General features: G+C 55.8%; 1 protein-coding gene across 2 annotated transcripts; it reads left to right on the top strand.

The window, feature by feature from the left end:
• Nucleotides 1-43210: 43210 nt before the first annotated feature.
• On the top strand, nucleotides 43211-64249 carry LOC102458311 (ovomucoid-like). 2 transcript variants are annotated; one of them, XM_006110212.4, is made up of 13 exons: nucleotides 43211-43346; nucleotides 44563-44585; nucleotides 47511-47638; nucleotides 48206-48269; nucleotides 50514-50647; nucleotides 52908-52995; nucleotides 54729-54824; nucleotides 56268-56395; nucleotides 57217-57280; nucleotides 57846-57967; nucleotides 61534-61582; nucleotides 63059-63107; nucleotides 63660-64249. In XM_006110212.4, the coding sequence occupies exons 1-12, from the start codon at nucleotides 43289-43291 to the stop codon at nucleotides 63062-63064; spliced, it is 960 nt and encodes a 319-aa protein (XP_006110274.1). In that variant the 5' UTR covers nucleotides 43211-43288; the 3' UTR covers nucleotides 63065-63107; nucleotides 63660-64249. The 2 variants fall into 2 exon arrangements, with proteins under 2 accessions (XP_006110274.1, XP_006110275.1); XM_006110213.4 differs by lacking the exon at nucleotides 54729-54824.
• The last annotated feature ends 5325 nt before the right edge of the window (nucleotides 64250-69574 follow it).

The raw sequence follows: 69574 nt of genomic DNA, 5'->3' as shown, positions 1-69574 counted from the left end.
TTTAATAAAGAGAAATGCAAAGTGCTCCACTTAGGAAGGAACAATCAGTTCCATACATACAAGATGGGAAGCGACTGTCTAGGAAGGAGCATGGCGGAAAGGGATCTAGGGGTCATAGTGGACCACAAGTTGAAGATGAGTCAACAGTGTGATGCTGTTGCAAAAAAAGCAAATATGATTCTAGGTTGTATCAACAGGTGTGTTGTAAGCAAAACTCGTGAAGTCATTCTGCCGCTCTACTCTGCACTAGTTAGGCCTCAGCTGGAGTACTGTGTCCAGTTCTGGGCGCCACATTTCAAGAAAGATGTGGAGAAATTGGAAAGGGTACAGAGAGAGCGACAAGAATGATTAAAGGTCTAGAGAACAGGACCTATGAAGCCAGGCTTCATGAACTGGGCTTGTTTAGTTTGGAAAAAAGAAGATTAAGGGGGGACATGAGAGCGGTTTTCAAATATCTAAAAGGGTGTCACAAGGAGGAAGAAGGAAATTTGTTCCTCTTGGTTTCTGAGGACAGGACAAGGAGTAATGGGCTTAAAGTGCAGCAGGGGAGGTTTAGATTGGACATTAGGAAAAAATTCCTAACTGTCAGGGTGGTCAAATATTGGAATAAATTGCCAAGGGAGGTGGTGGAATCTCCCTCTCTGAAGATATTTAAGAACAGGTTAGATAGACGTCTGTCAGGGATGGTGTAGACGGAGCTTGGTCCTGCCTTGAGGGCGGGGGGCTGGACTCGATGACCGCTCGAGGTCCCTTCCAGTCCTATGATTCTATGATTCTATGACACTAAGCTGGGCGGAGAGGTGGATACGCTGGAGGGCAGGGACAGGGTCCAGAGTGACCTGGACAGATTGGAGGATTAGGCCAAAAGAAATCTGATGAGGTTCAACAAGGACAAGTGCAGAGTCCTGCCCTTGGGACGGAAGAATCCCAAGAACTGTTCCAGGCTGGGGACCGACTGGCTAAGCAGTAGTTCTGCGGAAAAGGCCCTGGGGATTCCAGTGGATGAGAAGCTGGAGATGAGTCAACAGGGCACCCTTGTAGCCAAGAGGGCGAATGGCATATTGGGGTGCATGAGGAGGAGCATTGCCAGCAGATCCAGAGAAGTGATTATTCTCCTTTATTTGTCTCTGGTGAGGCCACATCTGGAGTATTGTGTCCAGTTCTGGGCCCCCTATTACCGAAAGGATGTGGACGCATTGGAGAGGGTCCAGCGGAGGGCACCAAAAATGATGAGGGGGCTGGAGCACAGGACCTACAAGGAGAGGCCGAAGGATTTGGGCTTATTTAGTTTGTAGAAAAAAAAGGGGGGGGGGATTTGAGAGCAGCCTTCAATTTCCTGAAGGGAGGTTCCAAAGAGGATGGAGAGAGGCTGTTCTCAGTAGTGACATATGGCAGAACAAGGAGCAATGGGCTCAGTTTGCAGTGGGGGAGGTTGAGGTTGGATATTAGGACAAGCTATTTCCCTAGGCAGGTGGGGAAGCACTGGGACGGGTTTCCTAGGGAGGGGGGGTGGAATCTCCATCCCTAGAGGTGTTTAAATCCTGCCTTGACCAAGCCCTGGCTGGGCTGATTGAGTCGGGGTTGGTCCTGCCTTGGGCAGGGGCTGGACGTGATGACTCCTGAGGTCTCTGCCAGGCCTGGGGGTCTGTGAATAGGCCAAGCTGAGCCCCACTGCCCCAGGGCCGGCCAGCCAGCGACACCTGTGCCCCGCACGCTGGGGAAATGTGGTCTAGGGTGCAACTCTAGAGGCCTGGACGGACTGGGGCCTCCAGACGAAGGGGCAAGGCTGGGACTAGCCTCCCGCAGCCATCCCTTCAGCGTTGCCCGGACGACACGGCCTGGGGCTCTGGTGGCCATTTCAAGGGCCCAGGGCCTCGGCTGCTGCCGCTGCTGCTGCGACAGTTTAAGCAGCCAGAATCCAGGTCTTTCCAACTCGCTGGTCCCGGGACAGCTGCCTGCTTAGCCCCCTCCCCGTCAGCAGCCCTGGGGCAGCGTTAGGATCCGAGGTGGCCCTGCAGATGGGAGAATCGGCCGAGAGATTCAATAAGGGCCAGTGCAAAGTACTGCCCCTAGGAAGGAGAAATCGCGCGCAGCTCTCGGCCCTGGGGGCTAACCGGCGAGGGATGTCGTGCTGCTGAACATGGTCGCAGGGTTACGGCGACTCCCAAATGGAAACCGAGCCACCGATACTCTGCAGCTGTGAAAAAGCCTCGTATCCTTCCGGAGCCTGTTCCCAGGAGCGCCCGAGATAAACTGTCCTCGACTGAGTGACGGAGAGACCCCAGCTGGCATCCCATGTCCATGCCAGGCACCGCACGCTCGGAGAGACGCCCAGAGGAGAGAACAGAAATGATAAACGGGTGAGAAAACCGGACCGAGGAGGAAAGGTCCGAAAGGGTAAAGACGCGAGGGAAGTGCAGTCTTGAGAAGAGAACGGACGCAATCTCCAGGCCCACGCAGGGCTGTTACCCGTGATCTCCCTGCCCACCGAAGGAGGGACAAGTCGCAACGGGCTTAGCAAGCAGCAGGGAGATTGGGGGCAGTGCACCAGGGCGCCCTTCTACCCAGCCTGTCGGCCCTTTAGCTCGGAGGCATCGACTGCGCGCACCGGTTCATCGTCCGTCTCCCTCTAGTCCAACGGGAGAAGGAAAGTCTTGACGGAAGGTGCTCGTTCACCTCTCAGCCAGGAGGTGTGGGGTAAGGGGCCCGGGCCCGCCCTCTCCCGGGGCCCTAAGGACGGACTCTCTCAGCATCCTGTCCGGCTGGTGGGGGAAGGTCCCGAAACTCATCAGCCGACCGGCAAGTCCCAGGATGCCCTGCCCTGGCCTGCTTCCTACCCCACTGACCCCAGTGCCCCTCTGCTGCCCTTCATTACCCCTCCTGAGTCTCCTCCCTCCTCCGTGACCCCTCTCCCCTTGCTCCTCCTCCCGCCTGCTCTAACTCCCTCTCCAACTCCACCTCCAACTCTCCCTTGCGTGTTCCTGGCCCCTCCCTTTTATTCCCCCTCTTCCATCGCTCCCCCCCGATGTCACCCGCTCACCTGGGGGTGGGGCGCCCTGACGTCACAGGCGTGCCCCAGTGCGCGGCATCACGCCAGCGTCCAGCTCCTGCGCCCGTCAGCTGTGCGGCCGCCGCGGAGCAGCGAGCACAAGGGGCCGGCGCCTCCCGGCTCATCCCGAGGAGTGCAAGTGCTGCCACGGGGTTAGTGTGGGGTGGCTCTGTCCCGGCCGCGCCAGGCAGACTCACCCCATCACAGGTAGATATTAGGAAAAACTTTCTAACTAGAAGGGTAGGTGAACTCTGGACGAGGTTTCTAAGGGAGGGTGTGAAATCCCCCCGCTGGCGGGTTTTAAGAAAGGCCGGACAGACCTGTCGGGGATGGTCTGGGTTACTTGGTCCTGCCTCCGCAGAGGGGGCTGGCCCTGAAAACGTCTCAAAGTCCCTGCCCGCCCTGCATTTCTCTCCTTTGTGGACTCATGTAACGGAGAGCAGGTTTGCCCTGTGGGGTTGATCAGAGTCAGTGAATGTCCCTGCAGCACTTTGCTCTGTCAAGCAGAAATCACCAGAGAGGAGCAGAGCAAAACATTAGGAACAGGCGCCATGACGACCAGGCCCCGTTGGTTAGTGAAACGGAGTAGATGCCACAATCGATTAGAGACCGTGTCTGCCTTTGAGTAACTTGAGTCTAAAGAAGAACAGCCAAGTGGAACCGCCCGGCTGCGCGAGGCCGATCCCCCTCCAAACGGCCTTGTTAATGGGCCCTCGGGCACACAGCCCGGCACGGCACCGAGTTTTTCAGTATTTACACAGAGTGTTTATCATGCAAATGCAGCGCGATTCCAGCAGCACCGTGCAAACCCCAGATATGGACCGTGCGCTAGTCCAGCGGCAGGGCAAGCTCGCTGGCTGTGCGGGGGGATTCATTCGGAGGCGGTGTCTCCGGAGGGGCCGGGCACTTCGGATTCAACCAGGCCTGGCTTGGAGAGGGAATTCGGGACGAGCCGGGGTTGTGACACAAAGAACTGACCATCCAGAAGTGCTGGCATGGTGGGAGGGAGCTGCCGTGCCGCACCCCCTGGCTCGAAGAGGGTCCCATCATACGCAGTTCGGGTCGGGGCTCCCAGCCCCCCGCACGTCACGCTCCAGTCCCTGCCCTGGCCCAGTGCCGGGGCCCTGCAGGCTGTGGGGAGCTGCTAGCCAAGGCCAGGATGGTGGGCAGGCGCCGCCCAGCCCTTACATGTCGGTGGGAGCCAAGGATGCTCAGCAGCTTAAATGCTCAGGACTTGCGGCAACCAGGATGCTCAGAATCATGTCAGCACCCCAGGGAGCAGCGGCCCCATGCGCCTCTGCGTGCACATGTGTCGCCTCCTCTCCCAAAAGATACACTGGCTTTGGAAAAGGGTCAGAAAAGGGCAATAAAAATGATGAGGGGTTTGGAAGGGCTGCCTTGTGAGGGGAGATGAAAAGACTGGGACTTTTCAGTTTAGAAAAGAGGAGACCAAGGGGGGATAGGGTGGAGGTTGGTAAATCATGAGTGGCATGGAGAAAGTGAATAAGGAAAAGTTATTGACTTGTTCCCATAACGTAAGAACTAGGGGTCATCATATGAAATGAAACGGTAGCAGGTTTAAAACAAAGAAAAGGAAGTTTTTCTTCACGCAGCACACAGTTAACCTGTGGAACTCCTTGCCAGAGGATGTTGTGAAGACCAGGACTTTAACCAGGTTCAAAAAAGGACTAGATAGATTCGTGGCGGTTAGGTCCATCAATGGCGATTAGCCAGAATGGGTAGGAATGGTGTCCCTGGCCTCTGTCGGAGGCTGGGAATGGGTGACTGGGAGAGATCGTGTGATGATTCCTTGTTCTGTTCACCCCCCTGGGGCACCCGGCATTGGCCACTGTCAGAGGACAGGACACTGGGCTGCATGGACCTTTGATTTGACCCAGCTTGGCCGTTCCGATTTCTTAGGTTCTATAGGATGAGCACTGGGCCGTAAGCAGGCAGCCTCAGCGGATCCAGGAAAGAGGAAAAAAAGCCATGAATGTCCCCTGTGAAAAAGGGCTTTCGTATGTGGGACACCCCGACTTCCCTTTAGCGACAGGCAGCTTGCGAAGACCCCCTCCTCCGCTGGTGGTCGCCAGTCTCTTTGATGGAACTGGAGATGGGGAACAAGTAGCTGCTGCTGTCGTTGAAGTCCAGTCTCCAAGGGCCAGGCCCCTCTCTTGGACAGGCTGGTGGCTGGTACCAGAGCTGGCAGTAAAGGCCATCCCGAGTGTGTATCGTCCGGTCCCTCTCTTTGTGGCCTGTTCTGGTCACAACACCTCCCAGGACTGGCTGTTGAAGGCCACGGTCCCAGGAAATGCTGGGGTCCTTCCTTCCTTCCTTCCTTCCTACCAACCATGCCCATGCCAATGCCCATGCCCTGGTTACTGTGTTGACTAATTAAGCCCAATCTCCGACATATTGGGGATGGTTCATTAGCTTCCAGATCCATGTTTCTTTATTTTTAATGGGATTAATTTAAAAAAAGTCTGAAGCCTTCCACCCCGGTCTGTTGTTTAGACTGATGCACGTATTCTGCCTCCCTGCTCGGCACTGGGGACGGAAGGTTTTGGTCCCATCTTCTGGACTCTCCGATACGCCCTGCACTTGAGCGTAACGTCTTGGTACCTCGAGGGCTCTATCGGACAACGGGGCTGCTCAGGAATTCCTGGTGGGAGCAACCCCGCCCTGATACCTGCCTTACCCTGGCCCTTTTTGGGCACCAAATGCAGTGTGGGTGCCAGCTCCTTGAGAAACACGGGCAGCGTGTGCAGACCGGCCCACTTGTGCTGTACGCTTTCCTGCCCATGTAGGCAGCACTCACCAGGCACAGCCACGAGGAGACTGCCACGCGGAGCCCAGCTCCGTTGCCTTTGAGAAGGCATCTAGGCTCCGGGCGTATTGGTCCCCCGGGGAGGACGGGAGCCTGGCGAGGCAGCAAACACCCACGTTACTTGGCACAAATCGACTCGGAAGCCCCCGCGCACGACGGGACGTCCCGCCGCAGGCGCCAGCCAAACGGCCTCACGCTCCTCTGCCCGGCCCCCTCCCCTGCCCGCCTGGCTCCCTGCGGAGGCACTTGGCAGGACTCCCCCGGCAGCGTGTTCCGCTCCCCTGCCAAGCAGGACACAAGCGGGGGGGGGGAGGGGGGCTCATCGCATCTTCCGTTAGTTGTGCAACGTGTCGGCCGGGCTGCCAGGGAGGCCGGGGAGGAGCCGGGGCAGGCCCCGGTACATATACAGGCGCTGTGCGTGTCGCCCGCCGCGCAGAGGGGAGCGAGTGTCTTGCAGCGTCCGTCTTGGCCCTGACGAGGCAGCCCTCTCCACCATGAAGCTGACAGTCGTCTTCACGCTGGTCTCCCTGGCGCTTTGCTGCTCCTCAGGTAAGTGAGCTGCGGCAGGTGTCCACAGGCCTGGGTGGGAGCAGCCTCTGCTGCCTTCTGTTTGCAGCGGAGAACGAGCCCTCGTCCGTCATTCCCTCGCGAGTCCCGCTGAGCTAGGCCGGGGTGGGCCCAGCGGATCCTCGCCCGAGGGAGAGCTGCACGGCCCGGGAGCAGGCTGCTGCTTTCATCCATGTTGCTCCATGAGCTCGCTCCTCCTCCCACTGCGAATCGGCCCCGAACGCTGTGGCCACGAGGGCATTTCGAGGGGCTGCCCCTTCCACGCTTCTGTCTTGCAGCCGCCGCTGTCCTGGAGGTGGTTGACAAGCTTGTGTCCGGTCTTGTGCCCAACCTCACAACAAACGTGGTTTCTATTCCCACCGACGTCCTCGCCGACCTGCTCGCCGGGGTCCACGGCTGCGTGGCTCAGCTCACCCCCAAAGTGCAAACGGCTCTGCAGAAGATACTGGTCAGTGCAGCTTCCGGTTCTCCCGTCTGCGGTGGCTCTCTGGCCCGTGCTGGGGAGACGTGTAGCCCCAGCTGGGGCTTCCCTGGCGCTTACGCTCCTGATGGGTTTCCTGGGGGTGAATGGCCGGTAGCCCAAAGGGGCTCCCCCTCTGGTGTCTCCAACGCAGGCTGAGCGGCGCTGACAGGGCTCCGGGCGCAGCCGCGCTGGGGAGCGGAGAAGGGAGCCTCCTGGCTGAGCAGTGACCAGCGTTTGCTTCCGACCCCTTGGGCGGCAGAGTGAAACGCTGCCCCTTTCCGAGCTGTGTGGTGGGGCAGGCCCAGCCCTCTCCCCTCTCCCCCTGCCTCGTTCCCTGCGTCAACACAGACTTGCCCCCGCGTGCGTTCCCTGAGCAAGGTGCACCCGAGGGGGAAACGCAGGAACTGGGGGAAGCCAAGAGCGGAGCCCAGAGGAGCCCGGTGCCACCTGCCCGAAAGGCCCTTGACGCGGGCACCACTTCCCCCAGCCGCCGGGGACACGCGGCCATGCCCACGGCCCGGCGGGGCGGTTTGGCCGTCCCACACGTAACTAAAGCAGAGAGCAGATCCTCAGCTTCCCGGGCTACCGCTGCCAGCGCATCTGCCCCTTGGCTTTCCAGACTCTCGCTCCCTGGCCCTGGGGACTCGGCCAGCCCTGCTGCCTGCAGCAGCCGGCCAGAGTCAGGACAGGTCACCTCGCCTTGGGCAGGGACTCTTCGTAAGGCCCAGTCAGGGCCCTCTGGGACCACCCGGAGGCCCTCCCCTGCTCCCCGGCCAGGGGCCAGTGCCAGCCTCGAGAGTAGGGTTGCCAGATGGTTGAAACAAAAATACTGAACACCCGCCCCCCCCCCCCCCCCTCAAAAAAACACCGGGAAAAAATTCTGTTGAAGAAAAATAAAGGGGGGGAGACCGAAGTTGTTGAACAAACAAACAAACAAACAAACAAAATTAAAATAGAACAGCATTAAAATAGCATGTCCCCTTTAAGAGTGAAGGCAGGGAACAGGGGAGAGGTTGAGCACTAAGACCCAGGGGAGTCATTGCTTCCCCTTGGTCTTTTTGCTGGCAGCCATTTTGTGCTGGCAGCCTTGCAGAACCAGGTAAGCAGAGGACTGGGGGTGTTGGAGTCCGGAGGGATTCGGGGGGGGGAGGCTGAGCGCTGAGTATTTGTACTGTTGCCAGGTGCCCGGCATTTTCGCCTCTTGACCGGGGGGGGGGAATCAGAAAATACCGGAAATCTTCGGTGTCCAGTATTTTCTGAATTTTCTTACCCGACAGGAGACAAAAATACTGGACTGTCCGGGTGAATACCGGACACCTGGAAACCCTACTCGAGAGCCCCATGCTCCAGGCCTGACGGGCATTTCCTGCAAGCTGCTGTGGCAGGGCAAAGTCTTGTCTCCTCTCTCGCCCCAGTGCATTCTCCCGGCCTGACGCAGGCTCAGTCCCTGTGCTGCACGGCCCGGGGCAGAGAGCCGCTGGGTTGGGACCGTCCCTTGCTGGGCAGCGCTGGAGCGTGCTGCTACCCGGAGAGGCACCCAGAGCGTGGCCCTGCCCCCAGGAGATGGCAGCCGTGTGCTCCGGCACCGCATCGTGTCTGATTTGCGCCTGGCAGTGCGACCCTGGCCAGGCGTGCGGCAGTAACCGCTCCGGTTTTTTCTTGCAGGGCCTGGTGAACACCGTGGGCTAAGGATTCCAGCAGAGCCTGGCGCAGCCCTCTGACAGATGAACGCCAGATGCCCCCTCTCCTTCCGCTCTGACGCCAGCTCTTCTCCTCTGGCTGCATGTAGCCCAACTGCCTCTTCTGTCCCCCTCCCCGGACCTCCATGAGGGCTCAGAGTCCTCCCCATTGCCTGTTCCAATAAACTAACCCCAATGCACGTCCTTGTGTGTCTCCTTGCTCAGCGCTGCGCACGGGCTGCGGCGGGCTCTAGGGAACAGCTGGGGTTCCCCCATCGTTAGACATTCCTGGGAGCACCACCATAACACCAAGGGCCTCACCGTGACATGGGTGGTGTGGATGTCACATTCCTTCCGCCTGTGTTTAACCCGTTAGTGCCTGGCTACAACATCAGCCTGTAGGAGTGTGACAGGAGGGAGGGGAATGGCGCGAGGTTTTCCTCCATCTCTGTCCACAGTGTCTATCCCGGGAAGAAACTGTACTCGGGCTTCCCTGCTGCATGGTGCCACCGGGGGGCAGATCGATTCTCCCTCCCGGCTCCCTTCCCCGGGGCTGGGCGTCACAGATTGCTAACACTCTGTGGGTCTGGAGCAAGCTGCAACATTTCTGGAGCCAGCGCCCCTCGGCGCTACGGGAACGGCCTTGCGCACAAATGGGAGGGGAAAGAAGCATTGAAGTCCCCCACCAGAAACACAGATGGGCCCTGCAGCTTCCTGCACAGGCATCACCGAATGTGCCCGGTGAACCGTTCTCTGCCTGGCTCCTGGGGTAAAGAGGAGTCGTCGGCCTGGGAGCCCCGGCAGGGTCTGCGAGGGTCCCCGTGGAGCAGGGGTTTGTTCCCAGCACTTCTCCCCGGCCCACGGGTGTCAGTGTTGCTTTCCAGGTGATTCCCCGGGGATGGCTAGAGACGGTGCATGGGCCTTCCCCAGCAGCCCCCCCGGTGTAACCAGAACCTCTTCTCTGTCACTCGCATGTGGAGGAGGCTGGGAACCACGCTCCCTTCCCCGACAGTCCCAGATCTTACGTCAAACTCCCGTCCAGCCGCACGCCCACCTGCCCCTTGTGGGGGTAGTTGGGTTCAGAATAAATGAGGTTGGGATAAAACAACTGAGTAGAAAGCAGCTGGTGTCTAACCCCTTGGACAGTGGTGTTGGCCCGTGCAAACCACACAGGTTTCAAGTATCTAATGTGTGGATGTCACCTGGCACTCAGGGTATGTCTACGCTGCCGCCCTAGTTCGAACCAGGGTGGCTAATGCAGGCATTCGAACTTGTAAATGAAGCCCGGGTTTTAAATATCCCGGGCTTTATTTGTAAGTTCCTGGGCACCGCCATTTTTAAATGCCCCGTAGTTTGAACTACCTGCCCGCGGCTACACGCGGCACGGACTAGGTAGTTCCAATTAAAGCTCCTAATTCGACCTACCGTTACTCCTCCAGTCCCGACTCAATCGTCCCAGCCGGGGCTTAAACACCTCTAGGGGTGGAGATTCCACCCCCTCCCTAGGGAACCCAGCCCAGAGCTTCCCCCCTGCCTAGGGAAATCGTTTTTCCTAATATCCAACCTGGACCTGCCCCCCCTATTTCAACTTGAGCCCATTGCTCCTTGTTCTGCCACCTGCCCCCACTGAGAACAGCCTCTCGCCAGCCTCTTTGGAACCCCCTTTAGGAAGTTGCAGGCTGCTCTCAAATCCCCCCTTGCTCTCCTCTGTGCACTGAACGAGCCCAAATCCCTCAGCCTCTCCTCGTAGCTCATGTGCTCCAGCCCCCGAATCATTTGTGCTGCTCTCTGCTGGCCCCTCTCCAATGCGCCCACATCCTTCCTGTAGTGGGGGGCCCAGAACTGGACACAACGCTCCAGATGTGGCCTCACCAGAGCCGAATAACGATAAATAATCACGTCCCTCGATCTGCTGGCAACGCTCCTCCTCATGCACCTAAGAGTCCATTCGCCCCTTGGCTACAAGGGCGCCCTGCTGACTCTTCTCCAGCGTCTCATTCGCTGCAACCCCCAGACTCCTTCTCTGCCTCTCTCGAGTCTCTGCCTCCCAATGCCTCTCCGGCCCCTCCCCCGTGTGCCTGCAGAAGAGAAGCCACCGGGCCGTGTGTCAGGCACGGAGAAGGTTCAGGGGAGTCAGCCAAGCTCAGCAGGGCGGGGACGAGGGAGCCCGGAAACATTCGTCCCTCTCCGCTCTAGATCAGGAGAAACAGAGCAACTGTCCCCTGGGGGCTTCCTGGCGCTGCGGCGGGACTGGACTGCGGGGCAGCGCGCTGGGCACCATCTCTCCACAGGGTAGTGGCATTGGCAGCAAGCAGGCAGCCCGAAGAGGAGAAAGAGAAGCTGCCTGGGAGATGAAGGGAGAGCTGCATATGCCGACCTTCAACCCTCGCTCTGGGGCTGGTGCCAGCCCTGGCTGGCTGGGGGGGGGGCATTCATTGTGGGGGCGCTGCTCCCCCGGAGATGAATTTCTGTCCCCTTGCCCAGCTGAAGGTTACGCCCATGCCCAGTGAGTCACCGAGCGCCACCCTACCGCCATCTTCCTGCTCCGCGAGCGTTGGCGCAGATTGGCGGCAGTTAGGTAAATGAAAGAACCTCTCCCAGTGAACATCCGGAGAGTCCCACGAACAAAACCCTCGGGAAGCCACACGTCCCCGCTGGGGTCACCAAAGAATCTAGAGATGCAGAAAGGGCGTGATCCTGGGCAGCACCTGAGCCAATGCTGGAGTCTGTCTTTATCCGGGACAGCTCTGACACAGGTGATTAATCCTCCTGCCCCTCTCCCACGTGGCTCGGCTGCTCCCAGGCTTCGCCCAGTGTAGTGCGAGGGACTGACCGTTCCCACGGGACAGGCCGGAGCCCAGCCATGCTCGAGGGTGCATCCGGACTCGACTGGGACGCCAAGCCCGGTTGCATTCCCCTCGGTGACACAGACGGGCTAAAGGCTTTAACGCAGCCGAGTCACTGTTGAAAGTTTAGCAGCCCTGAGGAGCGCCCAGGGCGCGGTTGACAGAGACGTCAGCCTGTGTAGCACAATCACCTCCACATTAGTCAATCGTTTACGCTTTTTCTTAAACGTGCAGCAAAGAGGAAAACAGTGAAAGCGTTGCAGGTGGCTGGGATTCAGCCGGGGTGCAAATGTCCTGTGGTCCCCTGGGCTATGTCTAGACTGCAAGCCTCTTTCGAAAGAGAGCGTCTAGACTGCACGCGGAATTTCGAAAAAGCAAGCCGCTTTTTCGAAAGAAAGCACCCAGTGAGTCTGGATGCTCTCTTTCTAAAAAGCCTGTTTGCTTTCAAGAACGCCTTCTTTCGAAAGAGCACTTTCGAAAGAAGGCGTTCTTCCTCGTGGAATTAGGTTTACCACCATCGAAAGAAAAGCCGCATTCTTTCGATTTAATTTCGAAAGAACGCGGCTGCAGTCTAGATGCAGGTGAAGTTTTTTCGAAAAAAACCCTGAGTCTGGACACAGCCCTGCTGTCTGGCTTGTCCCACCCAGGGCACCGCTCCACAGCGGGATCTTGAAGGTCTTGTAATTTCTCTTCTTAAGGTCCCCAGTAGGGAGTGGTGAGTGATAGCCCATCCCCTCAATGCTTTCTTTACCAATTAGGCCCCTTATCCAACCTACCAGTTCTGGGGTATTTGGTTCTGGCTCCACACGTTGTGTTTTTAAGTTCAGCAGAGTCCTTGAATCGTCTCCTCTCAGCCGTTAGCTGCGACGAGTTCGCTTGTTCTGTCTCCCTTTAGAACTTTCCCCATCAACATTTGTTATCTGAGGTTCTGGTAACTGATGGGTCGGATCCAGGGGTTCCCTTGAGACTGTCACCTGGTGTGTTGGTCATGCCACTGAGCCTCCTGATTGCCCTCTGGGTGACCCACCACCCTGTCCTGCCAGGTCGGAAGCTCTGGGCTCTCCCAGTCAACGCACAGAGTTGGGGTAACTGCTCCCCCCCCCAGCAGAGCAACACAGATGCTGGATCAGCTCAGCATGGGAAGGGCTCAGCTATAAGGCACCCAGAAGCACAGCCCCAAAGAGGACCAAAACCCCACATAAAGCCATTTCACTCTGTATGAAAACTGTACAGCAAAAGCTCATAAGTTTGCCCTCTTTATCAACAAAAGAGAGATGCACAGTGTTTGCTCCCCCGAGGTAACAATTATTTACACTGGGCTTGATAATAAACAAAGGTGTTTTGATTTAAGTATAAAAAAAGGATGTAAGTGGCTGCAGGTGAAAACAGAGAGATCGAAGTACGGTACTAGCCAAAACAAACAAAACACGCCAGCTAATCCTAACACACTAAGAAACTGGTTAAATGCCAGTTCTTACCCTAACTGTTGTTCTAATCTTCTCTTTCACAAGCTAGGCAGCCTCTTGGCTTGGGCCCCCTTGTTCCCCATGTTCAGTCTGAGAAGTTTCCAGCAGGCATCTTGGATAGTAAGTGGGGGTCTCTTGGCATCTGGCCACTTTCCCCCCCTCTAGTGTTTGGTTTCCCTCCTTTCTAGACCCTTTGCCCAAGTTACTCAGTTACATTTTTTCTCACCTTGGGTGGAAAAGTACTCGATCCAAAACGGGTTTCAGCATCAGGTGGACTGGCCACATGTCCTGGCAGGACCAAACACAATCTAGGCTTACAGGAAAAAAGAAAACCATTCACAGATTGTTACCTTGAGCACCGGGCCATTAAGTTTCCATAGTATCGGTAATGGCCCTCTTTAGTACATTTAGACTTATAAACAGATCCATTCTTCAGATTTCTAACTTCACGCGCAAGAATGATAAATAGTCAAAAATAGAAAAGACACATTCAGCAGATTATAACTTTAAAAATTTGTCACAGGATACATTTTGCCAAAATTTGAGTGATGCATATTCATGTTTATAAGCCAATGGTCATAAAGCCTGGGGGGGGGGGGGGAAGACACCTCCCCCCAGAAATCACTGCTAGAGGATTGGACAATGTCTAATGCAGAGGCAAAACTAACCCATCCAGTGTCACCAAACCCTGTGAAGAAGTTCATCGCAGTTTTTTCCAAAGTTCTGGCTTCCTGTCCCCCGGATCCGGAAAAATTTTGGGGTGTAGCATTGCTCCCAGGTTACCACTAGCCATGCCTTTTAAAATGCTAATGTCTTGGAATTTAGTCACCAACGCCATGATGCGGCTTGCCTCAGTTTCCCCCTCCACACAGCAGCGTAGGTTTGTTACAACTTTACTGCCACCCTCAGCTGTAAGCCTGTTTACAGGCATTAAGCTTAGAAGCTCCTCTTTGGCCTTCCAAGGCTCTCTCACAAGCAGCTTTCCCTGCATCTCTCTCTCTCCTCTCCTTAATGCCATACGTCTTCTGGGTGCATTTTCCTTCTCTGCAACCGGATCCCTGCGAGGTTTCATGCGAGCCTCACTCACAGGCACATGGCTGATTTCCCTGCAGCTCTTTCCCTTACCCGAAATGAGCAAACAGAAAATCACAAACCAGGAACCAGGTTGTCTGTCCTCCAGGCACCGCACTTAAAATCACTGCCGGTACTCCAAGCAGCTCACTGTGTGCACTGCCCTGCCGACCCTGGCCCGGCGGGCTCATGGAACAAACAGCACACCAGGTGACAGTCCCAAGGGGACCCCGTGAGCCAGCCTGTCACCGTGACATCTTAGGAACTTTCACAAACTTGTTACAGTTGAGCTCACAGTGCGGGGGAATGCGTAGGCCTGATCTTCACCACCAAATCTCCATCTCTGTGAAGCAGCTTTGCCTGGCAATTACAAACCAACACTTCATTTTAATGTCAGCCTCTAAGGGGAAGTGCGTGGGTGTGTTTGGGGGTGGTGGTGTGGTGTTAATATACTTAGTTATATTTTAAGGTTTCCAAAGTCTTTGTGCTGAACTAGGCATTTACAAATCTCACTTGACTCAACATGAGGAGGATTTAGACCAGTGTTTCTTAAACTGTGTGCCGTAAGGCAGTTGGAGGTGTGCTACGGAGAACAACAGAATTCAAAACGGCCATCCTTAAAGGGGTAGGCAAACTTTTTTTTTTTGCTCAATAACTTTCCCCCGTCCCTTTTTTTCTTCTCAATAACTTTCCCCCCAACCCTTTCCCCCCTGACTTTTTTTTTTTCAACAAACAATCCTTGGTGTTCCCCAGAAAAAAAATTATTGTTTGGTGGTTCCTTGGTCTTAAAAAGTTTAAGAAACACTGATTTAGACCTTTTAGATGTTAACACAGTTGAAGAACTTACAAGTAGCTTTATTTGTCCCTAAACTAAAACTTAAGCTGTGCTGTTGTGTGTCAGTATGACATTTTAAAAAGGAACTCTGCTTCCTTCTTCAGTCCTATGCTCTGGATGGCTAGGGGAGGAAAAGACTCCCTCTCCTTCTTCCCCGCATACCCAGGTTAGGCTACGAGCAGCGCTGTGGCACCTGAGGCTGGGTCTACACTCGGCGATTATTTCGAATTTACTACGTTTGACTTCTGGGCACCCAATTTTACAAATTTGAAGTTCTGTGTCCTCACTCCAGGGAAGGATCGAAGGGAGTCTGGGTAGTGCGTCCACATTCATGGAGCCTGTCTCAGACTCAGAGCCCCTGAAGAGTGGCAGGAGGCACCAATTAGGATACGTCTACACTGTGGAGCTATTTCAGGGCACTGGAAGCATCTTGAAATAGCTATTCTGTGTCTATTGAAGCAGCCCGTTATTTCAAAATACATTTCAAAATTACGGGCGGCTTATTCTGCTGTCCCGGTAGCCCTCGTTCCATGAGGGTTAAGGGGAATTTCAGAATAGCAACTTATTTCAAGATTTGTGTAGACAGCACCAAATTACAAAATAAGCTATTTCAAAATACACTTGGAATAAAGTACACAATGTGTGTAGTGCACATTGCATAGCTTATTTCCAGCTAGGAGTGCTAGGTAGATGCACCCATAGTGCAAAATAGCTGCCCCGAAGCATCTACGCCAGGCATGTAAAACTCAAAGCCTACTGAGGGCTGTACAAATGAAAACCGATAGCTTTCAGGACCACCAAAGAAAATATACTTCTATCAGAAAGTCGTAATTATTTATTATTATAGATTATGTTTTAGGTATATTTTATAATATTTTTTCAGGTCTTGTTTGAATAAAATACAATAATTGGTTGTTAAAAATTATTATATATGAGCAAACAACAATTTAAATTTAAATATAAATTTAAGGTACTTTTTAGGGGGGAGGGATAGCTTTGAGCATTGGCCTGCTAAACCGAGGGTTGTAAGTTCAAGCCTTGAGGGAGTTATTTAGGGATCTGGGGCAAAATCTGTCAGGGATGGTACTTGGTCCTGCCGTGGGGGCGGGGGACTGGACTCAATGACCTCTCAAGGTCCCTTCCAGTTCCAGTTTATCTCCATATATAATTATTTTTTTATATGATACATAACTTTTTTTTGTTGAAATAAAAACAAGTATAGACAGTGGTTAATCAAATAGAACAGGCTTCTGTGAAACTTTGAGATACTTTCTAAGTTTGAGATTTTGCATAAACATAATTATTCATGTGATTGCAAAAAATGGACATATATTTATTGATATTAAATTAATATAATACAGTTTGTGATTTTGTTTGGGAATAAATACATAAAAACAAAATATTAAATTAATTTTTTTTATTATTCGGCACTGACAAACAAATACAACAGTAGCATCAGAATAAAATATAATAGTGTGAAAATTTCAAATTAAAACCTGCAGCATTTCAGTCCCGAGTATTCTTTCCAGAGAGCTGATGCCGCTTTTGTGATACCAGTTTTTCAATATTTGGCTTGCTATTTTGAGCTGATAGTACTCTAATTACCGCTGATAAATGTTTGTCGTTTAACCTTGACCTTTTGGGTGTTTTGTTGGCTTTTATAAGCAAAAACAGCTGTTCACATAGGTATGTGCTACCAAACACTAACAATATTTTTGACGCAAATTTACATACTTCAACAAATTGCCTGGGCACATATAATGAAGTTGGCTTTCTTAATTTTTACAGATATTTCTTTTTTAAGAAAGAGTCACACTGAATTTCGATAAGTTCCATTTGCATATTTCCTGCAGCCTTTTGAAAATCCTAAGAAAACGCTGCTGTAAACAAGAAGAACTTATCTTCACATGATTTGAAATCCTGGAATCTCTTCTTGAATTCACGTCACAGCAGTACAATATTTGATGCATTCACAAAATGTGAACTGGGGTGTTTTCTTTTTTTTGTTTCAGCAATTGAAAATGTCTTGGTCAGTTGTAGTGTCATGCATGAGTACGAGTTCAAGAAGCTTTTCAGTTAAATTGAAATCATTGTCACAAGTAAGCAAGAAGACAGCCAGATGCACAACACCACCAGTATCTGTACTTTTGTCAAGAGCAATAGAAAACGCTTCAAAAGTTGATGATTTCTCTTTTAATTGCTCACTTAAATCACTTGCCATTTCATTTATCCTCTCTGCAACTGTGTTCCGCAACAAAGAGATATCTTTGAATGCTTTCGCATTTCCAGGACATACAATTTCAGCAGTTTTCACCATGCACTCTTTTATAAATTCACCTTCAGTGAACGGTTTTGAACTTCGCACCATTAAGTCTGACAAAACATAATTAGCTTTAACTGCAGCTTCACTGTCTCTGTTAATTTTTGTAAACACACTTCGCTGTCTATTCAATGCTGTCTTTAATTTCAATGACTTATCTTGACATAATTTCCCTTCTATTTATCGTACTTTTCTCAGTGGGTTTCATAATGCCTCTTGATATTATACTTCTTTGGAACACTGATAATTTGATTGCATATTAAGCAGATAATCTTGCCTTTTAGTTGACAACAAAAATAACACAGTTCCCATTTGTCCTGGAAAACCTGGTGCTCGTATTCAATCTTCCTTTTTATAGATTTACTACTTTCTGGTTTTGATAGTGACATTGTGAAGGACTTTTTATAGCACAAAAAGCACAGCAATCCACGATGAACGAAAATCACAAACTGATGAACGTGGCAGAGAAAACGGCAGAGCACAGCGTATGTACTGGCGGCGTAAAGTGGGGGGGCCGAAACTATACCCATCCTACTCACACGTGCAAATATGGCTTGGTACAAAATCATGCGCAGCGGCGGCGTTGCCTGCATGTGACTTAATAGCAGCTTATGTCCTGTGCACATGTGCAACTTGAGAGTTTTTTCTTAGAAGGTCCCGCGGCCCTATATCTCTTTATAAACAATGTAACCGGGCGGGCCGCACTTAGAAACTTTATAAACATGTAGTCGCAGGCCACAAAAAAATTCAATCGGGCTGCATGTTTGACATGCTTTCGTTATTTCGGACTAACAAGTTCAGGAGTAACGTTATTCCTCATGAAAATCAGGACTAGAGAGTTCCAATTCTGCAGCCCCTTATTCCGGAATAACGGGCTTGGTAGTGTGAACGCATCACTTAGAAAATCGACCTTGGGGGGCTAATTTAAGACAAAGGCCCTAATGTTAGACCAGGCCTTAGAGACTAACAAATACAGTAGATTATGAGCTTCCGTGGGTAAAACTGACTTCATCACAGGAGTTGGAGTGGAAATAACAGAATCCAAGTCTCAGAGGGGGAGCCGTGTTAGTCTATAAATTAAAAAAAAAACCACGTAGTCTCTAAGTTGCTACTGGACCACTCGTTGCTTTCTAACAACAAATATATAGCTGGTATCACGAGCTTTTGTGGGCATAATCCACTTCTTCAGAATTCAAGGTACATACAACAGCAACAGCAGTTACCTGTCAATTGTGTTAAAGAAGCTAGTTAAGTAGGCTGGATGTGTCCCATTCATAGCTAGTGATGTGAAAATGTGAAGATCAAAGTTTGGGGAAACTGACTGTGTAATGCGTTAACCAGTTCATGTCTTTATTCAAGCCCAGGGTGACAGTGTCAGATTTGCAGATGAATTCCAGGTCAGCAGACTCCCTCTGCAATTGTGTGATACATTTCCTTTGTGGAAGAATGGCTACGTTTAAGTCCATCCCTGAATGCCCAGACAGGTTAAACTGCTCCCCTCCAGGTTTGTGTGTGTCACTATTCCTGATGTCTGATCGGTGTCCATGTACCCTTTGTCGCGGAGACTGTCCAGCTGCAAAGATGCAATCGCTGTTGGTGAACTGAATGAAAACAAAGTTTTGACCCCCAGGCCAAAAAGTCAGTCAGCTTGGAAATCAGATGATCCAACAGGATAAATCTCGGCTCTGCTGCTGCTCCCGCAGCCTGATTTTGCCTCCAGGTGCTGGGCTCCCCCTACCCAGTCAGTTTCCACCCCCTACTCAGACACTGTCTCCTTCCCCCCCCGGTAAGGCTCTGTGTGGTGCAGCTGTACCCGTGTCTCTCCCAGGAGAGAACTTGGGGAGGGAATATCATTTTTTGCACCGGCTTTTGCAGGTGACAGCTTGGCTGCAGGGCTAGGAAAGGCGCTCCCAGCACTGCAGCCAAATGGCAGTTGTTCAGCAGAAGCCGGTAGCTGCACGTTTACACAAGCCCTGGGCACTGTGTGCACTAGCGATTAAGCTGGGGCGCTTGGGGAGCAGCCTGGGCCTGGGGTGCTCTAACGCAGGCGCGTGGCTGCTCCTAACCAGCAGCAAGGAAGAAACGTGGGTGGTTTGGGCGCTACGGGTGAGACCCAAAGCGTTAAACGTTTGCCGTTTGTTGTAGTCCCTGGCAGGCCTGGCTCGGGGGCAGGGGGGGACACAACAGGGGCTTTGGTGCAGCATCGGCCCTCGTGGGATCCAGCATGCAGCACACACGTCATCGGGCCCAGACCAGCACCCGCCACGAGGCTCCCGGAGAGTCTGGATCTGAGCAGCCCTGGGCGGGGGGGTTGGGAACTCAGCTCACAGCCAGTGCAGCGGTGGCCCCACGCTCAGCCGGCTTTCCCCCCAGGCGGGTCACTCCAGGTCTGGGCTAGCAGCTTACCCTCCAACGCGGCAACACGTTTCCTTTCCTCCGGACACGGAGCTGGCGCCAAGGGGCCGTGGGGGAAGGGCGTCAGGCAGCGAGGCGGGCGGGCGACGCTGTGGCTGGGGCTGCTGGTACCGCCCAGCCCGAGGAAGAAACGCCTCGTCAGCCAGTCCCTACATGGCCCCGACTGGCAGGGACTGTCTCCGGAGAGACAGGGGAGGACTGGGCTTTGGCTGGGGCTGCCGGGGGTGTTGCTCCTCTTTCTTGCCCGTTCTAGCCAGGGCACCTCTCGGGTCAGGGCGATACGGCCCAGGGGCCGGGAACGGGAGGGGCGGCAGCTCTGACTGGGAACTTGCTCCAGGAGCTTCGGCCGGTTCTTTCCCTGCGTCGGTGTTTTTGTCCTTTTGCACCTTCCCCGCCACGGATCCCTACGGACCCCGAGCAGGGGGAGGGTGACGCAGCCCGTCCCCCACTCCTGGGTCTGCCACTGGGCCCAGTACCGGGCCGAGCAGTTCGGTTCATGGACGTCCGGCTCTGCCTCTTCTGCATCCAACGGGCAACATTCCCCCAGAGCCCTGAATGCTCTTGACTCACCCTGCTTGTGTGGGCGAACTCGCCCCTTCGGCCTCCCTCCGGGCCTTTCCCAGCCGCCACGGCGGTGGTAGGTTCTGGCCACAGCTTCTGGACATGGCGGCACGTTTTGTGGCTGAACACAAGACATGGACACATCCGTGTGCTCTGTGGTGACAAGAGGCCCCCTCAGGAATCCCCTCTGCTGACGGCCCAGCACCGAAATAGCGACTCTGATGCCTGGCGGCGTTTGACCATTTGTGGCACCACAGTGCAGTCCTGAAGCCCCCACACGAGATCGCACGCGGCGTGGGCAGAGACGGGCCTCCCACGCCGCACGCCCCCCGGAACACTCAGCAGGCGCCGCAGGAATAAGACACTGACAAAGGAAGCCAGTTTCATCGCCTTGCGAGAAGGCATCTAGGCTCCGGGCATTACTGGTCCCCCAGGGGAGGACGGGAGCCCAGTGAGGCAGCAAACACAAGTTTTTGCTTGTGACATACACACTCTGAAAACTCCCGCGCACGACGGGACGTTCCGCCGCAGGCAACAGCCTCACGCTCCTCTGCCCAGCCCCCTCCCCTGCCCACCTGGCTCCCTGCGGAGGGACTTGGCAGGACTCCCCCGGCAGCGTGTTCCGCTCCCCTGCCAAGCAGGACACAAGCGGGGGGGGGGGCTCATCGCATCTTCCGTTAGTTGTGCAACGTGTCGGCCGGGCTGCCAGGGAGGCCGGGGAGGAGCCGGGGCAGGGCCCGGTACATATACAGGCGCTGTGCGTGTCGCCCGGTGTGCAGAGGGGAGCGAGTGTCTTGCAGCATCCGTCTTGGCCCTGACTAGACAGCCCTCTCCACCATGAAGCTGACAGTCGTCTTCACGCTGGTCTCCCTGGCGCTTTGCTGCTCCTCAGGTAAGTGAGCTGCCGGCTGGACGCTGCAATTCTTCCCGTAATGGAAAGATTCACGCTGTGCCTGAGCCCCAACCTTTGGTTTTAATAAACAGACTAGGGAGCACAATGGGATCTGGCCGGGCCCCTCCGGCAGAGCCTGTACGATGCGTCAGGATGCGCCTCGCGAAGCAGCATTTAAACTAACCTGCCACTATTTGAAAATGGTCAGTGGTGTGAACGGGGAAGCTGGGTTAGCTCTGGGGGTTCCTGCTTCGTGGTACCAGCCAGTCGCCTCGGCGCTGCAGCTGGAGGCTGAGGCTTTCCACGGGGCGCTCACTGCGCAGATCTCACTGGAGCTGGGCTCCGTGGAAAATCTCTACCAAGGTTTATGCCTTGAACAGACCCCGGCACAGAACATAATTCAAAATGTCTGTGTCCGCGCCCCCAGCAGCCGCACAGATCTGCCTGCACCATGCGTGGCAACAGATAGACAGGACGGCTTCTCAGGAGTCTATCTCCTAGCTAACTGGTCAGGCCCAGTTCTGCTGCCTCGTGCAGCTGAGTTCCTCCAGATGCAAAGAGGTATAAGTGGGAGCAGGACTGGGCGCATTAGTATTACAGTGAATAATCAAGTATCAGAGGGGTCGCCGTGTTAGTCTGAATCTGCAAAAGCTGCGAGGAGTCCTGTGGCACCTTAGGCTGTGTCTAGACTACATGCCTCTGTCGGCAGAGGCATGTAGATTAGACACATAGGCAAAGGCAAATGAAGCCGCGATTTAAATGATCGCGGCTTCGTTTACATTTACATGGCTGCCGCGCTGAGCCGACAAACAGCTGATCAGCTGTTTGTCAGCTCGCACGCTAGTCTGGACGCTACCCTGCCGACATCAAAGCCCTTTGTCGGCAGCCCCGTTATTCCTCGTGGGATGAGGTTTACTGGGGCTGCCGACAAAGGGCTTTGATGTCGACAGGGGGAACATCCAGACTAGCGCGCTGAGTGGACAAACAGCTGATCAGCTGTTTGTCGGCTCAGCGCGGCAGCCATGTAAATGTAAATGAAGCCACGATCATTTAAATCGTGGCTTCATTTGCCTTTGCGAAAACAACAAATCTACATGGCTCCGTTGACGGAGCCACGTAGTCTAGACGTACCCTTATAGACTAACCAAAGTGTTCGTCATGCATCTGACGAAGTGGGTCTTTGCCCACGAAAGCTTATGCTCCAACACTTCAGTTAGTCTATAAGGTGCCACAGGACTCCTCGCCGCTTTTAGTGAATAACCATTCGCCATCCAGGCAAGGTTTACACTGAGCAAGATGGGGGAAGTCATTCCAATCTGCAGAGTAATTTACTAGCAAGCTTTGGGAACGTGGGCACACGGAGAGAGAGTTAAGGAGTGGTTTGTGCCTTGCTGGCAGAGGAGCAAAATCCCTACGGAAAGTCCCAGCGTTAGGAAAAGAGCCCTTAAAAAGGGAGCGATTTTAAGCCGACATTTCTGTGCATTTCTCAAAACACGGTGGACCTTTAAATCCGAGGCCAGCGGCAGTGGAAGGATCTGCTTGGTAAGGAGGCCGGGATGGTCCAACGTATCCTTGCCCTGAAGGAGAGGGCCATAGGCTGGGGTCGGGTGTCTGCTTTCATCCATGTTACTCAATAAGCTCTTATAGCTGTGGCCATGGGTCATGCCATGCTCTTCCCCACCCTGACGGTGAGAATTAGCCCCGACCGCATTAGCACAAGGCCATTCAAAATGACCACTCATGCCCCTGTCAATGTTTGATGAGTTTCTCTTGCAGCTTCTGCTCTCTTGGAACTGCCCGGCAATCCCGTGTCAAACCTGGACCTGGCCGGCAATCTCGTGTCAAACGTGGTGCCAAACCTGATTTCTGTTCCAGTCGAACTCCTTACTACCGTGATTGAAGGGGTCCAAGGGTGTGTGAAAGACCTCACCCAAGTGCTGTCCGCTCTCTCTACACTGACGGTAAGTCCACCGGCTTTGTGTCCAGTCTCTCACACAGTCCATTATACGAACTGTTCCCAGCCCAGATTTACTATTATTATGGCATGGAAATGGGGGTGGGGGTGTGACCCAGGCAAACAAAGTTAGGACGCATCAAAGAACCACCCGGCCAGAAATCTATTCAAGAAGGCAGGGACCCAGGCTGAACTGGAGAGAATCAATGGCATTTGAAAGTCTATGGACTGTGTGGCTATGTCTAGACAGGCATGATTTTCCGCAAATGCTTTTAACGGAAAAGTTTTTCCGTTAAAAGCATTTTTGGAAAAGAGCGTCTAGATTGGCAGGACACTTTTGCACAAAAGCACTTTTTGCAGAAAAGCGTCCGTGCCAATCTAGATGCGATTTTGCGCAAGAAAGCCCCAATCGCCATTTTCGCCATCGGGGCTTTTTTGCACAAAACGGTTCTCAGCTGTCTACACTGGCCCTCGTGCGCAAAAGCATTTGAACAAGAGGGCTTTTTCCCGAATGGGAGAGTCATTGTATTTGCGGAAGAACACTAACAACCTTACATGAGACCGTCAGTGTTCTTGCACAAATTCAAAGCAGCCAGTGTAGACAGCTGGCAAGTTTTTCAACAAAAGTGGCCGCTTTTGTGGAAAAACTTGCCAGTCTAGACGCAGCCTGTGGGTATTTCCCCTCGGAGAGGAGATTAGAGGCTGTTTGAGTCTGACTGGCGACCCGGGAACATCCGAGCACGTGATGGCTCCTCTAGCCTGGCAAGGTGGCTAAATCAAGGTGATTTGTTTTCTTAATTCGTTCCTGTATCGAATCGTTTTCTGCTAACGAATGACAATTAGACCACAGCTCCTTCTAAGGCCCCATGTGTCTTCTCGGTATCTGAGCTGGGAGGAGCGGAGAAGGGAGCCTCCCGGCTGAGCTTTCATCCCCTTGGGCAGCAGATCGAAACACTGCCCCTTTCCGAGCCCAGCCCGCTCTGCCCCCCTCTCCCCCCCGGTTCCCTGCCTCACCACAGACTCGCCCCCGCGTGCATTCCCTGAGCAAGGTGCACCCGAGGGGGAAACGCAGGAACTGGGGGAAGCCAAGAGCGGAGCCCAGAGGAGCCTGGTGCCACCTGCCCGAAAGGCCCTTGACGCGGGCACCACTTCTCCCAGCCGCCGGGGACACGCAGCCATGCCCACGGCCCGGCGGGGCGGTTTGGCCGTCCCACACGTAACCAAAGCAGGGATACGGCCGCTGTGTGTTCCGGCTCCCCCTCTTTCTGATTCGTCCTGCGCAGGGTGTGACGTAGTGGGGGTACTTTCTGGGATGTGGTGACCCCTGCTGTCTGGAGCAAGACCCAGCAGGGAAAACCCCACTATGCAAAGGTAATGCCAAACTTGTTGAACCAGACACCCCCCATGGAGAGGAACAAAGGAAGGTGGATGCTGCCCTGGCTGGGGGGCAGGGCTGGAAGAGAGTTAGTTAGCTCCTGTCTGGAAAGCAGGGGAGAAGGAGCTGGGGAGGGGGGCTGGGACTCCCCTATCTCAAGGGGAGCACTGAGGACTCTTAGCCCCAGTTCCTGTAACCAGATTACATCTGTGCTATGCTGTATCCTGGAGGAGCAATAAACCACCCTCAATTCCACTGGCTGGTGGAGTCTGTTTGTGCCATTTCGGGGTGCAGGAGACGGGGGACCCCCAACGCACCGTCACACTGGTGTCAGAAGTGGGATACACTGCACCCCGTGGATGGAGCTCCCAGCGGCGAGTGACAAGGCGCTGTAGAAGCAAGAGCCCTGGAGCCAGGCGTGCTGGAGACAGAGCGAAGCGGTTCCTGGGAGTCGTGAGGCGCTGCAACACTAGACTGGTGAGTCTGCACCGAGGGGCCCAGCGGGCAGATGGCCTACGCCCGACTCTTGAAGGCAGAGCTGGTGGGGCTGTGCAGAGAGAGGGGCTTGCCTGTGCAGAAAGCAACCAAGGCCCAGCTGATTGCCCAGCTGGAAGAGAATGACCAGCCACAGGGCCAGGATCTTGTCCCCCGGGGAAGCAGCCAGACCCCCCCTGAGAGTGTGTCAGGCTCAGAGAGGGGGAGGAGCGCTGGAACCCACCAGAGAGATGAGACAGCGTCTCCCGGGAGGCCTGCAAGCCGTAGCCCATCTAGGGCAGGGGCCAGCCCAGCGGAGCTGCGGCGGCTGGAGATCCAGCTGCGGATAGAGGACCGCCAGGACCGAGAGAAGGAGCGCCAAGATCGAGAAAGGGATCGCCAGGACCGAGAGAAGGAGCGCCAAGATCGAGAAAGGGACCGCCAGGACCGAGAGAGGCAGCGACAGCATGAGCTGGCCATGGCAGAGCGGAGAACCGGCAGGGCACCGGCTGCGCCAAGTGCGGATGGGCCCCAGGGTCCTGGGACTGCCAGACGCTTGGAGAGGCTCGTGGTGGCCCAATTGAAGGACATGGGCGACATAGACGGGTTCCTCAGCTCCTTTGAGAGGGCCTGTGGACTGCAACGGGTTCCCCCAGCTGACTGGCTGCAGGATCTCATCCCGGCACTGAACCAGGAGGCGGCCGGAGTGCTCAGTCAGCTGGAGGACCTACAGCCAGGGGACTACAACCGAGTCAAGGAGGCCCTGCTGCACAAGTTCGGGCTGACCCCCGAGATGTACAGGAAGAAGTTCCGGGGGGTACAGAAAGGTCCACGGGAGACCTATGTGGATCTGGCCTCCCGCCTGTCGCAATACTGCCGCAAGTGGGTGTCTGGAGTCGGAGCCCAGACCGCAGAGGAGCTGCTCAAGCTGGTCCTGATGGAGCAGTTCTATGAAGCGTGCCCACCCAAACTGAGGCTGTGGCTCAAGGACCGGAGACCAGAGAACCCCCAGGAGGCCGGGAGACTGGCGGATGAGTTCACGGAGAGCCGGTCCGGGTGTGAACGGGAGTCCCGGAGAGAAAGGGAACTGCGCAGAGACCGGATCTCGGCTGAGCGGCGGAGGGAGTCAACTACGGGGCGAGACCAAGGAACAGGTCGTCTGTGCCCCAGAGAACCAGCCAGGGCCTGGACAGAGACAGCCCAAAGCCTAACTTGCCATCGCTGTGGGCAAAAAGGCCACAAGAGGGCTCAGTGCACCAGGTCCCAGGACCGGGGACTTTCCAGGGTTAACTGGCTGGGGCGGGAGGAAGGGCAGGCTGCCCCAGAGGCAGGGGCTGGCAGGCAAACCTCAGCTCAGAGAGAGGGGAAGGATGCTCAGTGCACCTCCCCTGGGAGGTCTGACCCTCGGGAGGCGGATTTCTCCGTGTACCGGGTGGGGGCAGGACGGCCCCTGCGGAGCGAGTGCCTCATACCCCTGGAGGTGGATGGTAGGAAGGTGACGGGCTTCTGGGACACGGGGGCGGAGGTGACTCTGGCCCGATCCGACATAGTGGCCCCAGAGCGGATACTACCCCACACCCAGCTGACCCTGAAGGGCATAGACGGGTCCCCGTTTAAGGTGCCTGTAGCCCGGGTGCATCTGAAATGGGGGGCGAAGGAAGGCCTCAAGGAAGTGGGGGTGCACCCGCACTTGCCCACCGAGGTGCTGATGGGGAATGACCTAGAGGAGTGGCCCCATGAATCCCAGCGGGCTCTAGTCACTACCCGGAGCCAGAGCCAGCAGGGGGCTGACAACCTGGGTCCAGGGAAGGACTCCCGGCAGCGTCCTCAGGGTCCCATCCCAGTGGACACGGGGTCCAGCCAGGCTGGGACTCCGGACCTAGGTAAAGGTGGGGAACAGGTCCTGATCCCTGCCTCAGCAGCTGAATTCCAGGCTGAGGTGCAGGCAGACCCCTCCTTGCAGAGGCTGAGGGACCAGGCTGGCCTCCGTGCAGCTCAGCCCCGGGGGAGAGGTGGCCAGGAGAGATTCCTGTGGGAGCGTGGACTCCTGTTCCGGGAATGGCTTCCCCCCAGGAAGGTGAGGGCATGGAGGGTCCAGCGGCAGCTGGTCGTCCCCCGAAAGTATCGCCTCAAGCTGCTGTATTTGGCCCACGACGTCCCCGTTGGGGACCACCGGGGGATCCGGAGCACCCGGCTGAGGCTGCTCCAGCACTTCTATTGGCCGGGAATCTTTACAGCCGTGCAGCGGTACTGCCGGTCCTGCGACTCCTGCCAGAGGGGCGGGAAGGCCCAAGACAGTAGGAAAGCGGCTTGGGGGTCTCTACCCCAGATAGAGGACCCTCTGGGCTTGCTGAGAGAGCTATGGGAGGGGAAGACCTCCCTGGATGGAGCTTCGGGGGTGGAAGCCGCCCTGGCTGTCCAGAGAATGCTCGCTGGGCTCATGGCCCCGGCCCGAGAGACCCTGGCCAGAGATCAAGGCCAGCGGAAGGGTGGGAGTGACCCCCGAGGACAGGCCTGTGCCAGTCGCCCTGGAGTGGGGCGGCGAGTGGACAGAGGGAAGCCAACTCATGTGGGTCCTCGCCATGGCCGACCCGAGTCAAGGGGAGCACCCATGTCCCCAGGGCGGGTTCCCACGCAGAGGACCCAAACTTCCCTAGGTCACGAGCGGAGTGACCCTGCTCAGTTCGCTCTCGGAGGGGGGAGAACTGTGACGTAGTGGGGGTACTTGCTGGGCTGTGGTGACCTCTGCTGTCTGGAGCAAGACCCAGCAGGGAAAACCCCACTATGCAAAGCTAATGCCAAACTTGTTGAACCAGACACCCCCCATGGAGAGGAACAAAGGAAGGTGGAAGGCTGCCCTGGCTGGGGGGCAGGGCTGGAAGAGAGTTAGTTAGTTCCTGTCTGGAAAGCAGGGGAGAAGGAGCTGGGGAGGGGGGCTGGGACTCCCCTATCTCAAGGGGAGCACTGAGGACTCTTAGCCCCAGTTCCTGTAACCAGATTACATCTGTGCTATGCTGTATCCTGGAGGAGCAATAAACCACCCTCAATTCCACTGGCTGGTGGAGTCTGTTTGTGCCATTTCGGGGTGCAGGAGACGGGGGACCCCCAACGTGCCGTCCAGGGTGACCCCGGCCAGGCGTGCAGCCGTCACCGCTCTGTCTCTTTCTTGCAGGGCCTGGTGAAAACCGTGGGCTAAGGATCCCAGCAGAGCCAGGCGAGATGAAGGCCAGACACTCCCTCTTCCTCCTCTCTGACGCCAGCTCTCCTCCGTCTGCATGCAGCCTGAACCGCCTCCTCTCTTACCCCTCCCCAGGCCCCGCTGTGGGCTCAGCACCCCCCACCCACTGCTCTCAATAAACCACCTGCAATGCACGGCCTCCTGCGTCTCCTTGGCATCAGCCGGGCGGGGCAGAGGGGTCTCCCAGACTGTGAGGGGCTGGGGGCTGTGGTTAGGGGGCATCAATGCCCAGTGCTCTCCCTGTGAGGGGGTGGCTGTGGAAGTTGCCTTCATGGCTCCAGTCCCAAGTCCCCACAGAGCCCTGACCCAGGCTGGGTCCTTCCTGCCAGGCCGGTGCCCCTCGGGAGCCACCCTTCAGCTGCTGGCTACGGCGTCAGTGCGACAGGAGCCCGGGGAACGGCGCGAGGGTTTCCTCATCTCTCGCCACCGCGTCTCCCCCAGGAAGAAATCCCCTGGCCGATATCCCCCCCGAGCGGCTTTTGTGCTATGGCGCCCGCCGAGGGGCAGATCGATTCCCCTGCCGGCTCCCTTCCCTGGGGGCGCAAGCCGCAGTCCTAGCTAGCCCAGCAGCGAACGCTGTCGGCCCCGAGCAGCCGGAACACTCCTGGGGCCAGCGCCCTCGGGAGGAACGGGGACGGCCTGTCCCCAAAGGAAGGGAGCAGCAATTCACCGACACCTCTTCCCCCTCCCGAGGCCCATGGCAGCGCTTCCCCACATGCCTAGGGAAACGGGTGTCCAGGAAAGCCTCCGATAAGAGCTTCTCCTAATATCCAACCGAGACCCCCCCCTGCAACTTGAGCCCATTGCTCCTGGGTCTGCCCCCTGCCCCACTGAGAACAGCCTCTCGCCAGCCTCTTTGGACCCCCCCTTCAGGGAGTGGAAGGCTGCTCTCAAATCTCCCCCCCATATTCTTGTCTTCTGCAGACTAAACAAACCCAAATCCCTCAGCCTCTGCTCCAGCCCCCTAACCATTTTGGTCGCCCCCCACTGGCCCCTCTCCAATGCGTCCACATCCTTTTTGTAGTGGGGGGCCCAGAACTGGACACAATACTCCAGATGTGCCTCACCAGAGCTGAATAAAGGGGAATAATCACTTCTCTGGATCTGCTGGCAATTCTCCTCCTAATGCACCTAATACGCCATTCGCCTTCTTGGCTACAAGGGCCCCCTATTGACTCATCTCCAGCTTCTCAGCCACTGTATCCCCAGGGCCTTTTCTGCAGAACTGCTGCTTAGCCAGTCGGTCCCCAGCCTGTACCAATACTTGGGATTCTTCCGTCCCAAGGGCAGGACTCTGCACTTGTCCTTGTTGAACCTCATCAGATTTCTTTTGGCCCAGTCCTCCAATCTGTCCAGGTCACTCTGGACCCTCTCCCTGCCCTCCAGCGTGTGTCTCTCTGCCCCTAGCTTAGTGTCATCCGCAAACTTGCTGAGGGTGCAATCCATCCCCTCATCCAAGGCATTAAGAGAGATGTTGAACAAAACTGACCCCAGAACTGATCCTTGGGGCACTCTCCTAGAAACTGACCGCCATCCTGACATGGAGTCATTAATCACTAACCATTGGGCCTGACAGTCTAGCCAGCTTTCTAGCCACCTTACAGTCCATTTATCCAACCAGACTCCTTAATTTCCTTATCTTTAAATAGGATCCTGCTGCCTGAGCCTTCGCCTGGAAATTCAGTGGCACAGGCAGTAGGTTATAAATAGAAAGTGGCCAGATGCAGCGTGCAGGCCAGGTCATAGTGTTAGATGGGCTGGATCGGGGCCGCAGCTCGCCCCGCCGTGCTTTAGAGGGATGGGCTTGCTTCAAATCCTTCTGTTCTTGCACCGTACTTCAACTCCGTCCCAGATGAATCACCGACAGATTAAAATGATCCTTCCCAACAGAGCCGGGGAGCGAATTCCTTTTGCTCTGCTGTGTTGGTGGGTGAAGAAAACCGCAGCTGTGCCAGGCCGCTCTGCTGAAGGAATCACACTGGAGCTGCTGAAAGTGGGCGCTGCCGCCGAGGGGAAAGCGCCTTATTAGCATCGTGAATGTATGGGAGCCCGTGGGACGTGGAGGGGGAGAGGGCGCCCGAGAGGGAAAGTATCGATTGGGAGCGTTTGCCTTCGAGCACTCGGCCTGGCTGCTTTGGGGACGAGCGGAGAGAGCGATCGCTCTGAATTAAAATCCGCCCACCGGGGGGGAGGGGCGCCTCCTTCTCCATGAGATGCTGGCAACGCACCAGGCAGGGGGTGGGGTGGAGGCAGCTGTGCCGAACATTCTGGGCAGGACACAGGCATCGATTTCGCTGAGAAATTGCTGTTGGAGGGCCCGGTCAATTGAGCAGCACTGACACCCAGCGGCCAAGAGGCTCTGTGCAGTGTGCTTTCCACCGGCCCGCCCGGCCTAGCAACCTGACCAGGTGTGGAGGAGTCTGCCCGGCCTTCCTAGGCTTGCCACAGGTCTGGCGAAGAAGTCCAGGCCTTGTTAAAGTCTGGTGCTGGCGAGGACACAGGCGGGCCTCAGGCTAAAACAAGCCTGTGGAAATGTAACTTCTCGCCCTCGGTCACTGGTAAGGCCTGACCGTAACTCACTAACAAAACGCTGACACTGCTCAGTGGGAGCATGGCTAACATTTCCAGAATGAGCCCGCTCCGGCTTACGAGAACAGGGGCGACGTGACGGGCACACCGTGCGTTCTCAGAAGTGCGAGCCGCAAAAGGGGTACACTTCTGAAGAGAATGGCGCGGACTAGGGCCCGAATAAATACCGAAAGTGAAGGGGGCCAGCGTATTTGGAATTGCTGGAGGCGGGACGTGGCATGGTTGGGATACTATGTGGCAATGAGGGGTGTAAGCAATCCAATGCCCAACGAGAAGCCGAGGCCTGTTCATCCGGCCACATAGCGCCGGACGTCGCAACGCGTGGGAACCAGCGAGAACACGAACCTCCTGGCTGGAGCACTGGTGGGGGTAACGGGGGACTTGTAAGTGAATCCAGCTTAATTTGTAACAACATTATGGCTGAAACGTGGGTTACAATTTGGGCTGAGTTTCCTTGTCTTGCCTTGCTTGTCTAGTACACTGGCGGAGGGTTTGTCAAACTTGACGGATAGCTGTAATTGCTTGAGCTTTTTAATAACTAGGGAAGTGGTTATGTTCCTCTCTCTGGTGTGTTCTGATTTCCCTCGAATCTAAAAATACACTGAACCACACCACACCAGGTGTCTGCCCTTGTGCTTCCTTAGTGCACAGCAGGCACCTGCATGCCACGCAGGGCAGCTGAGGCATGCACTACTCCTGCGCACAGACACTTGTGTGCCACGCAGGGCAGCCGAGGCATGCACTACTCCTGCGCACAGCCACCTGCATACACCCGTCCTGCGCACAGCCACTTGTGTGCCACGCAGGGCAGCCAAGGCATGCACTACTCCTGTGCACAGCCACTTGTGTGCCACACAGGCGGTAAAGGCAAGCCCCACTCCTGCGCTCACGGCTGTGCACAGGATGCTCGGATCAGCAAGCCTATGCCTCGGGAGAGGCATGGCGGGTAACGGCCTGGCTCAAGGAGAAATGAGGCCCGGCTGGAAGGCTGCACACACAGTGCACCTGGGAGTCACCTTGCAGAGAAGAGGGAGTTTGAGAAAGAAGAGCTGGTTTTTCCCTCCAGTTTATAGGTTTTTTTGAAAAGGCTTCCCCTGCTTTTTCACATCAGTAGAAATCCCACCAGTCACTCCCTGCTCACAAGCTGAACAGCAGACCCCCTGCTGTGTAAGCACCTGCCTTTCATTGCACCACTAAACCTTCTGCCTTGGCAGCAAGTGGGGCTGGAGTAGCTGGAAACCTGCCTTTTATAGGAAGGGTCAGCTGACCCATGTCATGTGACCCAGCCAGAGTCTATAAATAGCAGGCTGGGCGGCAGTGTGTGTGGTGGTTTGGAGGAGTAGGTGTAGGCCAGGCCAGTGCGTGAAGCAGGCCAGAGCCTGGCCCCCAAAGGCTCTGAGCACAGCACAGAAAGGGTGTTCCCAGGGACAGGTCTGAGATCTCTAGAGTGACGCTTTGGAGCTTTCATGCACATCAGCCACTGACATTGAAACTGTAGCCAGTTCCTGCTAATTACACACGTGTACCACGCAGAGGTGCAGTAAGGACCCAGCTACCGAGGGTTGCCAGGTGTCCGGTATTGACCCGGACAGTCTGGTATTTTCACCTCCTGTCCGGTAAAAAAATTCAGAAAATACTGGACACCGAAAAGGCCTGGTTCAGTATTTTCTGATTTTTTTCCCCTGTCAGGAGGTGAAAATACCGAACACCTGGCAACCCTATGACACACTCAGCGCCCGGGCCCAGCCCCCCCCCGACTCCCTACTTACCTGGTTCTGCAGGGGCGCTGTCTTGTGGCTGGAACAGAAAAACAAGATGGCTGCCAGCAAAAAAGCCTCTTCTTAAAGGGGCCATGCTGATTTTTAATTTTTTTTTTTGCTCAACAAAAGAGAGACAAGGTGGGCAAGGTAATATCTTTTATTAGACCAGCTGCTGTTGAGGGGAGAGAGGCTTAGACAGAGCCCTTCTTCCGGTCCCTAGAAATCAGTCCCCCTTTCTGCATTATCCTTCCCAGCAGCAGTGATCCCGACCTGCAGCCCGCCCATGTGGTCTCCCGCGAGACAAAGAGACCCACGGCACCGCACCGAGCTCTGTGTTGGCTGCAGCACACCCAGGTGCAGCAAAGGGCCTATGAATCCAACTCTGCTGCCAGTGAGTCCCTGGTCTCTCCAACATGCAAACCACCACCTCTGCCACTGACTCACTCCATAGCCATGGGATGTCACCTAACCACTCTCTGTTTCTGGAAATACCAACCCTCACCCACCAGCCAGGGATTAAGAGGATTAGGTTTGCAAATCGCCTGGAAGATTAGAAGTGCTCTAGAAGTGCTGAGCATCATCATTATTACTGGCGAAAGGCAGGTGGTGGCCTGGGAAGGCAAAGCCCATGCCGAGAAGTTCTGCAAACCCTATTTTTGCTGGCACTCGCTCCATAGCGTGCAGGAAGGCTTGCTCCAACGTCGGGGCTGGGGCCTGGGCCGATGGGACGTGCCGCCTGGGCGAACGGCAGTGGGCGATGAATAGGCAGACGCAGTCCGGGCCGGGGTAGAGTCTCCGTGGCGAGCGTCGGAGGCCACGTTGCGAGGTGAGGGCGAGTCGGCCCAGGGTTCGGGCGAAGCGGCCATTCTAGAAGCAAACGCCATGCGGGGTGGTGCCACGGGGCGCCTCTCCTGGGAGCAACGTGAGAACCGGAGCGCCCAGGACAGGCCCGGCAGCCGGGGGCAGGGAGAGACAGGGCTGTCGTTAGTCTGGGTGTGCGGCCACCCACTGGAAGTTGCTCAATAAACCAACGCCAAAAACAACGTCTGGCAGGCTGTGGAGACAGCCACACCCCCCCCAGCCCCCCAGGGCCGGCTTTGGGGGGCCTGCAGTAGCAGGGATTGCGGGGTGGGCCAGGCTGCTTTCGGACAGGAGGAGGCTGTCCGAGCATCAGGGGAACCGCACTTGTCCCCCCCCAGCGATCCTTCCAAGCACCCACTGACAATTTCTGCCTCCTGAACATCCCCTTATGGGTAGAGACCCTCCCCCCCCGATTCTTCCCCACCTGAGATGCCCCCAGCAGGCCCATCTGCCCAGCGGCCAGGAACTGCGCGTCGCTTTCCCTGCAAGGACAAAGGCTGGGGCCCCACCCCCAGCTCTCCCAAGCCAAAGGAGCCCCCCGAAAGCATCCCGGGGAGAACAGGGTTCAATGCCCCCCGCACGCCTGCCTGTCACCGCTGGTCACGCCCCCCGCCCTGCTGGCCGCTCGTCGCAGCTCTGCGCCGCCACCCTGCTGGCTCTCCGTCCCCGCCCGTCTCCCGGGCTGTGACACCCGCCCATCAGCCCAGGGGTTCTGGCTCCCAGCGGGCAGGGAGGAAGAACGCAGCGGCAGCACCGTGCACGTGAGAAAGCGGCACCCACTGAGCCTGCCTTCCCGTACTCCCACAAACCTGCCCCCAGTGCTCACTGGATTTCCCCATCCCGGCGCTGGACGCACACCCAGCCGCCGTAGGGCCACAAAGTACGTTGATTACAACGAGCAAAACCCCTCCATGTGCCCGGTCTCCCGCACGGCGACGCGAGGCAGGAGCAACGGGCATTGGCACAGACACACCCAGGGTCTCTGCGCCCCGCCAGCTAGCCCCAAGGGGAGCTTCCTTCCCTCCCCGCTCCCGCAGCTATGCCGGTGGGGGCATCGCTTTGCGCTCCTCAGCACTGGGTCCTGTCCGCCTGCCCCGAGCGGATGCCCTCATCTGGGTCCGTCACACCGTGTACCAGCCGGCCGGACCCGTCCGCTCTGGCTGCCTTGTGCGGGGTATTAGCCACTGCCCAGGGCCCCGGTAGGTCTCGTTTCTGTGTCAGTTCATGAGGCACAGAGACGAGAGGCCCCTGCGGCCCCCGAAGAGGCAGACACAGGGTCTGGGCAGGAGAACAGGGCCCTTCAGGAAGGAGCCGCAGCTTCCGGGGGAACGAGACCCACCCAGCAGCAGTCTCCCCCTAGCCTGGCGTCGTCGCTCAGGATTCCAGGTCAGGGTCTGTTTACCGGCCTCTCTCCTCAGGCCCAGAGCGAAGCAGGAGGCACCCGGTCGGGGTGGGGCTCTGTGGAAAGGGCCAGGAATGTGGCCAGATCCCCCAGAGAGAAGCGATCCCTCTCCTGTCATCCATTTCCAGCCCCTGACACACAGAGGTTGAGGACACCATCCCTGCCCATCCTGGCTAATAGCCACTGATGGATCCATCCTCCTTGGACATATTTTGTTCTTATTGGAACCCTGTTAAAGTCCTGGTTTTCACACCATCCTGTGGCAAGGAGTTCCACAGGTTGACTGTGCGCTGCGTGAAGATAAAACTTCCCTTTGTTTTAAACCTGCTAGCTTTTAATTTCACTTGGCGGCCCCTAGCTCTTGTGTTATGGGCACGAGTACAGTAAATAACTTTTCCTTATTCATTTTCTCCATCCCAGTCATGATTTTGTAGATCTCTCTCCTACCCCCCCTTAGTCGTCTCTTTTCCAAGCCGAAATATCCCAGTCTTTTTAATCTCTCCTCACATGGCAGCTGTTCCAAGCTGTTTTTGTTGCCCCTTTCTGAACTTTTTCCACGGTATCTTTTTGGAGACGAGGTGACCACACCTGCACACAGTATTCAAGACGTGGGCGTCCCATGGATTAATAGAGCGGCAATACGATGTTCTCCGTCTTATTCTCTGTCCCTTTCCTAATGATTCCCAACGTCCTGTTTGCTTTTTGGACGGCTGCTACACACCAAGTGGATGTTTTCAGAGAACTCGCCACGGTGACGCCAAGATCTTTCTCTTGAGAGGTAACAGCTAGGGTACGTCTAAACTACATGGCTCTGTCGACGGAGGCATGTAGATTAGACAGATCGGCAGAGGGAAATGAAGCCGCGATTAAAATAATCGCGGCTTCATTTAAATTTAAATGGCTGCCCCACTCTGCCGATCAGCTGTTTGTCGACAGATCGGGGCAGTCTGGACGTGCCGCGTCGACAAAGAAGCCTTTCTTGATCGGCACAGGTAAACCTGGTTTCACGAGGCATACCTGTGCCGATCAAGAAAGGCTTCTTTGTCAACGCGGCGCGTCCAGACTGCCCCGATCTGCCGACAAACAGCTGATCGGCAGAGCGGGGCAGCCATTTAAATTTAAATGAAGCCGCGATTATTTTAATCAGGGCTTCATTTCCCTCTGCCGATCTGTCTAATCTACATGCCTCCGTCGACAGAGCCGTGTAGTCTAGACACACCCTAGTGTCCCCAGCGTTGTGTCGGCATTGCTGGGACTGTGTGTTCCCCATCTGCATTGCTTGGCATTGATCCACATAACAATTCATCCGCCATTTTGTGGCCCGTCACCTAGTTTTGTGAGGCCCTTCACAGTCTGCTGTGGACTTCACTAGACTGAGCAGACTGACTTGCAAAATCAGCTTGAAATACTCCAATCAGCCCATTAGATCGCCCGATTCAGAGTGACTAATAACCCTCCCTTTTTAGCTCTCATTGCATTCCATCCGGCTGTGTCCAACGTAAGCTCGCTCTGTGCCGCAGAGGGTTTTGCAACCTGTTAACACCTCTCCATTTGTTGCAACGGGAGCGTGAAAAACCCTGCCACCGTCCCATTCCTTCCAGCGCTGAAGGCATCTTTGCAGGAAATGTGCAGCTTCCTGCATGACAGCCGCCCCAAGTTTCGCTGTAAATCATTGTACCTCTCTGCTGTGCAGCCCTGATATTTCCAGGGGCTGGCAGGATTATTATTCTGCATTGGGATTCCAGTAACGCCCAGAAGTGCCAGTGTACCTCAGGGCTCTCTCGTGCCGGTGCTGGGCACACCCAAAGCAAGAGACATTCCCTGCCAGTCTATATGGACCAGAGGGGTTGGCAGCAGAAAGAGGGGCATTGGACCCCAGTTTAAGGTGGGAGACTGGCCAAGGTCACATGGAAAGTCTGTGGCAAAGCTGAGAACTGACCTCAGACCCCTGCAGTCCAGTCCAGTGCCTGTTATCAGCCATGATTCCTGAACTTCCCTTTGTCTCCTGTTTCATTTTCAGCCTCACTGGATGGGGATTTTCCATCCCTGTTCTCTGCATGCAACGCACTTTTCGATTACTCCTTTGAGGTGTTAAGTCTATTTTTTTAGGTTCACAAAAAAGAGAAAGTATCTTATCTATGATGAAAGGTCTAGAGAACATGAGCTAGGAGGAAAGACTGAAAGAATTGGGCTTGTTTAGTTTGGAAAAGAGAAGACTAAGAGAGTATATGAAAGCGGTTCTCAAGTATCTAAAAGGGTGTTACAAGGGGGAGGGAGAGAAATTGTTCTCCTTGGCCTCTGAGGACGGGACAAGCAGCAAGGGGCTTAAACTGCAGCAAGGGAGGTTTAGGTTGGACAGTAGGAAAAACTTCCTACCTGTGTTGGTGGTTAAACCCTGGAATAAGTTGCCTAGGAGGGGTTATGGAATCGCCACCCCTGGAGATATTTAAGAGCAGGGTGGACAGACACCTGCCAGGGATGATCTAGGGATGGTGCTTGGTCCTGCCGTGAGGGCAGGGGACTGGACTCAAATATGTCTCAAGGTCCCCTCCTGTTCTAGTGTTCTGTGACTCTATGACCCCAGTCATGCTGTGACTGCACAATATAATCCAATGGCACCTCGGCCGGAGGTAATACACAGTGACTAGTCCCTGCAGCAGACACAACTGGACAGTCGAGGTGCTAATCTGAGGTGTCCTGATAACCCTCTGGCCTAAGGCAGAAGCTCGTTAATATTTGCGCAGGTGTTACGCAGGCAAAACCATCATTCACTGACACAATGAAAATAACCCGGAGAATGCCAGGGATAAGGCTAAGAAGTTATTAAGTGTCTCAGCAATTAGCCTCTGAGAGAACTCAATTCACACCCATGGCTCATGTTGGCTCCCGTTCAGGAATGCGCCTAGGTACATGCTTAAATCCATCCCTGGGCAAGTAAATACTTCAGCGCCCATTGTAAATAGGGTTGCTTACGTGAGTCTGTAAAATGCTGTGGGACTCCCATTGTCCCCTGAAACAGAGACAAAGGGACGGGGATCCCCCGAGGGTGGGAACAGCTTTCGGGCGGCTAATAAACAACACAGGGTCCATTGTCTTTCTCCTTCGGCACAGCCTGTGTTTGCTTTCAAATGGCCTGAGTGTCTGAGCGGCTGTTGGCTGGTTCCAGTGTCAATATCCCGGCCTCCTTTATCTTGTTTGCAGGAGATTTCAGCTCTTTTCCCAGGGCTGCTGTCGGGTTCACACAAGAAGCTGGGGTGGCTGTTAATTCAGCCAGGCCCAGTGCGCGGCCCAGGGCTGCAAACAGGGTTATTCAGACGAAGCCGAGAGGGATTCCAGTCCTGCCCTTGGCAAGCGTGGGGCAGGCGGGCCCTAGGGTGCAGCTGGCAGGAGGAACGGGCAATGAGGCTTTGGCTGAGCGCTCCGGCAGGGAGCTCTCTGCTCACCCGTCCTCACCGCCCCCCCCAGTTCTCTAGCCCCAGTGTGTGCTGCAGAGGTGCCCGCCCTCCTTCGGGCTCCGTCCCCCGCCAGCAGCCCTGCACTGCCCCTTTTGGGGCCGGGCAGCCGCCTCAAGTCCTCTGGCCTCTTTGAACCCCACTTCCGGGAGCTGAGGGCTGCTCTCAAATCCCCCCTCGGTAAGGGCTGGGGGGAGCCGTGGGGCGCCCTGCCGGAGGCCTTGCAGCTCACAGGCCCTGCAAGCAGAAGCAGAGCTAGGCAAGAGCCACCCAGCGCTGGCGTGGGACGGAGCTTTGCCGGCATGACGCGTGGGAGGCTCCCCGGCACAGCCAGCTGGCTGAGCCGGCCCCGGCGGGTGTGACCCAGCTGTGGCTATCTGAGCCATCTGCCCAACGGGGATAACAACACTTAAGGGATTGACTGAGCTTTACGAGCGCTTTGAAGATGGGTCCCATGGAGCTTTATTACTATCATCATCCAAAGCACCCGAGCCCGCCCCTCGCGCCACTTCCCTATCGCCGCCTGACGCGCTCTGCCCCCAGGCAAAGTCTGATCTGCACAAAGGCCCAGGGTGTGGCGGGCCCCGGTGCCTGGCGGCCGGGCGGGTCTGACACAGGGCCCAGGTATGAAGGGAAGACCCACGCTCTAGGTCAGGCACAAGGCACTGATTGCTGTGGTCACCATTATTATTTACTGCAAGACTTACCCGGTGCTGCCCAGGCCCTTCAGGGCAGGGGGCTGGTCGTGTGGGGGTGCAGGAGTCAGGGCAGGGCCTAGGAGATGTGGGGGTGCAACAGTGAGGAGGGACTCAGGGTCGGGGGGTCCCATCTGGCAGGGCTTTTTCTCCCCCCATCAATACGGGCCATCTCTGCTCTCCCCAGCTAGATCCCCATCCGCTGGGGTCTTCTGTCTCCCCAGCCCTCCAGGGGCCTTCGCCTCCCAGCGCTGTGGCCCAGGGCTGGGCGGGAGGGGGGAAAGTGTTTGGGGCAGCGGGGCTATTTACTGGTGTGCTGGCAGGCAGGATGGCAGAACCCCAGACCCAGCTGGCCACTCTTGGTGGTGCAGCTGCCCCCAGTGGCCACTCTCAGTATTGCGTCCCTCCGCTCGGCGCCCCTCCCTTTCCGTGTTATGGAAAACAGTCCCATTCCTGGCACCTCCCCTTTTCCGGGCACGACCAAACCCCGAGTCACCATCCTTTAACTTAGGAGAAGAGGAAGCTGCCTACCCAATGTGGCGGCTCCAGCTCTTCCCTTTTAGGAGGGGTTCTTGAGCAAACGGACAGACAGACAGACAGATGCACAAATCTCTGATATAAATAATTAGCCGTCCCAGAGCACCTAGGAGCCCCGATCCTGGAACCTGGTCCCCTTGTGCGAGGTGCTGGACAAACCCTAGGCAGCTGCTGGGCACAGACAGACGTGGGGAGCAAGGAAGCAATGAGGCAAGGATGGGCTTGCTGCAAGGACTTCTGGGCAGCAATTCTCTGGCCTGGCTGAGGCAGGTCATGCTGGGTTAACACAGTCGACCCTTCAGATGTGGGGATTGAGGAGAGAGAGAAATGGGGCCCAGGGTGGAGGTGTCATGGGGGAAGGGCTGAGAGCACACAGAGCTAGTGGCATGGCTGATTGTCTGTAGGTAGCGTGGCCACTGTCTGTTCGATTGTTCTCTGAACTTCCCTAGGGTGGATAATCTCGCTCTGGCAATGCAGTGTCCAGAAGAAAGAGTATCTTTCCGGGAGTGTGTGGCCAAACAGAGCTCTCTGGAGAGGGCCCTGTTAGCTTCTGGCGCTTTCCGTCTGCAGTCCAAATGGCCCCGGGTATTTTTATCCACTACAACTTCGCCTTCCCTCACTGAGGCGTCTCTCCCTCAGCCCGTGGGCATTGCAGATCACCTCCCACCCCCGTGTGTGCCTTCTCCTCTCCCTCTGGTTCTCACGTCTTGCTCTCAGCCTCCTTTTCTACGCCCTCGCCGTCCCTTGGCCCCAGGCCGCTCCGGGCTGTGCTGCTCCATCCTGCTCAGCATCGGTCGTGTGCTCTACTTCCTCTTCCAGGCCAGGAGTGGCGGTGACGATGGCGACTGGGATTCCATCTCCACGCCCTGTCGTTCCCCATCGGACACCTCCCCCGCGCGGGTGCATCCCTCTCCCTTGCCTTCCCAGGCGTGGGCCAGGCTGGAGTCCTGATGCCGGTTCAGCCCACACCTCTGTGGCATCGGGCAGTAAGTGTTGCACAAGGCTCCTCCAGCCCCGTTACCAGAGCCGCATGGCCCCCGATCACTCAGGCGCTGCTCCCGCAACGGGCTCCGACTGGACAGACGCCCGCTGACGCCAACGTTGTGTCTCATCCCAGGACTGCGAGCTCGTCTGGGAACGCCGCCACTATGGGATAGCACCGTGACTGGGAGCCCTTTAAATAGGCGCAGCAGCCCTGGGCGGCTGCCAGGCAACGCGGTAGCAGCGAGGCCAGAAGCCGCGAGCCTTTTGCGGTGTTTTTAACTCAAAGCCTCCATCCCTAGACACCTCTGGGGGGAGGTTAGTCCCCAACCCCGCCCCTTCCACACCAGGCCCCGCCCCTTCCACACCAGGCCCTGCCCCTTCCCCACCAGGCCCTGCCCCTTCCAGGGGTGGAGCCAGCCCGTGGCCATGTACCAAAATTCATTACATGGCCCCTCTGTGAAAATTATTGCCCATCCCTGTGCCAGGGGCTGACCTTGATCCCATTGAAATCAGTGGGGAAAGGGGCCAGAGCTTTACACTCAATAAGAACGTAAGAGCAGCCAGACTGGGTCAGACCAAAGGTCCATCTAGACCAGGGTCCTGTCTGCCAGCAGTGACCAATGCCAGATGCCCTAGAAGGAGGGAACACAACAGGGAATCCTCATGTGACCCCTCCCCTGTCATCTACCTCCAGAGAAACAGAGGCTAGGGACACCATCTCTACCCATCCTGGCTAATAGCATTGATGGGCCTATCCTCCATGAATCTATCTAGCTCTTTTTTGAACCCTGTCAAAGTTCTAGCCTTCACTGCATCCTCTGACGAGGAGTTCCACAGGTTGACTGTGTGCTGAGTGAAGAAAAACTTCCTTTGGTTTGTTTTAAACCTGCTGCCTATTAATTTTATTTGGTGTCCTCTAGTTATTATATTGTGGGTATAAGTAAATAACTTTTCCTTATTCACTTCTCCATACCAGTCATGATTTTATAGATCTCTACCCTATCCCCCCCTTAGTCTGCTCTTTTCTAAGCTGAAAAGTCCCAGTCTCTTTAATCTCTCTTCATACGGGACCTGTTCCAAACCCCTCCGCATTTTTGTTGCCCTTTTTTGAACCTTTTCCAATGCTAATATAGCTTTTTGGAGATGAGGCAACCACATCGGTACACAGAATTCCAGATGTGGGCGTTCCATGGATTTATAGAGAGGCAATAAGATATTCTCTGTCTTATTCTCTACCCCTTTTTAAACGATTCCTAACATTCTGTTTGCTTTTTTGATGGCTGCTGAACACTGAGTGGATGTTTTCGGAGAACTCTCCACAGCGACTCCAAGATCTCTCTCTCGAGTAGTTGTCCCCATTACATTGTATGTCTAGTTGGGATTCTTTTTTCCTAATGAGCATTACTTTACGTTTATCAACATAACATTTTATTTGCCATTTTGTTGCCCAATCACTGAGTCTGGTGAGATCTTTGTGAAGCTCTGCACAGTCTGCTTTGGTCTTAACTATCTTGAGCAGTTTGGGATCATCATGTTCTGGATTTGACTGTATCTGTGGGTAGAATTACAGGTGGCTTTTCTTCCCTTGTCTGAAACGTGGCGTTACTGATCCCTCTCTTTCAGGTCCCAGAGTGCCCATGTGAGCAGCCTCTGATTGGCTCCCCTGGGTCCGGGGCTTGCTGGGGTTCAGAAGCGGGCTGGGGTAGGCGCTCGGACCCTGCAATGGGAAGAGGGGACTGGTTCCTCCGCACGTCCCGTCACCTCTGGTGTGACCTTGGGAGTGCTCCTGGCTCCCCACCTGCAAACCGGCTGGGGGACACGACTCCCCTTCGCTTTGAGCTCCGCGTGAGAGGTGCGAGAGGGACCCGACGGGAAGCTCAGTGCTGAGTTGTGACGGGGCACAGGGCAGAGCTGATGCCTCAGCTGTAACTGGCATTTCTTCCCCAGGGTCTCCACGCCAGAAATAACTGGCTGCTCCCTGGCCCTCTTCTTTGCTAGGTTTAGGTCAAGCCCACTCCAATTGCCCTGGCCTGCTTCTCCTTGCACCAGGGCTGCTCTACCCTTCAGATCACCAGGGGCTAATTGTTCCTCCGTGCGAGCCGTCTCTTTCTTGGGGCGGGGCAAGGAGATTGTCGCACGAAGTCTCCCCTCCGCCAAGAGCAGCCTGCGTCTCCCTCGCCCGTTCTGCGGGACTCCCCCGCATGAGCTTCGGCATCATCTTCCTGTGACCCCTCCAGGAGCCCGAGATGTCACCACTCCTGCCGCATCCCACGGCAGCATCCCCTGAGGAAGACACGGCCCTTCAGAGGGCAGCTCTCGCGTGGGATCTGCCGTGTGCCATGAGCCGCATTCGTGGCTGGAAGGAGAGAAGGGCTATTCCCCGGGAGCTGCAGGCCCTTTGCCCCGTGTTGCAGTTGTGCGAATTCTAGGAACTGTCCGAAGGGGCCCTGCTGCGTTCGGCCAGGCACTAAGTCCAGCATTTTCCACCTGGGCCCCCTCGAGCTAGCGAGGCACTTGCTTCATTCCTAGGCCCCGAAACTAGTGGCCTGACCGAGAATCCGAACTCGTGTTTACATCACTGGAACCAATGCCTCAAAATACAACCCTCAGCAGCTGTTGCCGGCAAATTAAGGAGGGGCCTTGCTGAGCACATTGATTTCACTCACCACCCAGCCCAGTGTCCCCTGGTGAGACGCCTCCGTCTGTATTCGAAATTGACCTGAGCTGTTTGTAAATTTCCTTCTTTTACAAGATCCAGGGCATGACTCACCCAGGTTCTGTCCCTGTGGAAATTAAGGGTGTTAATGGAATCACTGCAATTTGGAACTCCCTTCCGCAAACTGGTTTTGCAGTTCTTGGGCAAGTCATGTCACAATCAAGGCGGAGTATCTGGCTATCTATATAGGTATGATCCAACCTCTCATGCTGGAGTTTTGCTAATAAACTAGACCTAGGCCGGCAGTCAGTGTTCTTACCATGAAGACGGCAGGTACCTTTGTGTTCCTAGCGCTGGCATGTCTCTGCTGCGTCTCAGGTGAGTAACTTTGGCTGTAATCTGCCCAGGATCTTAGAAGTGACACTCCGACTCCTAGGAAGCTTGGACGAAGGAAAAGGTGCTTCCTTAAGGAGGTTAAAATGTCGGCAAGCTGGAGAAATGGCGTGTCCTCAGGGAACCAGAGCAAGGTTAGGGGAAAGGTCCATCATTCTGGCTTTGTAAGAAAACTGGGGTTCTGATGAGTATGTGTGAAATCGGCAGCATGCGTGACGTTCCCAGGGTGACTGCCCTGTTCTCTGAAAATGATGGAATAACACCCGTGGCGTGTGGCTGGGGTAGGGCTAAAGTAGCTCTGCCGGTAGAATACTTTGTGGCAAGAGGACAATTGGCTGTCCAAATTACAAACAAAAGAAGAGAAGAGAAAAGAAAGGTGGTTCCATTTTTGTACATGGAACCCAAAGGCCCGAACAAGAAGTGGTTGGGGATGCTTGTATGACTTCCTGAAAACGGGAATTTTCCCCTAGCTCCGGTGGACACTGAATGTATTTTCCCAGACTCTCCTGGGGACACTGGAATGTTAAGTACAATACCGATGCAGCGGCGCTAACTTTTCTACCGTACCCCCATTCCTCGTGAAAAGGAGGCGCGGGCGGGTTCCTTGGGGGCTCACCGGGATGCCAAGGAAACAGCCGATGGCTATCAATGATGTGGCAGAGGGATACTTCTATCCTCGATTCCTAACCGCCCCTGCTGAGCCACGATCGGTTGACTTTTCTTTCAGGCAATGCCGTCCAAGTGGGCTTTGAGGAGGAATTGGAGGGAAAGGCAGTGGAGGCTCATGGGTTAGCTCGGGGGGTTCAGTGGAAGTGCGGGAGAAAAGATTTGTGGGTGAAACAGCCACATCTGACAGAGGCTGGTGTCCCTGGCAAGGTGTTGGAGCGAAGTGTTGAGAGTCTCATGCGGCTAAGCAGTAACTGAAGTGCCTTTCTTTGCTTCTACACACATACAAATATTGCAAAAGAGAGCGAACGCATGGGGGGGGGTGCACCTAAATAGGGGTCTGGGGTGGCAAATTCTTCATGCCATGAAAAATGAAGCTCACAGATTTCATTTGTTGGGCTCCTTTGTGTACTAGATTATCCCTCATCCAATAGTTTCCATTATTTGCAGTTGAGGAGGAAATACTTTATCTTCAATTTTCCTCAGGCTTCCTGACATTTCATGGTTTGTGTCTGCGTTTGTGTTTTTCTCATAGGTGATGCCAGCCAAGATATACAGGTTAGTCCACCTCCTGTTAGAGATGTTTCCCAAATTAGCTTGTTAACATCCCTAAAATAAAAGGCCTGGTCGACTTTAAAAGAGCCAAATGTTCCCCCCAATCATCTATACCATCCCAGTGGTGTAGAACTGAGACAAAACATCTCTCAGGATGTCTAGACTACACCTCTCTGTCGAAGAGAGATGTAGATTAGCACACCAAAATTGCTAATGAAGCAGGGATTTAAATACCCCACGCTTCATTAGCATAAACATGGCCGCCGCTTTTTTCAAAATGGCAGTCTAGACGCGGATCTGTCGAAAATAAACCCTTTTTCGACAGCTCCTGTAAGCCTCATTTTTTGATGAATACAGGATCTGTCGAAAAAGGGTTTATTTTTGACAGATCCGCATCTAGACTGCCGTTTTTCAAAAAAACTCTTTCGAAAAAAGCGGTGGCCATGTTTATGCTAATGAAGCATGGGATATTTAAATTCTGGCTTCATTAGCAATTTTGATGTGCTTGATTTGCATCCCTCTGTCGACAGAGGAATGAAGTCTAGACATAGCCTCAGAGCTGGAACGTGCAGCATTAACAGAGGGTATAGCTCACAGCCAGGTTTTGGGATGCGTATCTGGAAATATTTGGCTCAGATCTAATGAGATGCATGTCAAAAGAGCGCGAGACACTTTTCTCATGGAATTTAGAGCTTTTGCTTCTGATCCAACCAGAGTCCCATGCTGGCGAACATTAAATCCCATAACATTTAACCGCCCTTTTTGGAATCTCCACCAATGATTTGATTTGCTATCTGAGCGGAGTCACTCAGTCCTTGTTTTACATGGACTAGTTGGCTTATCCACCGGTAAAACCCCACTTCCATATGGAGGAATCTGCCAGCATACCTAGCTGGAGTGTTGCTTTTATGCAGCCTGCATTCCCAGCCGTCGGCTGGTAAGGGCGCTGGCTGGTGCTCTAGCTTGCTGGTGCTTGGTTGCTTTGCTGAAATTCATCTCTCGGCGGTGCATCATGTGCTGGCTGCTCTGCTCTGTTAGGATAACCATGTCTGCCCTCAGCTGGGCCCTGGTTGTGCGACCTCCTCTCCCCTAGCTGCTTTTAGACCATTCCACTCCAGTGCATGAGAACTGAACATAAGACTGGTCCATCCAGCCCAGTATCCTGTCTGCCGACAGTGGCCAGTGCCAGATGCCCCAGAGGGAGGGAACACAACAGGTAATCCTCATGTGATCCCTCTCCTGTCACCCATTTCCAGACAAACAGTGGTTAGGAACACCATTCCTACCCACCCTGACTAATAGCCATTGATGGACCTAACCTCCATGAATTTATCCAGCTCTTTTTTGACCCCTGTTAAAGTCCCGGCCTTGACAATCTCCTCTGGCAAGGAGTTCCACAGATTAACTGTGTGCTGATTGAAGAAAAACTTCCTCTTGTTTGTTTCAAACTGGCAGGTGGGTGAGTTGTTTGGGCCATAGAACCGCATGCGCTCATCTCTCAAAAGCGATAGGAACTGGGACGTATCCCTTTCAATAGCTGGTGGACCAGCCTTCCCGTTGCCTGCACTATGTTTGAGAAGCCAGCAGAGCCCTGCTGGAGCAGCAGCGTATGTGTGCAGATTGGCAATGCACGTTGCATACAGTGAGGAAACCTGATTCTCTGGACCCACTGTGCCTGTGTAGTTCTTCATATTGGCAAAGTGGCGGAAAGAGCGAACGACGGGATAATTAGCCATCAGGGCTGGCTCCTAAGACACAGCAAGAGTGGGCTGTTGCCTCCAAAGGGCTACGGTCCTCCATCCCCGACAGAGTCATAGTCACAGAGCTGGAAGGGCCCTCGAGAGGGCATCCGGTCCAGGCCCCTGCCCTCACGGCAGGACCCAGCACTGTCTAGACTGGGGCTACTCAACACTGGAGATCCCAGGAGCCACAATGATACTCACAGCACATGCCGAGGGCCGCAACTTAAGTGTGGTTGCAAATACTTATGCAAATATATATGCAAATATATGCAAATAGCTTCTTTCACACTGATGGGCGTGAATACGAAGATTAAAGCCAGACTACGCAACATGCAGGCCACATTTAAGTCAGTTCTGCTGCTATTAATAAAATGCAAGTTACCCCATTTCCATTTCCACGTGTACGACAGCACTTTGAATGAGCAATGACCGTCCAGGGATTTAACTACAAAAATGCAGATCACCAGAATACCACTATACTGACTGTTTGTTTTGGCTCCCCCGCGGGCCGCGTGCTGAGCCCCATGTAAATCCAAACCACACCTTGAGCCACAAACAAATGGGCTGCCAGCCACATGCAGCGCACAGGCCATGTGTTGAGTAGCCCTGGACTAGGGCATCCCTGATAGACGTCTATCCAACTTGTTTTGAAACAGGGATAGAGAGTCCACATCTTCCCTAGGCAATTTATTCCAGCGTTTAGCCACCCTGATAGGCAGGAAGTTTTTCCTCATGTCCAGCCTAAGCCTCCCTTGCTGCAGTTTAAGCCCATTGCTGCTTGTTCTATCCTCAGCCACCAAGGAGAATGATTTTTCTCCCTCCTCCCTGTGACACCCTTTTAGATACTTGAAAGCTGCTTGTGTCCCCTATAATGATAATGAAGGGAGATACCTATCTCTGAGAGCTGGAAGGGACCTTGAAAAGTCACCAAGTCCAGTCCCCTGCCTTGATAGCAGGACCAAGTACCATCCCTGACAAGCTTTGCTCCAGGTCCCTAAATGGCCTCCCCAAGGATTGAACTCACAACGCTGGGTTTAGCAGGGCAATGCTCAAACCACTGAGCTATCTCTCCCCTGTCTTGGCCTTTTCCTTTCCAAACTGAACAGCCGATGGACCCGTCTACCCGGGGGCTGTTCTAAGACGCCCGCCCAGTGCAGAGAGGAACGCCCTGTTTTCCCGTTTGCAGGAGGAGTGCAAGGAGCTGTGGCAGCTGTTCCGCAGCGGGCTCTTTCTTTGCCATCGAGATAACAACCCCGTCCGCGGCCCCGACGGCACAACGTACTCCAACAAATGCATCATGTGCAGAAAGCTGATGTGAGTACGAGAGAGAGCACTTGCGTCAGTCGCTCACGCCGCAGCTTGTGCCGCTCGATGGGCTGTTTCCCAAGCCGCCTCTCCTCCGGATTCAGACCTACTCTTGCAGGGCTTAATTCCCCCTCTATGCCATAGCTCCTTGGCAGAGGGACATACTACAACCTCTGAGTCCCAGTTCAGAGAGGTTAGCTGCCAGCTCCCAAAACCGACCCCCATGAACCCTGGCACCCTTCCCTCCCACGCCAACCATGCAGGGGTAGGGGAATACAATGGGCACGCCCAGAAAAAAACCAGTGCTTGTGCTTAGCTGCCTGTTTTGCCGATGGGCCATGGAAGGGAAAGTTGCTGTTGAACGCGAGTGGCAGAAGTGTCTAGGGGGAGGAGGGGAGGAGAAAGCGGCGAGCTTTCTGGATGCAGAGAGCGTGGGCAGCTCCCTTCGGGCCAGACTCCGTGGATCATGCAAGTTAGGGCGGGTTTGCAGGATGAGAGCCGTAGGCCGTGGTGCTCTTGGCTTTCCCGCTGAGGTTGGAGCAACTCCCTGTGGCTCACTGCCTCTCTTTCTTGCAGGGTGAATCAAAGAGATGCCCTGCTGGGTGACAGAGGGAACACCAACAGGAACCTGACACAAAAGGTGAGGCTAAAGGTTACCCTGCTTGCTGCAAAGCACCCAAAGGAAGCGCGTCTTGACTGCCCTGCTGTGCCGGATCAGCGGTTCGTCGGCACAGCGCGGCAGCCATGTTTATTTTAATGAAGCGGGGATTATTTAAATTCCCACTTTGTTGCCTATGCCGAATAAACTATTTTACACGGCTCCGTCGATGGAGCCTTGTAGTCTGGACATAGCCAAAGTGTCCAGTGCTTTGAACACTCACAAGGGAGAGGGGGAAACCTGTGTCATGCAAATTCTAGTCTAAACTCCCCCAGCATAGCCAGCTGCGATCCTGAGAGTGGAAGGATGGTCCAATGGTGACAGCTTGAGGCTCAGCAGACCCTGGGTCAAATACTGGCTCTGCCACACACTTTCTGTGTGACCTTGGGCAAGTCACTTAGTCTCTGCATGCCTGAGTTCCCCATTTGTGAAATGGGGATATTGGCCTGGCCTTCAGTCACAGCAGCGCTGGGCAGATAAGTACAAGAGCAATTGTGTGGCGCTCAGAGGTTACTAGTTAAGAACCTGATAGATCTCAGAAAGCCGGAAGGATTCTGCAGCGTAATCCTCTAGTGTTGTACGTGGTGATTGTTACACCCCAGGGCAGAACAAAAGCCAGACAGGGAGTATTCTAACAGACTGCGTTCCTTCCTAAATTCACATGCTAGAGGTAAAGCCGACTGCTCCTCTGTCAGGCGAGGCCCGGCGTGGGGTTGGTTACCTGCGGTTTCAGCTCCCCCATCACTGCGTTCCCTCGCAAGGGTGGGACGCTCTCATTTCCGCCTGACTTAGAACCCAGTCAACATTGAGGGACTTAGAGGGTCTCATTCACAGCCCAGGGTGGAGCCCTGTTTAGAAGTGACAGCCAGCGGGGAGCAATGGGATACCCCCAGAATACAGCGACTGACCTGGGCATAAAACCAGAGCAGGATGGTTGGAGGGGAGCCAGGCCGGGGTAAGATCCGCCGAGGCCCCAGGCCATGGCAAGTTTAAGAGGCCTGTCAGGGGGTGCGCTCCCCACCGTGCCTCAGTGACCCAGACTGGCTTCAGCTAGCCCATCTCTGGGCAAGCTACAGTCTGTCTGGGCCGCTCCTCACCGGCACTGGGGTATCTCTGCTGCCCCGCTTACCTGGGGCGTTGCTACCACCCTCCAAGCCGCAGGCCCCCAGCCAGGAAATGCCTTAGCCAGCGCTCCCCTAGCCTGTCCGGCCACCCCAAGTCTGTTCTCCCTCCTGGGAGCCTCCTGCTTCTCTGCTGCCAGCTCTTCCCTGCTCTCCCCTCCCAAGCCAACTGGGCTTCTTTCTATAGCCCCCAGCTGGGCTCTCATTAGCCCTAACAGCCTCTGCTGGGGCTTTGCTTCCGGCCCCTGCTCCGGGCCTGCGTTTTGCCCTTAAAGGGCCAGTGCAGGGCCGGTGCCCTGTCACAAGGCCCCAGTGCGTGACCAAAACTTGACATTCGGAACGTCGTATTTGGAAACCCCTCGGAATCTGAGGCCCTGTGCTGCAGCTCGCTGAGTTCATGCATAAATCCGGCCCTGGAGGGCAGCGAAAGGGACCCAGCTCTGGAGACAGCAGTGGAGGAAATCCCGTGAATTCCAGACCAGCTGCAATGGCTGAATGAGAGAGGGAGATGAGGGGGCAGCAGCGTGGGTCCGTGGAGGACAAATCATGCCTGGCTCATCTACCAGGATTTAGTGGGGATGTCAGCAACAGTGTTTCAGACCAGCGGCCAGATTTACCCACCAGGCTCCATGACACCTCTTGTGGGCGTGTGCGTGCTTGGTTTGGTGGGTCGCATTGCGCTTTTCCATGGAATTGTTGCTTCTTAATCCGCGTTAATCATTTGCGCAATGTCCGGGCAGCTCGGGGACTGTTTTTAAGCTCAATTGTTATTGCCACTCCCACTGCATGTTAAAAGAGCTGGGAAAAGTGTGTGGGCAGGATCCCAGATCGATCAGATCACACGTATTTTTAAGAGGCCATCATTAGCAACACCATGTTAGTAAAGGCCCATCATGCGCTCCCAACTCAGCGAAACTCGGCATCCCTCTGACGCACCCTCCTCTGCAGATACTGGGCGTTGATTGGTATTAAATGCCCTTCTTCCATTCACACCCCGGAGTTTTATGCATGATGCAATTCCTGGAAAAGAAGCCAATGTGTGCAGCGCCTCAGCCAGTAGAAGCCAGGAGCCATCTTACACAAGATGTTCTCCTCCCTTCTGCAGGCCATTGACTGCAGTGAGTTTCTGCCCCAACTCAACGCCAAAGGAGAGCTGATCTGCACCAAAGAGAATGAACCGGTGTGCGATGCTTCTGGACATTCGCACCTCAACAAGTGTGTCATGTGTGCAGACAAGTTGTGAGTACAGAAACTTGCCTTCACGTAGCTCCAACCCAGGGCGGAGACACGTTCTCCCCGGTGGCGCCACTCCTGGGTGTAGATTTCAGAGCGGGAGCCTGTGGGACTGCGTCAGCGACACCCGTGGCACCTGAAAAGTGGCCAGTTTGATTATGGCAGGGGCGTTCATGAGCCGCCACGCACTTCGTCGGACGCATGAAGTGGAGGAAACGTGGCGGGGAGGCAGTGTCGGTAGCGTTACATCAGAGCTAATTAAACCGGACAGTCTACGGATGGACGCCAACCAGGCAGCAAGAAGGGGGACATACACACGCTCGTGGGAAAGCATTTTACCCTCCCTGGACACGCCGTTACCAGCGAGGGAGTTGCCTTTCTTAAGCAAAGGAACCTCCACACCAGACTGCCGGGGAAACGGCTGAGCGGGAATCCACGTGCCAATTGGACACCGGCAGGATGGGTCTGATTAGAAACGGGGAGTGGCTAGCTCACGCCAAGAAGCAATTCCCATGAGGTATTCTCCCCTTCTTCTCACTGCTGGACATGGGCCGCGGCCCCCCGGATTGAACTAGCTCTGATCTAACGCTCCCCGCTCCATATCTCTGCCGTGTTTCTTTCCCTTTGTGTCCCTCGGCCTCTGTGAAGGCGCCAGGGGCAGGCGCGAAGCAGCATGGGGCAGTCGAGTGTCAGCAAAAGCCCAGGACACATGGGCAAAGATCAAAAGGTCCCTACCCCAGTGATGGATAGGAGAGCTGGCCTGCGCCCAGAGACTAAAGGGTTAAACTCAGGTAGCGAGTGGGCGTTGGCAGAAAGCCAATGGGAAAAGAGGTTGCCTTTCCTTTGTGTGAGTGCTAAGTTAGGAGCGGGAGGCAGCAAGATGCAGTAATCAGGCAGAATTATCAGGCCTACAAGGAATACTGGGCATGGGAGTGAACTGGACCCTGAAGGACAGATCAGCCCAGAGCGCGAGTAGAGAGAGGAACGTGCGTTTAGTCGCGATCAGGGTCCCTTCGTTTGGTTTGGTTGCTCGGTTAAATCTCTCAGGGTGTGTCTAGACTACAGGGTTTATTCAAAAAAGTGGCCTTTTTTCGAAAAAACTTCCCCTGTGTCTAGACTGCTGCCGCCTTCTTTCAAAAGTAAATTGAAAGAACACGGCAGTTTTTTCGACCGCGGAAAACCTCATTTTACGAGGAAGAACGCCTTTTCCCGAAAGCGCTCTTTCGAAAAAAGGCGCTATGGAACGCAAACGCCGCTTTTTAGAAAGAGCATCTTTGAAAGAGGCAGCTGCTGGACACAGGTTGTTCTCTGTGGGTTTTGTTTTTCAAGTTCTTGTGGCAAAAGAGCTTGGGTTGTCCCTTGGGAAGATGGTCACGTGATCCTTCCTGGGTCTCAGGGTTCACTTGTCTCGCAGCGCCAGTGCATCTGTGATCCCGGCGAGGAGTTGTATGCAAAGCCCAGAGAGGGAAGGTCTTTGTGGTCTCTTGCAGGCCCCCAGCTACTGCCCACAGTGCCAGAGTGGGGAACGGCCCTGACACCCCTGTTCTAGGGCAAGTTCTCTCTGCTCTTGGCAGCTCCTGGGAAGATGTCCGCTCATCTTCCGTACCGTCCAGAGGCCTTCCCCAGGGCATGTGCTATGGCAGCACTGACATGAAGGCATCGTCTCGGTCGGGATGTAGCATGCGGGGGAATGGCGAGGAGAAACTCAGGGAGTAGGGCAGAGCCCCCGGAACCTGGGGCGTGGTTAGACGATGGTGGCATGAGGCAGCATAGACATGTTGGCGGCTGTACAGGGACCATGGAGGGATTCAAAATTGTACTAGGGGCTCCATCGGAATTCTGGGACGCCCTGACCCCAGTTCTACCTGCAGCTGGAGTGCGGGGTTCCCCCGGCTCGCACCCGGCCGTGCTCACGGGGGGCGGGCAAACCTCCCGGGTCAGGGAATTGGCAGAGTTGGGATGGGCAGGGCTGGTGTCCTGGCCTCTGGGTGTCAGAGGCTGGGGGTGGGCGACAGAGGAGGGATCACGGGCTGAGTCCCGGTTCTGTCTCCCTCTGGGGCACCTGGCCTTGGCCGCTGTGGGCCGACAGGACACGGGGCTGGATGGGCCTTTGCTCTGGCCCCGTCTGGCTTGTTTGGGGGTTTTGCTCTGGCTGCGGGTTTCTGGGCGGTTTCTCTAGCGGTTTTTTGTCCCAGCTCACGTCCAGCGTGGGCCCCAGGGGGAGGCAGCCCTGTGCTCACAGCCTCGCTCTGTCCCTTTCTTCCAGCAAACAAGAAGCGCAAAGAGGCGTCCTGCTGGGTAGCAATAACTCGCAGCCGCCTGTGAGTGGCGCCGGTGGGATGACCGCGAGGCAGGTGAGGCTGAGCTTGGAACGGATTGCCACCTTCCAGGGCGTTTGACACGGCACCAGAGGACATGGGCCGAGGATCTGTCCAGGGCACAGTCCTTGTTAATTTCACGACTGCGCGAAAGGAAACCCTGGTCCTTATTCTAATGCCTAGTGGCCTGGGGTTTGATTTTATTATTTAGTTTCTTGCTGCTCTGGTAGGAGACCGATGTTCAGGTTGAAGCCCTGGTCTTAGACACTAGTTGTCACCAATGTGTGGAATACGTTTTGTTCTGTGCACCACGGCGTGTGCAGATGTGCACTAATGGTAGCAACGCAGGCTGGCGCTGTGGGCACTCTGCTAATTCGACTCTCTCCTGGGTGGCCGCCTAAGGGCTCAGCATCCAGGGAATCTGGGTTGTCACCATGCTGGGGACTCCACACGAGTTCAGAAGGCGCTGTGCCCTTCATAACCCCTGGGAGAGCCGCTCCCTAAGGCCAGTTGCAGCCTGTTTGCTGCTGGCCTGCGAGGCACGGCAGGAGCGGAGCCGGGGGGAGAGGCCCGCGTAGCTAGCAAGGCGGCTCGTGACGAGGGGTGACCTGCACCGCTAACGGCCACACAGAGACAAGGGGGAGGGAGAAAAGCGCGTGACTCCGATGGAAGCAAACGCTCGTTCACTCGGAGGCTGATTCCGCCTGCATTGAAGCCAAAGGCACAGCCCCCCCGGCTGCTCCGCACCCTGCTACCCTCGGACGCCTGAGACTGCTCCGGGCACAGAGAACCCCCTTCCCTGCTGCCTCCCGACAGGACAGGGCCAGGAGAGGGCTCTGCTGTTCCCAGGCCCCTGGGCTCGGCAGGGACAGGAGTTTTCCTCGTGCTCTGAAGCTGGGGCCTGCGGCTGGTTTTGGAGCGGTCCCGTTGCTTTTTGTCCCCCACCTGGTTCTCGAGAGCTCTGACCCGTGTTATCCGTGCGCCTGGTGTCCTCCGGCAGGTGTATTCCCCCCAAAGCCGGTCCCTGGTCATTCCCGTCTCCCCTGCGAGGCGCCGTCCCGGCCGATGGCCCTTCGGTGTCTTGCCTATCCCTGCACCAGGGTGGGTGAGACCTGCTCTTGGCATCCGTGGCCCTGCCTCAGACCGGCTGGCTGTGCAGGGCGTGGCCTGCGTACGGAGCGCCCAGGGAGAGGGAACCTCCCGCTGCTCCCAACACGAGCAAGCTGCGCCTGGGTAAAGGCAACGGCATGGGTCACGCCAGGGGGTGAGAACTTCCCCAGCCGCCTGCAGCACCGACACTAGTGCGAAGCGGGTGCATTCGGACGGGACAGTGCCTCTCACTAGGGCACACGAGGAGCAAGGCCATGGTGAATCGGGCACTAGGGCTCACCGAAATCCCCGCTCTGCTCACACTCCCAGAGCCTGCCCCGTGTGGAGTATCCCGTGCTCCGCTCCCCGCCATGTGTCACCGGACGGCAGCCGCTCTCACATTCTGACGTAACCTTGAGGGAGAATGACGCATCCATTGGAGGCTTCTTTCTCCATTAGCCCCCTGCCCCCAGAAGAGGCCAGGCAAAAGGTGGAGAACCAACGAGACTGGATGGAAGCGGCTCCGTAGACAGTTCCGTGTTAGTACTAACCAGGTGGCCTGGAGACGGGATCCTGGAAGCGTTGCAGGGCCAGGCAGGGAGCAGGCGTGCGGGGCGCGTTCAGCATTGTTAGCGGCTACACTGCAACCAGCGCACACTCTGCCGCTCCCTTCCTTGCAGCACACAGGAAGGCACAACTCAGATGGCTGGAAAGTGCGGCGTGCAGCCTGGCTTCCGAGGAGAGCGCCCGGGGTCGGCAACGGCATTATCATTCCGGTAAAGTGCGCTCTTGCAGCACCCAGCAGCAAAGGAGCAGCCTCACAGCGCCTCGCTAGCTCTGGAGTGGGGTGCTGTCGTCCCTGGTTCAGGGCAGGGCAGCGGCGGCTCAGGGCCTGGCTAAGCACTCACGAAGAACGACTGTAAATACTGGGGCGGTGGCCTTAGAAAAGGAGGTGGAGAATAGGGGACATGAGAAAAGTCTAGGACGTGGTTCAGAGAAGGTAGATTCACATGGCTGGTTTCCTTCCCTGCCCTGCATGCAAGAGCAAAGACACTTTCATGTACATGGGAAGGTGGCAGATTCGAAAAGGAAACACTTTTTCACACCGTGTATAATTAGACAGTGGAACTCATGGCCACAAGAAGTCATTGAAGCCAAGAAGCTAGCAAGACGCAAAGAGACTGTATCTTTATGTGAATTCCAAGACTACCCACAGTTATCACAAATGCTAACACAAGCTTTGGAAGAGTTATAAAACACCAGGGCTCCAGCTATCAGGGAGGAGGAGAACTCATGTGAGGGACACATTGCCCCATCTGCCTGCTGTGGGGTTCGTAGACCTTTGCCTGAAGCATCCAGTGTTGGTCATTGCCAGAAACAGAGTCCTGGAGTGTATTGACCGGAGTCTGTTCAAATCGGGTGTCCCCTGTGCTCCGAGCTGCTGTGAGCAGCGCTGGGTTATGAAGAACAAGCCATGCTGGAGACAGCTCGGTTATATTTCCTGACCCAATTTCAGATCGATGAAACGGTCACAACCCTGGATGCTCTTACAAATGAACTAGCATTGGTTTGCACACGCACAACGGCCAATATGGCCCCATGAGCCGTGACCATATGAACTCACAATACTTACTTTTTGATTGTTTTTAGTGTTGCTTGCTAGGCTCCCGTCAGGTTTCTGGTTTTGCCATCTGGTGGGTGCTGTCTGTCAGATGAGACAGACGTCAAATCCTGTCCCCTTATCGTTACAAGAGGTCAGGACTGAAAACACCCAGCCGTTTCTTCTCCAGCAAACTTATCTGCAACAGTCCCCTGACATGCTCTGCCTGCGCAGATGAAATCTGATACATTCAGCTCGAGCTGGGGAGGCGTTGGCTGCTCTAATAAAGGGAGACCTCCATTGGCGGGTAGCAGAAGTAGACTGTTATCTTCTTTAGGTGAGCCGGATCCAGAGGGAGACCTCATACATCGAAACGTGGCCTCAGTGTAGATCAGAGGAGCCGTGGAGGGCAGGGCTGTTGTGTACAACGCTCTGCCTCAGTGGTCAGAATCGGCCGCCTTGCTGTGTGTGCTCTCAGACACGCGTCTCCGCGCCTGAGAAGCGTGCCTGAAGATGCTCCTTCCGGGGGACTAGGGCTCAAGTTCTGGTAAATCACAAAACACCGTCTCCCCAGGTAAAGATGCAAAGACCCGTCAGATATGATCTCCCCTCTTTTTAGGTGGACTGCAGGCAAATTCCGCATGGGATCAAGGGCGGAGCGATTCTCTGCCAGAATTCCTGGCAGCCGGTTTGCGGCAGTGATGGGAAGACCTACAGCAGCAGGTGTTCCCTGTGCTCGGAGATGCAGTGAGTATGAGCAGGGCCAGTGCCAGTGAGGCGCCAATTTCCACCCTGGCTCGTGCGGCGTGGCCCTCGGCGCCTCGCGCTGGAACGCGCACAGAGCACGAGATGCAGGATTTACACGGTGGCCGGCCGGGGCCCCTCCCAGCCCAGCGAGGCGGAGGTTTAAAAGTCCTCGTACACTCGGCAGCACCCGTGGGAGGCAGGTCTCCTAGAAGGTGTCCCTTCCCGAACCACCTCACCCGCCCCACCCATGCTCCCCCGGAGTCCGCCAGACCCGCTCCCCCAGCCATGGTGGTGCCAGAGGCTGGGGCAGGCTAGTGGGGGCTGCACTGCACAGCCTGTTCTCCCAACACTGGGCCACACTGGCCGTCCAGCGCGGGGGCTCGGCGGCGGGGAGGCCTTGCTGGGCAGGAACGAGGGCGCCGCAGCCCAGCCAGGAGGCTCGCCAGACCTTCAGAGCGGGGCAGGCTGCAGCCGTGCCTCCTGCCTGCTCTTCGGAGCTCTGGGGCTGGGGGAGGCTGCGGCTGCGCTGCCCGCCGGCTCTCGCGAGCTCCCGGGCAGAGGGAAGCTGAGGGTGCTACCCCGGGGCAGGGAGGGGGAAGGGCCGGCAGGCACATTGGGGGGGTGGGCTGGGCAGGGGCCTGCAGTGGCCACAGTGAGGGCGAGGCCTAGACTCTGGGGGGGGGGTTTGCCTCCCCAAGCCATGGGGTCACTCTCCGCCCAGGGGGGCACCAGCCACGCAAGGTGAATTTGCAACTCGCTGCTGGGAGGGGTCCGTGGCCTGGTCCCTGCCTGCCCGCTCAGGCCCTCTCTGCCTTCTGCAGGAGAACTGGGGCCCGCATCGCGCTGACGTCTGAGGGGGAATGTGCCGACGCCGCGCCGGTCAAGGTGAGACGGCACCGCACACACCCGGCAGGGGCACACAGCTCCTGGGTCTCGCGGCCACGGGCACAGGACAGAATTCCTGGGGGGCGGGTAGTGGTCGGGGCTAACGGCCCCACGCGTGGGTGTGGCGCCAAGTACCAGGAGAGTCCCTGCCCGGGAGGGAGAGGTCTCCTAAACCAAGCCGCATGGCGGAGCAGCAGTCACCACTCCCCCGGCCTGCCCCACGGAGCCAGTCTCCACCTCTGCCCCATGCCTGGCAGCCTCCCCTTCGTCCAACAGGCCGGAGCCTGGACTCCCTGCAGGCCGCAGAGCAAAGGGGCCCAGCTGCGACTCTGGTTTAGACGTGGGCTGCAGACCCCTCCTGGCCTGTGCACACTGGCCCATCCCAGTCCCACCCCAACAGAGGGAACCAGACCTGCTCAGCTTCACACAGACCTCCCTACCCAACCCCTCTCCCCTCCCCGCGACTTCCCTTCCCTTCCCTTCCCTTCTCAACACCAAGATAGCCGGGAAGGGGGGTTCCCTCAGGCCGTCGCTCACGCCAGCATGCTGCTGTGTCATCCCACAGGCCGACTGCAGCCAGTACCCCCAAACCAAAGGAAAGATGCTGTGCACCCCGAGCTCCCCGATGGTGTGCGGGACCGACGGTGTGACACACAGCAGCGAGTGTACGCTGTGCGATAAAATCCTGTGAGTACACACCTGCTCTCCTGCACAAGGCTGCTCTCCCGGCCTATTTATAATTCTAGCGCTAACTAGCACTCTTAGGGTGTCTCCACAGCACACTTAGGGTGTGTCTAGACTACAGGGTTTTTTCGAAAAAAGTGGCCTTTTTTCGAAAAAGCTTCCCCTGCATCTAGACTGCTGCCGCGTTCTTTCGAAAGTAAATTGAAAGAACGCGGCAGTTTTTTCAACCGCAGAAAACCTCGTTTTACGAGGAAGAACGCCTTTTTTCAAACGTGCTCTTTCGAAAAAAGGCGCTGTGTAAAGCAAACACTGCTTTTTTGAAAGAGCATCCAGACTGCCTGGGTGCTCTCTTTCGAAAACACGGCTTGCTTTTTCGAAAGTACTGGTTGTAGTCTAGACTCTCTTTTTCGAAAGAGGCTTTTTCGAAAGTATCTTTCAAAAAAGCCTCGTTCGAAAGAGGCTTGCAGTCCAGACATAGCCTTAGCTCCAAATAAGCATGCAATTTGAGCTAAGCACATTGCATAGCTTACTTCGATGCTATTTTAAATAGCTTATTTCATAATTTTAAAATAAGTCACTATTCTGAAATTCCCCATAACCCTCATGGAACAAGGGTTACCAGGATGTCAGAATAAACTGCCTGTTATTTTGAAATCTATTTTGAAATAACAGGCAGCTTCAATAGATGCAGAATAGCTATTTTGGGATACTTCCAGTATCCCAAAATAGCTCCACAGTGTAGACACACCCATATAGTGCTCTTCTGATAGATGGATCTCAAAGTGAGAGTCTCTCCATTTTACAGATTGGTAAAAAGAGGCACAAGCGAGGCTAAGTGACTTGTCTGAGGTCATGCAGCTGGTCAGCGGCAGAGCCAGAGATAGACTTCTGCTCCCTTGCCTTCTAAACAGCTGGTTGGCCATGCCTCCCTTGTGACTTTAGTAGAGTCATTTGAGTTGACAGGCAGCAAGCTGGGTAAAGGACTCCTTGGGTAATTCATGGCAAAATTGTTGAGGAAGTGACAGGAAGAGCTTCCAAAGGATCTCACAAAACCAGATGATTGGGTAACAAATTGCAAATGAATTTTAATGTTGATAGATGCAAAGTGATGCACATTGGAAAACATCATCCCAATCCCATACGTACAAAATGATGGGGACTAATTTGCTAAAGCCACTCAAGTGAGAGATCTAGGAGTCACTGTGGAGAGTTCTCTGAAAACTTCCACTCCGTGCGCAGCGGCAGTCAGAAAAGCCAACAGAATGTCGGGAATCATTAAAAAAGGGATCGAGAATAAGACGGAGAATATCTTATTGCCGCTCTATAAAACCCTGGAACGCCCACATCTTGAATACTGCATATAGATGTGGTTGCCTCATCTCAAAAGGTTTAGCTGGGATTGGTCCTGCCTAGAGCAGGGGGCTGGACTTGATGACCTTCTAAGGTCTCTTCCAGCTCTATGATTCTATGAAAAGATCTATTGGCATTGGAAAAGGATCAGAAATGGGCAACAAAAATGATGAGGGGTTTGGAACGGGTCCCGTATGAAGAGAGAAAAAAAAAGACTTGGACTTTTCAGCTTAGAAAAAAGGAGACTAGAGGGGAATATGAGAGAGGTCTATAAAATCATGACAGGTACGGAGAAAGTGAATAAGAAAAAGTGATTTAGTTGTTCCCAGCACATAAGAACTAGGGGGGTCACCAAATGAAATGAATAGGCAGCAGGTTTAAAAAGAAACAAAAATAAGTTTTTCTTCATGCAGTGCACAGTCAACCTGTGGAACTCCTTGCCACAGGATGCTGTGAAGACCAGGACTTTAACAGGGTTGAAAAAAGAACTAGATACATTCATGGAGGTTAGGTCCATCAATGCTATTAGCCAGGATGGGTAGGGAGGGTGTGTCTAGCCCCTTTTTGTCAGAGGCTGGGGATGGGCGACAGGGGAGGGATCACGTGATGATTCCCGGTTCTGATCCCTCCCTCTGGGGCAGCTGGCATTGACCGCAGGGGAGGTCAGGTCCCTTCCTGGCCAAGCTCCAGGTTTCTGTGATCCTGCCCCTGCCAAGCGTGTGCCGTTGGTGCCATCTAATGGCTGCTGCCCAGAGCGGAAGGTTGCCTGGAGCATGTTCCCTGCTGGCGAGCTCAGCCGCTGTGCGGTTTGGGCCCTTTGGAAAGTGGCCTTTCCCCCCCGGGGCCGTGCTGACACTGGCGTTTCTGCTCCAGGCCGGGGCAGCTTTTGAAGCCGTCTCCAGCAAGAAATCCTGGAAAGTTCCCAGTGGGAGCAGCACTGTCTCAGTGCTCCGGGTGGGCGATGCTGCAGACCCGACCCTCTGCGCTGTCCCGGCCCCGCCGGCTGAGAGCGCCTCTCCTTCAGAACTGCACCTGACCTACTGGAAATCAGAAACCCTGGTTTTCCTTTCCCCTCGCCCCTCCGGTGCCAGGATCCCCCGGAGCCTGACAAGCCTGTGGAATGGGGGAGCATGAGAGTCCCTGTCTGCAGCTGGGAAACTGAGGCACAGAGAAAGCAGCAACTTGGCCTGAAGGGGGCCCACAGCCAAGCTGGGAATAGGCTTCCAGGCTCATCTCCTCAGAGGCATTTCGGTGCCAGTGAATGGGAGTTAGGCACCCGGGAGAGTCCAGGCCCGGGTCTTTCCTTCCTTTTGAATTCCTTGCAAGGGGAGCGTTCCCCCAAGCCCCGCTCGGGAGCAAAGCGGCACAGGCAGGAGCAGGCCGCCCTGCGGGGCGCCCCCCGTACACATGGCGAAGGGGGACGTCTCAGTATCTCCTCTCGGGTGCGCGGCCAGGGCAGAAGAGACCAGAAGTGAGGTGCGATGGCCCCGGGCAGCCGGAGGGAAGAGAACGTGGCTCGTGGGTGAATTAGTGCATCTCGGTCGCCTTGTGTTATTCTAACTGGCCCGTCACTGCAAGCCCCTGTCCCCCATTAGAGGAGTAGCCCGTGGTTTGATCCCAGATCACCTAGGAGAGTTAAAATGAGCCCACAGAACCGGTACATTGGCTCTTGCAGCCCCAGGCGAAGTTGGCACCATGCCCACTTGCTAATCTTTGCTCCTCACTGGGTGCCGTGCCACCCGCCTGATGCTGTTCTATAACTCTGCCTGTCTGGGAAACCCTCCGGCGGCCTCTCTGGTTTCCTAATTGGGGGCCAAGAAATAAGAAAGACCCGGGTAATGGTCCCAGCAGCGGAGCTCCGCCGTGCAGCTGATCGCGGCTTGTGCTTTAAGGAACCTTCCTTTTCCGAAGAGAAGCCGGGGATTGAACGTTTGCTGCTAGCGGCAGGGGAAAGTGGAGAACAGAAAGTATCCGCGAAGCTGCTGGAGGCGATGGCAAAGGGCCCAGCAGAGGCACAGACACAAAGAGAGAGAGTGAATCCCGCTGGGATTGGGGAGCGATCAGACCCCGTCCCAAGGGCACTGGCAGGAACCCTGTCGGTTGTGTTCTCAAACTAGCTAGTGCGGGGCTGACTTCCCGAGACCTCCGACTCCCACGAGGAAGGGGGGCCAGGGAGCACTCCCCTGTCTGATCTGATTCTCTGACTCCCCTTTCCCCAGGAAAACACGCTCGGAGATTGGCATCCGGAATATCGGCGTGTGCGCTCAGGTTTGTCCAGCTCTTTTGCTCACGAATGAAAGTGACGCCAGATGCAAGAATAGGGCCAGGTCTCTGGGACAAGGGCCATCGCTTTGTTCGGTTTGTACAGCGCCTTGCGCGAAACCAGCTAGTGCATGGCTAAGGTCCCGGCGCACTACCACAGTACGAGTAACTCACACTGGTCACGTAACAACAACAGAACATGAGTCTACCTGCTGCCCTAAAACTATGGGGGAGGGGGGAAGGAGAGAATTAGAGACTGAGCAAGGAGGTGCGAATTTAGATCTGGATTATGTCTAGGCTGGGATTCAGACTGTTTTAACCACCCATCACACTCATAGCTGGCGCCTTCCGCATAAAATCACTAGTGAGAGCAAAGTCCCCGTGAACATCCAGAGTCTCTGGAACAGCTCCCTTCTCAGGGTCAAAACTGCATGGGGAGAGGGAGGGGGCTGGTGGGGATTTGGGAATAAATGGGGGCTCCAATTGAGAGTGCCACTCAGGGGGGAAGGTTTTCTCTGAGGCTTCACAGCATCTCTAAATGGCCAGATCCTGGCGTCACCCGATCTCATGTGAAGATTGTTGCACAGTCAGATCCCCCAGACAGACTGGTTTGTGCCTCGTGTTCGTATGTATCACACTGGGCTCTGGGGGTCCCCGTCAGGCACAACGGTGGCGGCTTGACTGCAAACCAGGGAGCTGTTTGCATTGGGCGTTGCAATCACACACGATTAATCGTAATAGCGATGCAGCCGTGTTAGTCTGGTCTGGCTGAAACAAAAGACAGGACTAGGCAGCGCTTTAAAGACTCACAAGATGGTTTATTAGGTGATGGAAGTGGGTCTGACCCACAAAAGCTCATCACCTAATAAACCATCTTGTGAGTCTTTAACGTGCTGCCTAGTCCTGTCTGTTGTTTCAACATGATTAATAGATTGTTAAGAGGCATCTCACCCTCAGTACTAGAAACACCAGGCTGCGTGCTCTTGTCCTAAGGCACTGGCTGCTCAAAGTCCACTCCTCGAGCTCTCTTTCTTACAACAGGCCAGAAAAAGCCCCTTGCCAACTCCGTTTTCCTTTTGGACCCTTTTCGCACACGATGGAAAGGTTTACAGGGCTGCCCCCCGACCGTCTCAGCTCTCCTGCACAGCTGGTCGTGTCCTCAAGTCAGTTTCCCCAGCCCAACACAGGCAGACAAGGTAGGGAAAAAGAAAAGACAGAAATGCAAAGGAGAGGAGGTGTCCCCGCGGGAATGACTGTCGCTAGCTTCAGGCTGCAGCTGCAGGATCTTCCATTAGCTGGCAGGTTCCCAGCGGGCCCGACCCTGTTGTTGTAAGCCACGATGTTTCGATGTACAGCACCGAGCACACGTTGTTTACACACAAACAGAAGCCTAGATAATAACACCGCATGCCGATCTAGCGTGACACTGCTCCTGCACCTCGATGTTCTGATACTCCCCTCTCTCTCTCTCTCTCTCCCCAGCCGTAAAGGACTCCAGACCAGCAAGTATCCAAGCCAAAGAGTGACCCAGGTACGGGCAAAGGTGCTCGGCCGCTGCTGGGTGATTAGGGGCCTTGAGGAGACGTGCAGCCAGAAGGGGCCAGGCGGATGGTCTAGGCTGGCCTCCGGCAGGACACACACCAGCCCATTTCCCCAGGGCTGGTGCAGAAAGCCCAGCTCTCTGCTTTGTTCCTTAGCGTCGGCGTGCACCGCCGGGCACCGGTCTGCAGCCCCATCTTGTCTGAGCTCCGGCGCTTGGCTGGCCGAGCCTGGAGGGAGCCGTTCCCAGCCCCGTGCACCCTGATGCTGCCTCTTTGGGGGCCGTGATGGGATTTAACACGAGGACCGGAGAATCCTTCCCCAGACAGGCAACCAGGCAGCTTGTGTTGGGGCCAGTGAGAGCACCCGGGGATGCCTGGGGAGCGGGGCGGCCCTGAGCCAGCCAGCCCGGCACGGCAGCAGCCAGCCGCCTCCTCGCCCCTCTGGGGCTAGATTCCCCAGCGAGCGGGGCGCTCTGCAGGTTTCCCAGCCCCCTTGGGAGGCGCTGGCCTCGGCTGAGCGTGCTGCCTCCCTCTCTCCCCAGGGCAAGCCGTGGAAGAGTTGATGTGAAGCACCCAGGGAGATGCTGACTACTCGTCCTAGCCCTGTGCTCTCCGGGGGCTGTCCTGCGCTGGCTCGGGTGCAGGGGGATGGAATCAGACGGCCCCGTGGGTCTCCCCCCAGCTCTGCCTCCGATGTCGCTGCGATCCCTGTAGCAAGTGCCCGCCGCCGCTCTCCCCTCGCTACCGCTGCCACAGAGGCCGCTCCGCAGAAGCCTGTCACTTTTCTCCACCAGGCCGCCTGGGAGGGGCGCGTTGAATCTGCACTAGATCCGTACCCTCCCCAGATTACTGGCTGGCCCCCCCACAGGATGGGCAGCTGGGCCTGGCTTTGCCCCGCTGAGTCACATGAGTCCATGGGAGCCTATGTGGGACTCCCAGTTTCTGTAAGAAATCTGGGATGCTGCCAAGCCAAAAGGGAGGAAGCGTGATCTAGTGGTTACAGCATGGCCCTGGGAGCCAGGGCTCTGCGCAAACTCCTTGCATGGCCTTCGGTGAGGGACTTCACCCCTCTGTGACTCAGTTTCCCCCACCTGCAAAACGGAGGTGAAAATAAAGACTTCTCTACCGTGCAGGGCTGCCGTGAGGCTTTGTGTCTGTGAAGCGCTTTGAGATCCAGGGGTTCTGATGAGGCAGGGGATTCTTTCACGAGAACCACGCCGGTCAGCTCCCTCCCTCCGCCCCGCTGTCTGCCCTCTGGCCACGGGGCAGCTGAGTCTTGTCCAGGTGCGGGTCGAGAGGCCCCGGCTTCGGATGGCGTTTAGACGCGGGCAGCAGCCGGCCCAGGGTGGATCTCCCTGCCAGGGCAGCCAGCCTGAGATGCGTTGCACTAGCGAGGCCATTGTCCGATCTGACTTTTCTGGGCGTGGTCAGCGTCAACGGGATCCGAGCCCGGCCCCCCAGGGACCCATCTAGGAGCTGACTGGACTCTGCTAATGTTCCCTTTGGCTCGTCCCGGCAACCTCGGCCCTGGCCACCCTTAGCAAGGCGAACGCGGCTGGGCAGCAAACAGGGCAGGGCCAGAGGCAGCAGGGACGCCAGGCACATGGGGAAAGACTTCACGCAGGGGGCAGATACAAGCAGGCTGCTCCGTGGGCAGAAGCTGGCGGGGAAGGGAGCCCTGCAGCCGCGGCGGTAAGATGGCTACAGGGGAATAGGAGAGGGCTGGAATTTGTTTTGTCCAAATGAAAAGGGGCTTTTGGAGCAAAAAGAAACAGTTTCACAGACGCTGGTTTCATGATAATTTTCCAGTTTTTCAGCCAGGCCAAACCCCCGGAACTGAATGTCTTTACTAAACTGTTTGACCAGAAGTGGGTTTCAGCTTCGGTTTTACACTGAAAACCTGAGAAATACTGGTAGGAAACGTGGTTCCGAAAGAATCAGCGTTTCTCAACCGGCTCCAGGCATCGGCCCTCACTCTGTTATCGTTGGCCACAGAAATACAGACCCGTGATTCCTGCCGCCTACAAGGGACTTTCTTTGCCATTTCCCCTCTGCATCCTGTTCCTCCTCAGCCTCTCCCCCTCGCTCTTTCACGTTCTTCCCTTCCCTCCTCTGCACTGTGTCCCTTTTGCAAGCCTAGCGCTCACCTTGCTGCCCGAGGGCCCCGTGGGACCAGGGCGGGCTCTGTGTGTTCTTTGGCCATGCCGGTGCTCCCGGGAGAGTGCACAGTGCAGGACAGGGGGCACCGGGAAAGCTCTTTCACACTGTGATTGGCAGGCCAGCCACATTTCCCAGTGCCGGGCCGTGGCGTGCCCGGACGTGTGCATCCTGGTCCTGCTTTTGTGCATCTGGCTCTGTTTGTAAAGTGGGTGTGTGGGAGACAAACGGATGGAGGAACGGGGTGCTTTCCGAGGCGTGGTTTTCCAGGGGCCAGCTGCTGTGCGGGATGCAATGTGCCTGGCCCAAGGCGGTCCTGGTACGTCTATGACAACCGATAATAACCAAGGGGACTGTACTGTACAGGGAGTGCGCAGTGTCTGGCAGTATCAGACCCTCGGCGCTCTGTACATCTGATGCAAAATGGCTCCGTCCCGAGGGGTGCGCGGGACACCCAACGGCGCGACCCCCTTGTCACCGCAACGCGAACGTGCAAGAGAGGCAGTCACCGCACAGGGCAGGGGCATGGTGTCTGCACGCTCCTCGTGCGTGGGATGAGCCTTTGAGTGTCCCCCGCCGCACGGCCGCCTGTGAAAGCAAACATCCCGGTGCAAGGCGAAGGGGCATTCCGGGCGCTACCTCTCTGGTGGGCGTCAACGGGCTCCGGGCCAAGTGCCCATTCCAATGGTATGTGGGGGTCTAACATAACCGGCCATGGGGAGCCTCCGGTAGCCCCATCAGGTCCACAGGGGTCTCTACACATGGCAAAGCCGCAGGGTAAGAGACACAGCCAGGGGGCAAGTTCTTTGCTTCGCTCGTCTCTCCTGTCCTGCAACCAGCACGGCTACAGCGCCACCACAAACAGTGATACCGTCCACACCGTGAGCGGGGATGGAGACCCCCCTGCACGGCCAACTTTCAGCCCAGGACATGGCTCTGTGGCTGGGGGAAATAGCTGAAAACCAAGTGCCACTTGCAGAATTCAACGCTTCGTCCCTCTGGCTGCCCTGTTTCATGCACAGACACAGGCCCCCGAGACGAGGCGTTCCAGCCGGCCGTATTACACCTGGAGCCAAGCAGTCTAGCCTCCCGCCTCTGTTTGGTTCTCTTTGCGCTGGGACAGGCCGTGGCCGCAGGCCATGCCCTGCACGTCGGGAGATGAGGGAGCTACAATTCACTCCAGCTGTTAAATGCAAATGAATCAAAGCCCTCCAGCTCCCGTCCACGGGGCAACCAGACGGTCTTTGGGCCAAGTCTGGTGCTTGGAATAACGGGTGGGAGCCACAGACTCATTGTCTGAGTCAATGACGACTGAAATGGACGCAAAGTGGGTCAGAGACCACGGGGATAACCCCACACTGGTGGGGCTGAGAAACGAGAGGGACATCGCTGGCTTCCTTCCCGCTGACTGGTCAATCCCAGTGATTACACTGTGACACAGGAAGCTGAACGTGAGCTTGCACTGGCCAGAGCCTTTCTAGGGCCACAGGACTCCTCGTTGCTTTTGTGGCTCCGCCTCTGACCGGGCGTTTCTCTCTCCCGGCGAGCGTGGTGCGGTGCGCGAGACATGCACTCCGTGCCCGCTAGAGGCTGCCTGCCCTTAGGCGTCTCAGGGCTCGGTGGGGTCGCACAGACCTGGCGGGAGATCGGGGTCAGAGCCTGGTCTCCAGATGACTCCTCTGACAAGCGAGCATGTGGTTGTAGTTGTAGCGTGCGGCGCCTGTGAGAGGACCCTGCGGGGCCACGCTGCACAGACAGAGCAGAAAGTCAGGCCCGGTCGGGCCCGGAGCAACAGGCAGCTACAGACAGGGACGCACAAGGGCACAATAAAGCAGCGTATGAGTCAGCACAATCGGCAGTGTCTCTGGGCCCCAGCCGCCTACCGGATGCCAAGTTTTCCATCTTGCAGAGTGAGGTTACCGGGAACTCCTCCGAGGGGGAGAAAGCCCCAGAGAGCGTGTTTGGAAAGGTCACAGGTGGCAGGGGCACACCCTACAGCCAGGCGTGGGCCGCGTCCCGGGACTCCGCACACGAGCCGCGAAGGGCAGCCCAGACCTAGGTCCTGTCTGTCTCTTTCCTGCCGTAGTCCTACCGGGGTCATTCTGGGATTCCAGGCGGGTGGCTGGCAGGAGGCGGGAGCTGGCAGGAGGCAGGAGCTGGCCGTGCTCTCCTGCCCTCCCTGGTCCCGTTGGAGTCTGACGGTGCATTGGAGAGAGGCTCAGTCTCCCGGGACTCGTTTATTTGATGGGTTTTATAGGCGCCAGGCCGGCAGGCAGTCTCCCTCCGGACCGTTTGCGAGGCCCACGCACCCCCTGCGCTTCCCCTACAGCTGTGTCCTAAGGCAACTATAGATCTTCATTGCAATTTGCCCCCCAGAAACCTGGCAGGACGCTAGCGGATCCCCTGTAGCTGGGGCTCGGTCCGTAAATAACCCCTCCCTGCGGATAAAGTTCACATGAAGTGGCTGTAGACTTTGGCTGCATTTCACAAGTTTGTTCTGACCCCAGTTCCTTGAGGTTGCTCCAGTCTCTTCTACAATCAGGGTTCAGGAGCCCTTCTAGCAGAGCGGCGCTAGCTCCCAGTGGCGTCTGGGTGAGGCTGGGGGGGAGGGGTGGTCCAGTCACAAGCCAAACCAAGCGCGCGCCATGTGACGGCGCGTTGGGGTTTCCCCGTCTCCTGCACCCCCGTGGTGGCACGGACAGACTCCACCAGCCAGTAGAACAGAGGGAGTTTATTGCCTCTCCAGGATACAGCACAGCACAGATGGAATCTGGTTCCAGGGCAGGCCTAGGATGCCTCAGCCCCTCTTGAGATGGGGGAGCCTGGGCCCCTAAATCCCAGCCCCTTCCCTAGGTTGCTTCCTCCATGCTCCCAGACAGAAACTAAAGACCGTCCCTTCCAGCCCTGCCCCCCAGCCAGGGGCGGCATCCACCTTCCTTTGTTCCTCTCCCTGGGGGGTAGCTGGTAGAACAGTTACCTGCTGGGCCGTGGTACAGTCAGCAGCCAGTGGGGGTCACCCACAGCCCAAGCCCAGCCACCAGCAAGGTACCAACACTACGGCACATGCCATTGTCTGCGCTGCAAGCTCATTCTGCCCCCACGGTCCTGGGCCCGGTGCTCGCCAGCGCTGCCTCCTGCCACTTGCGGAAGGAGCAACCACTCCCCCTGGGGAATTCACCGCTTGTGATGCCCATGCAGGGTGGAAGCCTCCGAGCCCAGAGGCCCAGCCAACGGTGAGTCACCACGTCTGCCGTCTGAGCTCGGCCGCCAGAGACGCACGCACAGCCGGCGGCAGACTCCTGTATGGTTGTGAGCCAATACCAGAGATTTTCCACACTGTGCGGAGCCGCACAGCGGTTCCCCGTCTCCTCTCAGCTTGTGCTCCAAAGGCCCCTATTTGTTTTGGTGACTCAAAGCCGATTTCTCCTGCCGTTCACATCTGCATTTCCACGTACGGGACACCTCCTGCCCACTGACCGAGCCTCGCTAACACGGGTCCTACAATTGACAGGTACTTCTGCTGATTCATAGATCTCTTGGGTGCTGTTATTTCCACTCCAGTGCATCCGAGGAAGTGGCTTTTCCCCCACGAACGCTCCTGGTTCTCTTGTGGCTAGCTCCAGGACCGCGCGCTGGTTTGTTAAGCTACAGGCGAACATGGCCGCTCCGCTGAGATTTGGAGGCTCCTTTTCTACAGACTGCACAGTCAATTCGGCAGTGTGACGGCGTGTTGGGGGTCCCCCGTCTCCTGCACCCCGAAATGGCACAAACAGACTCCACCAGCCAGTGGAATTGAGGGTGGTTTATTGCTCCTCCAGGATACAGCATAGCACAGATGGAATCTGGTTACAGGAACTGGGGCTAAGAGGCCTCAGTGCTCCCCTTGAGATAGGGGAGTCCCAGCCCCCTCCCCAGCTCCTTCTCCCCTGCTTTCCAGACAGGAACTAACTCTACCTCTCCCAGCCAGGGCAGCATTCCACCTCCCTTTGTTTCTCCCCATGGGGGGTTGGCTGGTTCAACCGGTATGGTACCTTTGCATAATAAGGTTTTCCCTGATGGGTCTTGCTCCAGACAGCAGAGGTCACCACAGCCCAGCAAGTACCCCCACTACGTCACAGGCAGCATTGCCAATCTTGGATGTGAGCACTAAGGAAGGGAAATGGATCCCCGGGGGCTCACTGGGCTCTGTGCAGATGAAAGAGAAGAATGAGCCAGGGGACAGGAGTGTAGATCAGTCCCGTGCCCGGCGTGGTCGTCCTTATTAGAATTCTGCTCCATGAGATCAGTTCAAGGGCTGCCA

Source organism: Pelodiscus sinensis, chromosome 17 (genome assembly GCF_049634645.1).
Source record: "Pelodiscus sinensis isolate JC-2024 chromosome 17, ASM4963464v1, whole genome shotgun sequence".
Taxonomy (NCBI): domain Eukaryota; kingdom Metazoa; phylum Chordata; order Testudines; family Trionychidae; genus Pelodiscus; species Pelodiscus sinensis.
The sequence above is the reverse complement of the archived record's forward strand: the minus strand, read 5'-3'. Positions and strand labels throughout refer to the sequence as shown.

What these genes read in the sequence shown, in the direction of transcription:
- LOC102458311 (XM_006110212.4), top strand. Translation starts at nt 43,289, where the DNA reads ATGAAGACGGCAGGTACCTTTGTGTTCCTAGCGCTGGCATGTCTCTGC. An exon ending in CCGACGCCGCGCCGGTCAAG is followed by an intron (nt 57,281 to 57,845) that starts GTGAGACGGCAC and finishes GTCATCCCACAG; the next exon opens with GCCGACTGCAGCCAGTACCC. An exon ending in ACGCTGTGCGATAAAATCCT is followed by an intron (nt 57,968 to 61,533) that starts GTGAGTACACAC and finishes CCCTTTCCCCAG; the next exon opens with GAAAACACGCTCGGAGATTG.